The sequence below is a fragment of the Camelina sativa genome, chromosome 7 (genome assembly GCF_030686135.1).
Source record: "Camelina sativa cultivar CO46 ecotype springtype chromosome 7, ASM3068613v1".
In the NCBI taxonomy this organism is placed as follows: Eukaryota; Viridiplantae; Streptophyta; class Magnoliopsida; order Brassicales; family Brassicaceae; genus Camelina; species Camelina sativa.
The window spans coordinates 14,115,052-14,187,140 of record NC_141886.1 but is presented as its reverse complement, the minus strand read 5'-3'; the positions used below and the strand labels follow the sequence as shown (position 1 = coordinate 14,187,140).

General features: G+C 36.3%; 4 protein-coding genes and 4 pseudogenes across 10 annotated transcripts; 6 read left to right on the top strand and 2 right to left on the bottom strand.

Moving 5' to 3' along the window:
• Positions 1-14,076: 14,076 nt before the first annotated feature.
• On the top strand, positions 14,077-16,906 carry LOC104700947 (protein APEM9). 2 transcript variants are annotated; one of them, XM_010416556.3, is made up of 6 exons: positions 14,077-14,816; positions 15,073-15,249; positions 15,402-15,479; positions 15,781-16,054; positions 16,141-16,457; positions 16,558-16,906. In XM_010416556.3, the coding sequence occupies exons 1-6, from the start codon at positions 14,320-14,322 to the stop codon at positions 16,676-16,678; spliced, it is 1,464 nt and encodes a 487-aa protein (XP_010414858.1). In that variant the 5' UTR covers positions 14,077-14,319; the 3' UTR covers positions 16,679-16,906. The 2 variants fall into 2 exon arrangements, with proteins under 2 accessions (XP_010414858.1, XP_087314306.1); XM_087458180.1 differs by lacking the exon at positions 15,402-15,479 and having other exon boundaries at positions 14,195-14,816.
• Positions 16,907-17,978: 1,072 nt separating this feature from the next.
• Positions 17,979-22,419, bottom strand: LOC104704534 (phosphatidylinositol-3-phosphatase myotubularin-1-like; annotated as a pseudogene). Its single transcript, XR_015561976.1, has 15 exons — positions 22,318-22,419; positions 22,019-22,090; positions 21,835-21,904; positions 21,549-21,598; positions 21,186-21,475; positions 20,906-20,979; positions 20,757-20,820; positions 20,576-20,638; positions 20,183-20,272; positions 19,984-20,096; positions 19,699-19,868; positions 19,433-19,524; positions 18,876-19,094; positions 18,700-18,759; positions 17,979-18,548 (listed from the first exon to the last, which is right to left on the bottom strand). The product of XR_015561976.1 is annotated as a phosphatidylinositol-3-phosphatase myotubularin-1-like (transcript).
• Positions 22,420-22,444: 25 nt separating this feature from the next.
• LOC109125430 (cytochrome P450 77A4 pseudogene) lies at positions 22,445-23,209 on the top strand (annotated as a pseudogene).
• Positions 23,210-23,820: 611 nt separating this feature from the next.
• Positions 23,821-26,234, top strand: LOC104704533 (protein APEM9-like; annotated as a pseudogene). Its single transcript, XR_015561975.1, has 6 exons — positions 23,821-23,832; positions 23,899-24,095; positions 24,297-24,476; positions 25,095-25,471; positions 25,558-25,874; positions 25,977-26,234. The product of XR_015561975.1 is annotated as a protein APEM9-like (transcript).
• Positions 26,235-26,840: 606 nt separating this feature from the next.
• LOC104700945 (protein APEM9-like) lies at positions 26,841-29,567 on the top strand. 4 transcript variants are annotated; one of them, XR_015561862.1, is made up of 6 exons: positions 26,841-27,062; positions 27,326-27,605; positions 27,794-27,979; positions 28,098-28,374; positions 28,515-28,711; positions 29,216-29,567. XR_015561862.1 is itself a non-coding variant. In XM_087458179.1 (3 exons), exons 1-3 carry the CDS (start codon positions 27,019-27,021, stop codon positions 27,795-27,797), a joined length of 228 nt encoding a protein of 75 aa, XP_087314305.1. In that variant the 5' UTR covers positions 26,873-27,018; the 3' UTR covers positions 27,798-27,894. The 4 variants fall into 4 exon arrangements, 1 of the variants encoding a protein (XP_087314305.1); XM_087458179.1 differs by lacking the exons at positions 28,098-28,374; positions 28,515-28,711; positions 29,216-29,567 and having other exon boundaries at positions 26,873-27,062; positions 27,326-27,505; positions 27,794-27,894; XR_753675.3 differs by lacking the exons at positions 26,841-27,062; positions 27,326-27,605; positions 27,794-27,979; positions 29,216-29,567 and adding an exon at positions 28,812-29,148 and having other exon boundaries at positions 28,103-28,374.
• Positions 29,568-38,492: 8,925 nt separating this feature from the next.
• Positions 38,493-39,058, top strand: LOC147941184 (uncharacterized). The gene is made up of 2 exons (XM_087458413.1): positions 38,493-38,576; positions 38,774-39,058. The coding sequence occupies exons 1-2, from the start codon at positions 38,493-38,495 to the stop codon at positions 39,056-39,058; spliced, it is 369 nt and encodes a 122-aa protein (XP_087314539.1).
• Positions 39,059-59,037: 19,979 nt separating this feature from the next.
• On the top strand, positions 59,038-59,918 carry LOC104700942 (thionin-2.1). The gene is made up of 3 exons (XM_010416553.3): positions 59,038-59,402; positions 59,505-59,582; positions 59,677-59,918. Exons 1-3 carry the CDS (start codon positions 59,177-59,179, stop codon positions 59,751-59,753), a joined length of 381 nt encoding a protein of 126 aa, XP_010414855.1. The 5' UTR covers positions 59,038-59,176; the 3' UTR covers positions 59,754-59,918.
• A 913-nt stretch (positions 59,919-60,831) lies between these two features.
• Positions 60,832-61,699, bottom strand: LOC147941183 (kinesin-like protein KIN-14Q pseudogene; annotated as a pseudogene).
• Between the last annotated feature and the right edge of the window lie 10,390 nt (positions 61,700-72,089).

The following is a 72,089-nucleotide window of genomic DNA, read 5'->3' as shown; positions in this document are numbered from 1 at the left end:
TAGATTCTTATATTTTGTTTGTTTCATAACTTTCAAAGTATTAAGATTTCGAGTTTTATTCCTTCATCAATATTGTAGATCTCTGTTTCATCTTTCTAATGATGCAAGTTTCATTATTTTCTGGGTTTTTGACATATTTCACCATGTGCTCTTGTGAGTAGTTTGTTTAGGACCTTGAGGATGGGTTAGGCTGGGTTGATCTTGTGGTTTGTTTGATTTGGTCAAGCTTGATTGTTGTAGATCTCTTCTAGGCTAGATGATCTTAATGCTGATCCTATATCTGAGAAGGTAGGGTTTGATTTCAAGCATCTTAGCATCACACCAATGTCTAAGGAGCATAGATAAGGCTAGATCTAGAGCTTACCATTAGGCTTGCTAAGAGATTAGAAGTCTTGTTTGGTTTGAGATGTATTGCTTAATGCCTGCTTGTGTAGATTCTTTTCTTTGTGAGAACAAGTCTAGAAATGCATAGGTTTGATTGTTTCTTGCCATGAGAGTGGATTAAACATGTATTAGAATAGTATGTCTAGAGATCAGCTCAAAGTTTGCTTGAGATTTGTTGACCAAGTTAGATAACCACAATGATTAGCTCAGCTCATGAATCCCTCCTCAAGGCCTTCTTTGTTTATTGAAATCTTAGTCTAAATATCATTGCTTGCTTGTTGTTTGATTAGTTTTAGCATTGCTCTATTTTTCTTGTGTTGCTCTGTTTTCACGTTTAAGTCTAGCTCGACCACGTACTCGACCTACACTCGTTCGAGTGCTGCTCGAGTTCATCCCCAGAACTTATGTTTTTGATTTGTGATTGTCTTGTTTCATTCCTGTTTCATTTCCATTGCATTCATGTAGTTTCCTGTTCATTACTTGTCTTGCATTAGTTCATTAGCATAGTTTCTATCTCTGTTCTAGTTTCATTATAGCTTTAATTTGTCTGTTCTGTTTGCATTTAGTATCTTGTTCTAGTTGTTTTTACTTTCTGCATTTCATATCTCATTTTAGGATTGTTAGTGACAAACAATCTTTACAATTGGCTTGACTTAGACTCATATGCACATCTTAATTGTTCACAATCACTCAGATAGGATTGACACCTCTTATACTGCAACTGCATAAGGGGAATTGAAACACCCTGACTTCTATTCATTCCATACATCATCATTCCATACATCATTCATTAATACACCACAAAGAAAGTCAGTTTCACCGCCGCCGCCTTAGGGTTGGCCTTCTTTGCAGCCGCCGCCTCATCTTTGGCCTTCTTTTCCGCCAACTCTTTGATCTTCTTCGCACCGGCCGCCTCATCTTTGGCCTTCTGTGCATCTAATTCTTTGTCCTTCTTTTCATCTTTCGCATTTTTCCTCGTGTTATGCCGTTGAATTGGTTTCGTAGCAGCTGGAGACTTCTCAATGAAATTAAGAGGATCATCTTTATCAAACTCTTTATTCAGATTCCTACTGATCCCAGCCAAACCACTGCCAACTACCTGTATAACATAGCGAAGACAATTAAAGATAATGCTAACTCATCCTAAACATTCTGGAAACTCAGCCATAACATTAACATAATTCAGACATTACCGGAGGACTGTTGACAGAGTAGTTTTGGTGCATTTTTTCTGGAACTACTGGTACTGGTGGACTTTTTGGTGGACTTTTTGGTGACAACAGTTCATCCCAAACGCCTTTTGGTACCAGGTTCTTTATTTTGAATTTTTTATAAGTGTTTTGTGACAACAGTTCATCCCGAAGGTCTTCAACAGTGTTTTGGCCAGTTTGCCCAACACCCAAGGAAAGCACGTGCTCTTTCATCTGCTTAAGATCTCTCGCAACAGATACAAACCTGGTTTCAAACATTTCATTCATCCTCTCTTCTATTCTATCTCCAATGTTTTTTTCCAAGGTGTCAAACCTTGAGGTTAAATTAGACACCAACTCAATGAGAGTTCCAACCGGTCCACCACCCTGACTGTTGAAAATGGTTACCACCTTCTGTTCAGCTCCTTCACCAGATCCACCACCCTGACTGTTGGAAACTACCACCTTCTTGACTTTCTGCTTCTTTGCGGGAGGAAAGTCAGAATCAACTTTCTGCTTCTTTGCGGGAGGAGAGTCAGAATCAACTTTCTGCTTCTTTGCGGGAGGAGAGTCAGAATCAACAGCTGCTTTAACATCCCAAAAACATTTAACAGACTTATCCTCATGTATGTCTTGGATAAGGCGATCAACTGCTGGGTCGTCTTTTTGATCTGGCCACGTATGAAATAGCTCGCGTACATCATCCTTCATAACCATTTTAGTCACACGTGGCTGTAACATAAGAGAATATGAGACCCATCAGTGAATAATAACTCAGCCAACACTAAAGCATAAATCAGCCGTTACTAAAACATAACTCAGCCATAACTAAACCATAACTCAACCGTAAATAAATAATAACTCAGCCGTTACTAAACCATAACTCAACCAGATATAAATCTTACCTCACCAAACGCTTTGATATCTTCAGCAATTACCGATACCATCGTAGAACGTGTACGGTTTCCACCCCATTAAAGCATCGGTATGCCACCATCATTAGCTGATGCATTCCCAAACCGTTCTCCAAAGCATTTTATGGACTCATACGCCCAAGCCTGTAACACGGGTGTAAACCCACTAAGGGTGTACGACTTTCCCGTAGGGTGAAACATCTTTATAGAATCAACCAGAGATTCAAATGCTGACCGACCCCACGGATACGTCTCCATTGCTTCATCATCAAAAACTCTCTTGGCACTTTCATATGGAATTCTAGAGTTATGATGCAAACCATAAAGTCCAATGTGTTGAAGAAGCAACAGCCCTAACCATTTACGATGATCAAGGTTAACCCATCCCCGGCACACTTTTAATGCTTCCCTGAGTTCAACTAGCGTTGGACCTGTCCCACCATGCACTTTCAAAAATCTGAAGAACTCTTTGTGTTCCTTTTCAAGTTCAAACCATTCAGTAGGCATTGGGTCTATGTTTAACCCCGTCACATAATGAAATTCATTCAACCCAAACCTGATAGGTTGACCGCCGATCACAAACCAAAGCTCCTTCTTATGTACCCTTAACTGGTTACATAGTAGGGAATGAACAACCTTACCAGACCAGACGAATTGGCTATCAACTAGCTTAGAGATTATTCCAATAGGTACATCCTTCGTTTTTTCCCACGCATCATGTCCTATTGATTCCCCAATCTGAGGTAATTCTAACATCGTGAAATTGGTGTTAATTTGTTTAGTATGTAGAATAGACTTCATTTCTGGCCAAAGTCTTGGTGGGTAATCCCTTCCTTGTTCTTCAGAAATATCCTTAGCTATCTGATAGTAAAGCATAAAATAAATCAGCCATAAAATCTGACAAACGCAATGCATAAAATAACTCCGCCACAAATACATAACTCAGCCGTAAAGCATAAGATAGCTCAGTCCAAACTCAGCCATCAAAGACAGCGACAATCACCCGTAACTCAAAAATAAATAGGAAAGACACATACCGGAACTCGAAGACGAGACGGCTTAGACGGAAACGAACAAGACAGCGACGACGAAGAGAAGAAAGAGTGAATGAGGATATCGAGCAAGGACGGCGAGAGATGAAGGCGAGAGAGTAGAAAACGACAGATTATCGCCAGCGGAATTAGGGTTAGATTTCGCCGACGATAGGGACAGAGAGTTTTTTTTTCTTTTTCGCGGTTTAAAAACTGTTCACTTTCCCTCTCATTGTAACTGTCGATTCTGGAAAGATAACTCAGCAGTCATAAACGATATCTCAGCCAACCCTCAAATTAGAATAACTAAATAACCGACTGAACCAAACCGAACCGATAAAATAAATTTTCCAATTTGATATTTTTGAATTGGTTTGTTTGGTTAATTTCGGATATATTCGGCTTTATTTCGGTTATATTAGGCTAATTTACCTAATTACAATATATTTTGGGTTATTTATTGTTAGATATTAATATAACCGACCTATAACTGGAAATAACCAAAACAATTTTCAAAATTTTTTAAAATTTTTTTTAAGATTAAATTCAAAATGGTACTCATATTAGTATATCCATATTACCACCTTAATCCAAACACATTAGATCCAAAACCAAACTGTTATATTAAAAACAAATAATGTTACCTCATCTAAACACTAAACCCTAAACCCTAAATCCTAACCCTAACCCTAACCCCTAAAAATTACTCTTTTTGTCTATAATTATTATTTTTATTGGTTATAATAATAGTAATATTCATTTTGCCATTCTAAATTTTAATTTTGAGTTATAATAACCTTATTTTACAAATATCTCATAACTCAGCCGTTTAAGTCAATAACTCAGCCACTACTTAGTCAAATTACTGGCCCCTTTTTTTAATAATAAATAAAAATAAATTGAAAAATTTGAATTCAAATTTTTGAATTTATTTTTAATAAAAAATCGTTTAAAATATTTTTATTAAGCGTATGGATGATAACAAGAAACATAATTACTGTTTGCGTCTCCCCAACAACCCTTTTTGCATTCCCGAGCGGGTATATAATAAATTAATAGGGTGGTCGTCGGATAACTCAGCCGTAACACCACTCTTATGGCCGTTGCATAAGTCAGCCATAACATAGTTGTTAATTTAACTGAACATCCTAAGTCAGTCGTGTAAAGAACACAACTCAGCCTTCAAGTATATTACTGTCAAACGATGTCGTTCGATATATTGTTTTAGTATAAATTATGGGATTTGTTGTGATTTATTGCTTCAGTAATCGAGATCGAGTCAAGATGGTGGCAAATAGAGATATCTACGGTGGCAACTCCAGGGCTGATGAGAAAACTGCTTCTGAAGCACTAGCTGAGGTAGATCTCTGGACTATTTGAAATCTCAAAGCATTATCTTAATATTGTGTTTGTGGAATTGTAGGAGCTGAATCGTAATGAAAATGAGATACGGCGAAATCCGGAGGCGAGACAAGGACAATCCAATCGGGTGTAATTGCGGTGAGGCGCTTCTCGTTGCCACTTCTAATGATCCTACCACGAGAGGAGAACGTTATTTCAGTTGTTCGTATGACATCACAGATGTAAAGATTTTTGTACTCTTATTTTTGAGTTTTGTGTTCTGCTTCTGACTTCTTTTTTAGTCTAATATGAATTATGTACTATTTGTAAGGGTCCCGGTCAAGGCTGCGGTTTCAGGAAGTGGTGGACTGATGTAGTGCGCGAAGAGTTTAGGGTTATTCAGGAGGAGAAGAATGAGATGAAGCAGGACTTGGATGCATCCAAGAAGCGCAACGTGATTCAAGAAGAAATGATCTTGTATTTGGAAAAGAAATATGATGCGCTAGAGAAGAAGTTTGAGAGCTTGAACAAGTATCTGTGAGATTAGTCAAGCACCGTTGTTTTTTTTTTTTTTTTTTGGAATTGATATGAACTTTCTATGTTGTGGTGTTTTATCAATCTATTTTAATAACTCAGTCATGATCAGCAGTCATAAACGATATCTCAGCCAACCCTCAAATTAGAATGACTAAATAACCGACTAAACCGAACCGAACCGATAAAATAAATTTTCCAATTTGATATTTTTGAATTGGTATGTTTGGTTAATTTCGGATATATTCGGCTTAATTTTGGTTATATTAGGCTAATCTACCTAATTACAATATATTTTGGGTTATTTATTGTTAGATATTAATACAACCAGAAATAACCATTTTTTTTTTTTGATTTTTTAAAAAAATATTCAAATGGTAATAATATTAGTATATCCATATTACCACCTTAAACCATACACATTAAAACACATTAGAACCAAAACCAAAAATCAAATAATGTTTACTCATCTGAACCCTATATCTCAAACCCTAAACCCCAACCCTAACCCTAATCCTAACCCCTAAACGTCATGTGTTGTATGTTTTACATATTCTTGGTGAGAATGTGTAAAAATCAATCTTTCCCTATAATTATTACTTTTTATTGGTTATAATAATTGTAATATTCATAATTCAATTGTACATTTAAATGTTGAGTTATAATAATGTAAATTTACGAATATTTCATAAGTCAGCCGTCTAAGTCAATAACTCAGCCATCACTTAGTCACTTTGTCGGACTTTTTAGATTTTTTATTCGAATTTTGAGTTCAATTTTTTAATTATTTTGTATAATATATTGTGAAAAAACTAACTTTATAAATTGATTACGCGTGTGGATCTGAGCAGAATTATTGTTTGCTAAACCCCAACAACACTTTTAGTTATCGAGGCACAACACGAAAGACCAAACGAAGCCGTACCAATTACATAACTCAGCCATAACTCACTAATCCATACGAAGAAGATAACTCAGCCTTTCGAAATATATAACTCAGCCATAACATATATGTTTATTTAATATTTAATTATAACTCAGCCATGTGAAGTACATAACTCAGCCGTAACATTGAAAAGATACTAAACAAAGGACTTTTTTATCCAAGTACAATTCCTACCAAAAGAAATCCAAATGTTTACAATATCCAAGTACAATTCCTACCAGAAAAAATCCAAATGTTTTTTTACATATCCAAGTGCAAGTCCTACCTACCAAAAGAAATAGAAATTTTTTTTACTTGAACTGATTCATAAAATCAGGTGTCTCATCGTAGATTTCTGCTGCCATTTTAACACGTATACCCTGGATGTTTTGATCACAGATTCCATCGAAAGACACACCAAGCACTAGACATTCTATAAATTTTAAAGCGTACACGCCACAGTCACCAACCTGTACGTTTTGCGGGACCTTGGAGACTGTCCTCCTCCTGAAGGTAAACTGTTTGAAAGTAGGTGAACAAATTTCGTGAGGAACGTTCGCGTTCAGCATTGCTGGAATCATCCGCGTAAACGCCCTACAAGCATTCAGAATTCTAAGCTCATTGTCTTCGGTTACTTGTCCCACGATGCTATCATAGCAATCAATATGACTTCTGATGAGATCCACGTGCAGCGCCACCCAGTGATCGCCTCCAGTTTGTGGAGCAATATACAGGTGATCCACATCTTCTATCCACTTCAAATTAGTCGGTTCATCTGATGGAATCAAACCTTTAACTAAATTTTCATAACTATTGGCAGTCATTGTAAAAAACTTGGGTTTAATCTGGAACATCATATAATGAATCTGAACCATTTCATTGGTGAACCACGGGTCTATAAACGCAATGCGTTTGTTGTGGAATGGGAAGGGATCTCATTTGTACCTACACCTAAGGAGTCTCATAAACGCGCCCATGTGCTGTACAATAGAAAACTGAGTAGTAAACAACAACGCAGCCATAATGTAATATAAGTCAGACAACGACAACAATAACTAAGACATTCAGATAAACTTACTTCATCAGAAAGCCACCCATAGGTACCATAGTTTTCTGGCCTCAATGACCAGTCCTTTCGTTCGGTGTTTAGCTGCCTATAGAATTCAATTTCGATTCCGCCTTTGCCTAACGGAGCATTCCTAACAAACAAATAAACACAAGTTAATATAGTGTTAACAAGCTTTTATTAACTTGTTAAGCAAAAGGGTCTAAAAGGTCATACTCGGCGCTCTTTAGGAACTCCAAATGTTTCTGCAACTTGACCGGATCAACAGGCGCTAGAGGATCATATATTCCAGGTCCAGGTGAACAGTTCTTCCTCATGCACGTCAGTCCGTTGTCTCCAATATAAGGGAAAATCCTCGCTTGTTTAGCTTGTAGTTTATTCAATGAACTTTCATCCGGGGACAGCTTAACATTCTCCAGCCTTAAAGCTTTGATTCTACCAAGCCTAATCTTTTCCTCCTCATCATCCTGAGATTCAGGTTCAAGTGAGTTGGCTTCAACAACAAACTCGTCTGTAATATCATAAAGATCATCACCTGCTTCTGAACCAGCTTGTGAACCAGCTTCTGCACCAGCTTCTCCCTTCTTCAAACCTCCAGGTAGTACAAATTTCAACGGCTTAACAACAGCAGTAGTAGCATTTTTACGCGGCCTACCTCTACCTTTTTCTTTTCCTCAATGTCTCCAGCCGCAGCTACTTCTTTGGCTTTCTTTGCCACCTCTAACTCTTTGGCCTTCTCTGTCGCCTCTAACTTTTTGGCATTTCTCCTCGTGTAAGGCCGTGTTTTCGTATCAGCTGGTTTCTTAGCAGCTAGAGACTCCTGTATATCATAGCGAAGACAATTAAAATTATGATAACTCAGCCTAAACATTCTGAAAAATCAGCCATAAAACAAAGATAAATCAGACATTATGATAACTCAGCCTAAACATTCTGAAAAATCAGTCATAAAACAAAGATAAATCAGACATTACCTTCTCTGCCGCCTCTAACTCTTTGGCCTTCTCTGACGCCTCTAACTCTTTGGTATTTCTCCTCGTGGAAGGCCGTGTTTTCGTATCAGCTGGTTTCTTAGACGCTGGAGAATTCAAAGAGTTCTTTTCATGTATATCATAGCGAAGACAATTAAAATTATAATAACTCAGCCTAAACATTCTGAAAAATCAGCCATAAAACAAAGATAAATCAGACATTACCGGAACTTTTGGTGGAGTTTTTTTAGTTCCTGTCCCAAATTTAAACTCTAGTCAGTCGTGTTTTGACCAGTTTTCCCTGAATCCATTGAAAGCACGTGCTCTTTCATCAGTTTGAGATCCTTCTAAAAAGATCCAAGCCTGGTTTCAATCCTTTCATCCATCTTCTTCTCCAGATTCGCCGATACATTTTCAATGTTTGTATCAACGGTGTCAAACCTTGTGTTTAACTTAGAGATCAGTTCGTACATAATTCTAATCGACCCATCTTCCCCAGCATCTTCCTCCTCACTTACCTTTTTTCCTTTCTTCTTCCTCTCCTGTGCAACTCCTTCATCTTCCCCAGCATCTTCCTCCTCACTTACCTTTTTTCCTTTCTTCTTCCTCTCCTGTGCAACTCCTTCACTAGTTTCACCACCTTGACTGTTGGAAACTTTCATCTTCTGGACTTTCCGCTTCTTTGCGGGAGGAGATTCAGACTCAACAACTGCTTCAGCTTTCTTTTTCTTTTTCTTCTTATCACTCCTCTTAACATCCCAATAACCTACAACAAATTTGTCCATATGTATGTCTTCGATCAGGCGATCAATTGCTAGGTCGTCTTCTTGATCTGGTCACGAATGAAATAGCTCGCAGCCATTTTCCTTCATAACCATTTTTCTCACACGCAGCTGTAACATAAGAGATTATGAAACCCATCAGTAAGTTTTAACTCAGCCAACACTAAACCATAACTCATCCATGACTAAACCATAACTCATCCATGACTAAACCATAACTCATCCATGACTAAACCATAACTCTGCCATCTTGAACATAACTCAGTCATACTTGAAACATAACTCAGCCTTCACTAAACCATATCTCAGAATTTACTATACTAAATAATAACTCAGTCAGTAACTATTAGTCTATCATAACACAATCAAAACCTTACCTCACCAAACGCTTTGATATCTCCAGCAATTACAGATTCCAGTGATGAACGTGTACGTTTTCCACCCCATCGAAGCAACTGTATGGCATCATGTTCAGCTATTGCATCCCCAAACCGTTCTCCAAAGCATTTGATGGACTCATACGCCCAAGCCTATAACACGGGTGTAAACCCACTAAGGGTGTACGACTTTCCCGTAGGGTGCAACATCTTTATAGAATCAACCAGAGATTTAAATGTTGACCGACCCCACGGATACGTCTCCATTGCTTCATCATCAAAAACTCTCTTGGCACTTTCATATGGAATTCTAGAGTTATGATGCAAACCATAAAGTCCAATGTGTTGAAGAAGCAACAGCCCCAACCATTTACGATGATCAAGGTTAACCCATCCCCGACACACTTTTAATGCTTCCCTGAGTTCAACTAGCGTTGGACCTGCCCCACCAGGCACTTTCAAAAGTCTGAAGAACTCTTTGTGTTCCTCTTCAAGTTCAAACCGTTCAGTAGGCATTGGGTCTATGTTTAACCCCGTCACATAATGAAATTCATTCAACCCAAACCTGATAGGTTGACCGCCGACCACAAACCAAAGCTCCTTCTTATGTACCCTTAACTGGTTACATAGTAGGAAATGTACAACCTTATCAGACCAAACGAAATGGCTATCAACTAGCTTAGAGATTATTCCAATAGGTACATCCTTCGTTTTTTCCCACGCATCCTGTCCTATTGATTCCCTAATCTGAGTGAATTCTTTCATCCTGAAATTGGTATTAATATCTCTACACTCTATATTAGAGTTTCCTTCAGCGAATAGTCTAGGGGGTAATCCCTTGCTTGTTCTTCAGAAATATTCACCATCGACATCTGTTATAGTTCATAAGTAAATCATAAAATAAATCAGCCATAACATAAAACAAACTCAGTCATAATATAAAACAAACTCATACACAAAGCATAACATAACTCAGCCACAAACACATAACTCAGATCTAAAGCACAAAATATCTCAGTCACAACTCAGCCGTAACTCAGCCGCAAAATAAAACAAACAGTAAATCAATCATCAAATCGAATAAATCTAACAAATCAGCCGTAAACCCTAAAATAACTGAGCCGCAACATAAAACAAAAAAGTAAATCAGCCATCGAATCGAATAAATCTAACAAATCAGCCGTAAACCCTAAAATAACTGAGCCGCAACATAAAACAAAAAGTAAATCAGCCATCGAATCGAATAAATCTAACAAATCAGCCGTAAACCCTAAAATAACTGAGCCGCAACATAAAACAAAAAGTAAATCAGCCATCGAATCGAATAAATCTAACAAATCAGCCGTAAACCCTAAAATAACTGAGCCGCAACATAAAACAAAAAGTAAATCAGCCATCGAATCGAATAAATCTAACAAATCAGCCGTCATTAACAACGGCGACAATCAGCCGTAAATCATCGAAAAAACCCACATTCAGCCGGAAAACTTGAAATTAAACAGTCGACACATACCGGATAGACGAAGACGAAGAAGACGAAGAGAGAGAGAGCGACGACGAAGAAAGAAAGTGCGACGACGAAGATAGAGAGAACGAGTAAAGACGGCGAGAGATTACGGCGAGAGATGACGGCGGGAGATTGACGGCAAGAGAGTGGACAATGACAGTATATCGCCGGCGACGAGCGACAAGATTTCGATAAAAAAAATTTCGCGGTTTGTGAACAGTTAAAACTATTCACTTTTCCTCTCTTTGATATAAACAAGAGAAAACAAAGACGTGTTAAATCATATCTGATGTGTATTTTAATTTGCTGATATGTATTTTTTTTTTTAAAATTTTTTACTCAAATTGGAAAAACAAAACTCAAGGAGTAAATTGTAATTATATCCATGACATTAAACATTCTAATAATTTTTAAAAAATTTATAGATATGAGTAATAAACCAACTTTTGGATAACATTCTATTAATTGTTTCTTATTAATACTAATATAGTATATGAGTGAAACCGATGTAGCCGCACCTAAAACATGCTACAATTTATTTGATTTAGACATTTTAACGTAAAATACAGTAATTTTCAAGACATAAAACTATACATTATTACACTATAACAAACAGACTTGCGATGAAGAAGAGTGATCCAACGGTCAGGATTAAGCAGAAGATTTGTCACATGGCCCATGGGAGTATCGTCACACTCACACAGCGCCATTATTGCAAAAGTGATCGATTCACACTAAAGGCCATTGCGCTTATTACTTAATATATAGATTACTAGTATATCATCTCGTGCTATGCAAAGACACATTTTTGCTGACAACATATATAAATAACATAAGACTCACAAAGAAAATTTGTACAAAAAAAAAAGACTCACAAAGAAATTGATTAACAAATATATGAAAAGTTAAATTAGATTAAATAGAAAAGATTACATTGATCTAATTTAAAAATTAGTTCTTTGGGTACAAATAGTATTTTAATCTTTAAAGCTTCCAGGTTTACCTCGTTGTGTTTCTCTTCTTATATTTTTTTCCTAAATTTTGACATGGTCTTTGTGGCTTATTTGGCTTCTTACATCAAGTAATTCATTAATTCACCCATAATCTCCATCTGCATACAATTTTATAAATCAAACAAACAATCAAATTAAAAAGTCAGCCTGTAATACATAGACATTTGAAGACAAATCAAGAATTAAAAATTACTACGAAACAATAGAAAACTAATTAAATGACCCAAATTACTTTACTCATTAGTCTGCCAAGTGCTAATATATAATATTCTTTATTACGTAATAGTGTATTTAAATTTACATGACATAGATGATAGATGTTAAGATATGCATTATGCCTAAACCATCAAAGCTCTAATCGAAATTGCATATTGATGTGGAAGCATAGTTATCAAAAAATATATATATATATGCACAACTGCACACATTGAAGAACACGAAGAGCAAAACAAAAAGTGATTTCAGACTTTTCCAACCATTCTTAAGAATAATTTCTTTTGTTTTTGCCATAAGCCTTACTTTAGAAAATAATTTCCTTGGTGAATTTGATTGTGACTGTCTGAGAACGCATAATTTCATGGTTTATGCCAAACAACTAGAAAAAAAAAAAAGTGAATAACAGAGACTTTGAACTAATTAACCGAGAACATTGAAATAAGTAATAACTGATATATACATGCATGTAGCCAAAATACCTCTGTTATTTTTGTTATAGAATTTGGATTCTATCATCACAGGATATTCCTTTCGCCCTTATAAAGATACATACATTAGTTTTAAAAACCAAAACTCAGATACAACTGAAACTATAGAGCCAAAATGTCGAAGTACTCACGGTTAAACGTTGAAAGAGATAAAGATGAAAATTCATTTTTTTTATCTAGTGAAAGGTTTTCTGATGATTTTGTGTTGAAAAACTAATATATATAGGAGTACAAAAAGATACAGATCGTGGACTTAGAAAAAGATTATGGGACAGAAAAACGTGGAGGTTAATAACTTCTTTTACATTTACTTGTTATTTTAAAAAAAAATTATTAAGTTTTACATGTGGCAGAATTTTAATGGTCGTGTGACTTAGGATTTACTCCCTCTATATTATAAAGGATGATGTTCTAGAATTTTTTTTTGTATCACAAAGGATGATTTTTTAGTGTATTTAATGCATTTTCGTGGTTGAAATCAAATAACTAATTAACGTTTTTATTTTTATAATAAACAATTAAAAATAGATATGCAGTTGAATGACATGTGTAAGAAAAATATAAATAAATGAGTATTAAAAGGAATATAAAGCAACAGTAATTAATAATAATACAATATTTATTATTTTTCTTAATTTTTGTGAAAATCCTCAAAAATCTATCTATTCCGATACAGACAGAGTATAAGATAAAGAATCTGATACTCGTTAGACAATAACTACCAAATGCTGAGATATTTTTATTGACTATTGCCTCATGACAAGATCAAACAAGGAAGTCAACGCAAGTTCAAAAAAAAAGAAAAGAAAATCAATGATCCCTTCTTCACTATCCGAAGTCCGAACCATTCCTTTTGAATACTATTAAATTCGAACGATACATCATTGTACGAAATATTTCATCAGTCATTCTTTTTATATTACATATTCTCCTTTTCTTGAGAAATAGATAAAACTTTTCTTTTCTACTCTCGTAGTCTCGTTTTCTTAATGACCCAAAAGAAAAAAAATCGTTTTCTTTCATCCTATTTGTAAAAAACTAAAGTTGAGAGATTATTATTTATAACTCAAAAAAAAAAAAAATTGAATTAATAGGATGTCGCGAGGGGGACATGATCATTCATTGTTGGATTTATTGCTAACTAATTATAATTGTCATGTTAAATTAATTAAACTTAAAAAGGGAATTAATAAAAATGTCAATCAATATCATACCGAATATTATTACGTATAAATAACATATAGATGCGTGTAAAATCACGTGTATGCAGCTGCCTACACGGTTGATTGCAATTACAAAAATTATATTTATATGTGTCATATTGGTGGTTCGAACTCGGGTAAAGGGTGATCAATTTTTAAGAATATACCAACCGAGCTATTGAAATTTTACTGAATTACATGTAAAAACCTTAGTTAGCCTGATCAAGTGACCCTTTCTTACTTAGTAGGTCCGCCGCTGCCAATATCTCTATCTTCCTCTCCTTAATTTCGTCATTCGTCTCGTCTCCCCTTCTCCCCTTTTATTATTACTCATAGTCTCATATACACATCTATAGATAACGAGAGAGAGAGAGAGAGATGGAGATAACGCCGAAGAGGTACTTGCGGAGGTGGAGAGGATACGAGAAGCTTGATGGGTCGTCTTCATCAGAGAAGAAACCGGGTCGAAGGACAGGGAAACGGGTCAAAATGGATCCGACAAGAAAGAAACGGTTTTGGAGGATCAAGATCGTGCCGAAACTGAGGATCCTGAAAAAGGCATCGCCCAAGAAGTTTTTTGTGTGGCTACGTGATTCTTATGTCAAGATGATGATGCCTTTGGCTAACTCACGGGTTGTCGGATCTTCTGGATACGGTGGATCCGGACTCGGGTCGGGTCCAGCGAAGGAGTATGATGAGAAAATGCTCGTGGAGATTTACAAGACGATATTGATGGCGCAGGCTCAGGGGAATCTCGTGCACCGCGACACACCTAATAATAATATCAACAACAAGGTTGCTTTCCGTAAGCTTCTTTCATTACTTCTAACAATGGAGGTAACTGATCTTTGGAGAGAAATTGAACATTCTGAGAGGTAATTCTGATACATTTCTAAAATTTTAGTTTTTTCTGTTTGCTATTTTTTTGGAGTATAAGGAGAAAGACAATTTTACCCAGAATTATTCTTCACATGAATTATCTTTTCTAGATTTGATTCAATTATGTATAGAATTTATCAGAACGACGATTTATCTCGTAATTGATGAGAAGTAAGTTCAAATGAATATGATTATGATTTACTAAGTACTAATTTTGATTGTCCTTTGATTGTTTATGTTTGATGGGTATAGTTACCTAGTGTGCTCTATGTTTGAAGAGGCAAAATCATCATCTTCATCCATTCTGAAAACAATATTTAGCAACATTGATGTTTTATCTGAGGAGGAAGCTTTTGGTGATCACCAATTGCATGATCTGTTGGAATCTGCTGGTATGGTTTTAGTCCAATCTTTGCATGGAATCAGCAGGTATATTTCCTGACTGTATTTTCAGATTATCTATTTTGAGACTAGCTCTTTTTTTTCCTCTTACTTCTGTTTGGAATTGGATGTTGTAAGGAGCTTTATAGTTTTGGGGTATGTGATAGGTATTTTCCAACATTATTCATTTTTTCATGTAGGACAATTGAGATTGTAAACGAGTTGAGAAATGTGTTTGACGAAATTGCAGCTATTCCTGTTCAAGTTCTTCTCACTGGGTATCTTTCTTGTTCTGAATCTTTCACAGTATTAAAGTTTACTACGCTTGAAAAAGAGTATATTTGTTTTCTTTCGGCAGCAGGTTTTAGAACTAGGAGTAAATGACATTTATAAAAGAAGAGGAGATTGAGAAAATATAATTTTAACAAAATACTTTAGTGGTCGTATTATTTGCTCACTTTTACTTATTAGGGGGAGTACAATACTGTTCTCTGAATCCATTAACATAGTAAAAAAGTCACAAAACAATGTTGTATATATCAAGTTTGTTGATCTTCTCTCTCTTTTTTTCCTCTTTAGAATATGCCTTCAAATATCAAATGGTTCCTACTCCGGAGTAAGTGAGATTCTGCAAGATTTTTTTAGCATATGGGTTTACAAAGACAACCACTATACCCTGAATGATGCTGGAGTAAGTGCAAAAGGGCTCCATGGGAAAATATCTATAGATATTGATGAGTTCTTAGAAGTTGTAGAGCTGTATATCTTTGGAGTTCTTGCAAAAGTTTCTGATGATGTGGGTTTAGCCATTTCATGGATAGAGAAAGCTGCATTGCCTGAGGATAGACGACAGGTACTATTGAATCCTTTCATGAGTTGTGTATAAGCTTGTAAATGTGTTCCTCCTACTAAGATGCTACACTCAAATCTCTGTTTTAGGGGCTTTTGAGAAGATTACAATCTTTATTGTCCCTCAAAACAACAAACGTTCCGGTGGCTACTTCTTTAGAGGAAGATTCCAAGGATTCTTCTTCTTATGCCGTAGTGAATAAGCCTAAGGATTCCAAGAATTATGAGATTGATTCTGGCCTGAAACTCTCTAAACAACATGAACCTTCGCCACTTTGGTCATCCCATCCTCTAAGCTTCAAGCTTGGTAATACCCAATTTAGCATGTCCAAGGGAAAGATTGCTATAAGCCTTGTTGGATTAATCATATGTTATGCTTTGAAGAGAAAACAAGCTACTTTGATACGGTAAGAATTCCTCTAAGCTTGTTTCTGAAAATCGGTATGTGATGAAAAAATACATTGTGAACCACAAAATAAGCTGTGTGTGATTGTTTACTTGTTTTAGGATCATTCGCAGACAAATGGAGTCCACAAGAAAAACATTTGTAGATTTCTGGAAGCTTGCGTTTTCATACCAAGTGAATCCTCTTGCAGCAATTCAATCCATACCAAACAGCACAACATGAGACAATTGATGCACAATAAGATGGATCAAAAACCCGATTTTGCGTAGAATTAAAGCTGCATCCTTTTTATGTTTCGCCTTAGGCTTTAGCACAGCCTATATTTAGTTACTCAAAGTGTGTTGTATAATTAGATCATGTGTCTAGAAAATGTCTTTCTATGTTAAACCAACACTATCATATGTAATGTTAAAGGTAATATACCAAAGCTATCCCAAATACATTTTCATACATTGGTCCAAAAACTTACATTTTGATACATTAGTGAGTTTGGCGTGTCTTTGAAAGGAAATACTTATTGGGTTGCTTCAACTGTAGAACAGAAACAGCTTGGCGTATTTATACAACTGAAACATTCAGACGTCTCTGTCTTCCGTATCAGTGTCCTAGTTTTAAAGAAGTGTCACGCCCGATTTTCATTTGTGGACCGGCGTAAGTTTCTTGGTCGATGAGGAGAAAAAAGTCGTCGTGTGTTGTGATAGATACATGGTAACTGACTTACACGGAAAAACATTGGTCCACATTACTGGATGGGGCAATTTAATACGAATTGATTTTGGATGTGTTGAGTGTTGGCCATTTTTGTTTCATTATGTTCCAAGTTTAGCTCAAGTGCAAGAGCCAAACTTTTTTTGCTTTCTCTTTTCCGGTTTTCCCCTTGTTTTCTTTCTTTTTTTCAGTGTTACATCATCGTCGTCAATAAACTGATCAGAAAGATCTCTATTGTCGCTTCTAGATCTTTCTTTGACATATAATTCACACTTTATCCAGTAACTTCGTATATTTACAACAATATTGACGATCGACAAACCACTGAACTAGCTATCTTCAACCCTCTTTATATATATGACTTCCACATGTTCAACTATACCAAAATGCTATGGCCTATCAATGCAAAACTAATATGCATATACAGAAAAACTTTAGGTTTGTTGTCATGTTCATAAGTATTACTTTCACAAAGTCATATATATCCTATTTGATTGTCATATTGTGTAGGGCTTTGTTATATAAGAAAACTTAGGTCTGTATACACACTTTCTCTTTTAAATAATGTTCTTCATGAGTTCATGAATATGAATTGTCTATCATCAAGAATGCAACCAACTAAACAAATATATATATATCAGGACTAAGTCAAATCCCAAAGGGGCTAAAACCCTTTGGTTAACAGTGTCGTCAAGAGTATGTGTCATTTTGTTTTCATCTTTACAGCAAACTTCTAGTCGTCCAAGTTGATCTCAACAACACCGAAAAAATTCACTGTCAAATTTCCTTAAACTTGTTTGGTCCACAGACACTATTTTGTTTCCAGTTTAAGTACGAAAATTCATTTTCTAAATCAAATTTGTTTTTAACAGAGTATTGTTGTTAGAAACCAAAAACTACATAAAATACCATTCAAGTTTGTTTCACAACTAAAGTCTAGACTAGAAACCGCAAATATAAAACCTTAAACTAGAATCTCTCGTTAAAAAGCTTAATTATGATATATAGTTCTTCAAAACTTGTAAAAATTTAATTCATCATAACTTGGTAAACACCCACCATGAGCATCATCATCAAAAAGCCCGAAGTTGTCCTGCGAGTAGTATTGGTAATATTGATCAGGAGGAATTTGGTTACCGAAATGTGGCTGCTGGCCCATAGTCTTTAAGTTGGATCCAGGAACGGTTACACTGTCCCCATGTCCCAGAGTCATGTCATGGATACTCGAGCGTTTGTTTCCCCTTCTTACTGTCAGAACTTTGCCTTAAGAAATACTTCTGAGCATGGCTTGCCACTTGCATCAGGGCTCCTTGTCTTCACACATTCCCTCGATATGCTCTTCCAATCTCATTTCCCATACTTCTATAGTCCATCCAGAAACAATCTGAAATTATCATTAAATCAACCAAAGTCCATAACTAGCTAAGATCATCACATCAAAAATAATCATCTATCTAATTAGCAAATTAATCCGTGATATATTCGTTCTCCTCCTGAACATGAATTTTCACAAATGTGTTTGGCTTCATACATACCGGAGAAAACTCAAAAGCACAAGGATACATCCGCATAAGCTGTGAAACGCAATCAATCCACTGGAAACACATATATGTGAACATAGTATAAGCTGTTGGTCTATCCACCCATTGAAATAGATCTAAAACAAACCAAAAAGTTACTATAACTGCAAGAGGAATAGCTGCTCGCTCACCTGAATAAATATAGGCAAATAATTGTCATGCCCATGGGAAGAGTTTGAAGATTGTGAGGCTGCTGATCCTGAAGACTGACGCACAGGAGATGAAGGGAAACTTCCAGCCGAAGAAGACTGCCTTGGAAAGTCAAAATTACCGGATCCTGATATGTTAGGCATTCCTACACGATCCGAAAATGGGTGACCAAAGGCAAGCCAATCCTTTTCGACAAGAGCCTGATGTGAGTTTAAGACAAAAAGTACATAAGAAAACGGGGTAGCAAACAAGAAGCTCAGATAATATGTTGATGTACAGTTAGTGAGAAAGAAGATATGACTGATAATAAGTACGTTTCATTCGGGGAAATTCGAAAACATGAATGGATATGAAGAATATAATTCAATATGCTACTCCCAGTCTAAATTGTAAATCATCAAATCAGTCTACCTACCAATTTTACAGTTGTGAAACATAGTCTATGGGAAACCATATCAAACCTAAATTAAAGACTTCCGTAAACTCAGTCACATACAAAAACAAGAACCCAGAAACACCAAATCAGGACAAGGAATACCTGAAACCCAGCAAAAGTCCTGTAGAAAGTAGTATGGATCAAGTAATATGCATGCAAGAGAAACCAGCTGAGTTGTTCTGTCCCATCCATCACTGCGCAATGACATATGATGGAATCATGACATAACAAACCTTTTTTTTTTTCTTTTTCATTCTGATAATAATAGAAGCTTTTGATTAAAACAAACGCATCTTCATCTTATTACAGGTATATAAATTGGTATCCAAATGAAACAGTTAGCCGGTGAGGCGAATCAGGTATCTAACCTGCAGTGCACAAGAACTGATGCCGACTCCATAGCAACACGTGCAGCAATCCATGCTGCGCCAGCTAAAACGTTCCGGAAGTGTATCAACCAACCACTGTCTCCAAGTAAAGATACTGAAGCAGACATACTACTAAGATTGCCTCCTCCCCAGGTCCAACCACCATGTCTCTGTAGATTCCACGCATACATATATCTTAATGATTAGCACCATAAAAGTGTACTACAGCATCTTGTATTCCCCAACTGAATCAGTCAAAAAAGTTCCTGGATATTCAATACTCACCAAGAACGATGATCTCCCATCAGATGATGTTGTACCGTGCATGTCTAATAATCTCTAAGGCGGGAAAAGCTCTCCCTCATTCCATGTATATTGTCTATGCCAAAGAAAACAATCTGCAGAAAGAAACACCGTCACTAAAATCATGGAATTCCAGAAGATCAAGACTAAAAGCATCAAAACACCAAGATCATTCACTTACTTCAGATTGAAAATAGTTTGACGATGATTCTGAGCCGCCTCCCATGGCTCCATTTGCTAATGCATTTTTCCATCGGCAATATATAGCTTCCTATGAAGTAGAAAAATAAAAAATGATGAGAAAAGTACATCTTTGTGAATAACTGAATATATCCCATATGAGCTCAGTTCAACACAAGCTTGTGAATGAGAAACCAAACAGCAAGTATATTAACAGAAACCAAACAGACATTTTGATGCATTGAGAAGATAATCTCGTGTCCACCAAGACCAACAAGAGTGTGAATTTCCTTTTATGAGATGCATTCATAATCCACAACTTTAACTCTTTATAACGAAGCATAAAATACGATACATAAGAATTAACCAAACTAAGGGAACATCAGAAGCTCACCTTCGTTCTCCCTTTGCATCAGCTAGAGAGCAGAATGCAGCAACAAGTTTTTCATCAACACTACTGTTGGAGTTGAAACAAATTAAACTTCAGAATCTATCACTTTGTGAACTTTGAAATCCAAAACTAAAACAAAACAATTATCCAAATGTCTCATAGTGAAATTGAAAGTCTGATATACCTCCTCATATTCATCATAAGACCCACAAGAGGTTGTGATGAGCGTGCTATCACAGCTCCACTTCCTGCAGTTGAGGCCAAAAAGCATGTCATTTAGAGACAATACGACCATCATTAAAACGGAAGCAGCCAAAATATATGCATTTCTACCTGGCTGACACCACGTGATCACAGGTAAACGACATCTTGCCCGGAAAGAACATGCCTGGAGCAGCTCTTCATCACTACAGAAACAGAGACTTGTTATTTTTTTCAATTTATATTTCTCAATAGGAACATGGTCTTGTTCCAATGCGGAAAAAGAGACATGCCAGATAGGTGAAGATGATTTTTCTGGAAAGCTCGTCAAATATGAAGACAGTAGTACTCAAAGTCTGGAAGGGATAGATAGAGAATTTTTTTAAATCCCGAAAAGATATCAGTGTCATACCTTATGGATTTTGGAACCATAAAGGCAAATGGGTACGTCTGACACAAGTTGTAATTGGAGGTTAAGTCACTTATCCGCCACAGCTCATTGGACAATGTGAACGAACCATCTTCAATCATATCGGCTGATGCTCGTATTGAACTTTTTCCGAGAAGACGGAAATATTCATTAAGCAATCTTTCCTTTGGGCTTGCGTTGCCAAATTTGGAAGGCCCACAAGCAAAAGTATAAAGATCCCATACTCTCTCTGGCTTGCTACATTTCAGTAATGCATCAAACACTGAACGTCTCTGCAAAAGTATGAAAGGTTTATACAGACTTCAGGGAGAAATGAGTAAGGCAGCATAATAGTGAAAGTTTCACCTGCTTGGTTCGAGGACGAAAGCCATAAACAAGTATCCTCATGTCTTTGCCTGCACCATGCAAGTGATCATAGCATCAAATAAAGTTGTAAGAAAAAAAGAAAACACTTCAACCAACATCACTATGGGAAGATGTCTATTGTCCAAGATAATATTCAGACGTTAAGACTCAAGAGTCAAGAACGCAATTCAAAACCGGAGCGGATTTTGAGCTATGACACAAAATCTAGACAAAACAAAACCTACTCTAAATCAGATATAGCAAATGATCAAGTCCGGAAACATACCAGTGACCTGTAAAAGACGTCGTGGTGGATTCCTGTCAGACTGACGAGGGTTTGATTGAACTTTCAGCACCTATGTTCACCACCCATGAATCAGAAATACATAGAATAAACAATGTAAAAGCTTCAGAGCCTAACTAAATCAATATTAATCACATAGCTCTGTCCCCAGGGTATAGCAACTGACCAATCTGTTAAACTTCTCAATAGTTGCCAATGGAATTGATCCAAGTGGAATGACCTTTCTGGTTCCTTCACTCTTCACAAAAGAGAAACAAAGAATATATTTGATCAACAGTACTTAAAATTTGAATATAAGTAAAGTTCAAGACCTGTATTCTACATTTTAAAACTATCACATTGGCCAGGGGAAAAATAGATCAAATGCATCAACTCAGTAGAATCTTTACGAACGATGCGCACAAAAAGAAAGAAACAGATGAAAGACAATATCATACCAAAAAAAAGAATACGGAAGTTTGTCACCAACAAGGTTCCTGCCTCATCAGTGTTAATAAGCACAACTCCATAACCCTGTACACAAGGTCCAAATATCAGATAAAAAGATTCAAAAGACAACTTCTCCATACAATTATCATGGACATAACTAATACAAGAAGAGCAAAGCAAATTCCATAAGTCGGATACGGTAACAAAGTTCCTAAAAAAGGAAAATTCGAATAAAAGAGATCACTTTGACCAACTCTACAAAAAAACATACCTCGACGACGGAGAGCGAGTTGATTTCATCGTTACGTTCATCGAGAGACGACGGAGAGCGATTCAGAATCCGGGGACTGATAAAACGGCGTCGTCTTTCTCTTATCTTGATACACTCTTTGACCTTAAAATCGAAGGTCGTAAAACGACGCCGTCTAACGAAGAGCTCGTGTCTCTCTGCTCGGAGTTTCTTAACGGAGGTGCTGATACGACGGGGACGAGACGCCGGTTACGATGTTCCCGTTGGGATTAACGTCGAGTTTTATCTCCCTGCTATTAATGAGGATCCGAAGCTTTGGTCTGATCCGAAGAAGTTTAACCCGGATCGGTTTATTTCGGGTAAGGAGGATGCGGACATAACCGGAGTTAAAATGATGCCGTTTGGTGTTGGCCGTCGGATCTGTCCGGGTTTACCGCTGGCGACCGTACACGTGCACTTGATGCTAGCGAAGATGGTTCAAGAGTTTGAGTGGAGCGCTTATCCGCCGGGAAGTGAAATTAATTTCGCCGGGAAATTGGAATTCACGGTGGTGATGAAGGAACCGTTGACAGCCATGGTTAAGTCTAGGGCTTAATTTTTTTTTTTTTTTTTTGGTTTGATTATGAAAACGTTGTGTGTTGCTTATATCAAAGGGAACCTATAGTTTTGAAATTTGTCGAGGGCTTTTGTAAAATTCTCAAACATACGAATAAATTTTTTTTTTTTCCGTCAAATTGTTTTTTCTTTTTATATAAAGCTGAGCTTCGATGATATTGTGACACTCGTAATTTCGTTACCTTCAACGAAAATATCAACCAAGAAGTAATAATAAAGCTAAGCTATCTAATTAATATCTCTCTTAAAAAATGTTAGATGATCTCTCTATAAGTCTTAATGTTTTCGCGATACAAAGCAAACTTTAAACATATTTCTCACAATACATAACCTTATGAATTACTTAAAAGATTTGGAAGAGAGGATATAATATAAAATATTTCACATGAAAAATGACAACATCACGATTGATATACTTTTTTTTATACCTACGTAAATAATAATCGATATTTAAAGATAACCAACAAAAAAAAATTAAGTAAGAGAAAACCTGAAAAAGAACAAATGCACGTGATGAATTGGGTGATATGGGATTTCCATTGAGTTGAGAGTTAACATTTAAGATCCCACATCATGCACGTGAATTGTGTTGTGCAATTTCTGTCAAATCAACGTTTTTAAGAGCCGACACTATTAGCTCAGATTTTTTAATTAATTTAATTACGTGAACTGACATGACAAATATGGTATAAGTGATAATTGATCATTTTTTGGGTTTACTTAATTTTAGATGTAAAAGTCCATTATCTTAGCCCAATAGCAAATACCACAATTATAGACACCTCTCTGTCTTTCCTTCGCTCCTTCTTCGTCTTCTTCTTCAATCGAGCATAATAATCAATCAATCAATCAATCATCGTCCTTGCTTTGTTGCTTTCAGTAAGCTTCTTCCATTACTTCTAACAATTGAGGCAACTGATCTTTGGGGAGAAATTGAACGTTCTGAGAGGTACTTCTAAAATATTTCTAAAATTTTTTTTTTTTTGCAATTTTTTTAATCTGTTTTAGATCTGATTCAATTATGTATAGAATTTATCAGAAAGACGATTTATCTCGTAATTGATGAGAAGCAAGTTCAAATGAAGATGCTTATGATTTACTCAATACTAATTTTAATTGTTCTTTGATTGTTTCTGTTTGATGAGTATAGTTACCTCGTGTGCTCTATGTTTGAAGAGGCAAAATCATCATCTTCATCTATTATGGAAACAAAATTTAGCAACATTGATGTTTTATCTGAGGAGGAGGAAGCTCTTGGTGATCACCAATTGCATGATTTGTTGGAATATGCTGGTATGGTTTTAGCCCAATCCTTGCATGGAATCAACATGTATATTTCCTGGCTGTAGTTTCAGATTATCTAGTTTGGGTAAGCTTCTTCCAACAATGGATGCAATTGATCTTTGGAGAGATATTGAACCTTCTGAGAGGTACGTCTGATAATTTCCTTTAAATTTCTTAGTTTTTTTGTTGTTTGCTATATTTTGCGAATTTTGGTTTCCGTACTTGGTGATGCATATAATGAGAAAAGCAAATTTATCCAGAAATTGGCTTTGATTCAATTATGTATAGTACTTTTCAGAAAGACCGATTCATGTCATACTTGATGAGAAGCAAGTTAAAATGAAGATGCTTATGATGATTTGCTTAGTACTAATTTCGACTGCCCTTTGTTTGATGGGTGTATAATTACCTCATGTGCTCTATGTAAGAAGAGGCAAATTCATCATCTTCATCCATACTGAAAAAAATATTTGCCAAAATTGATGTTTTATCTGAGGAGGAAGTTCTTGGTGATCACTAATTGCATGATCTGTTGGAATCTCCTGGCATGGTTTTAGTCCAATCCTTGCATGGAATCGGAAGGTATGTTTTCTGACTTATTTCAGATTATCTAATTTGGGACTAGTTCCTCTTGATTTTGTTTGGAATTGGATGCTTTAAGGAGCTTTATAGTGTTTTCTGAATCCATTAGCATAGTAAAAAAGTCACAGAACAATGTTGTATACATCAAGGTTATTGATCATCTCTCTCTTTTTTCCACCTTTAAATTATGCCTTCAAATATCAAATGGTTCCTACTCGGGTGTAAAGATAGATTCTGCAAGAGTTTTTTAGCATATAGGTTTACAAAGACAACCACTATATCCTAAATGATGTTGGAGTAACTGCAAAAGGACTCCATGTGAAAACATCTTTCGATATTGATGAGTACCTAGAAGTTGTAGAGCTCTATACCTTTGGAGTTCTTGCAAAAGTTTATGATGACGTGGGCCTAGCCATTTCATGGGTTGAGAAAGCTGCATTGCCTGAGGAAAGACGACATGTACTAAAGAATCTTTTCATGAGCTGTGTATAAACTTGTAAATGTGTTCCTCCTATTAAGATGCTACACTCCAATTTCTGTTTCAGGGGATTTTGAGAAGATTACATTCTTTACTGTCCCTCAAAACAACAAACGTTCCAGAGGCTACTTCTTTAGAGGAAGATTCCAAGGATTCTTCTTCTTATGCCGTAGTGAATAAGCCCAAGGATTCCAAGAATTATGATATTGATTCTGGCCTGAAACTCTCTTATCAACATGAACCTTCGCCACTTTGGTCATCACATCGATCTAAGCCTCAAGCTTGGTAATACCCAATTTAGCATGTCCAAGGGAAGGTTGCCATACGCCTTGTTGGATTAATCATATGTTATGCTTTGAAGAGAAAACAAGCTGCTTTAATACGGTAAGAATTCCTCTAAGCATGTTTCTGAACATCGGTATGTGAATGAAAAAAATACATTGTGAACCATAAAATAAGATGTGTGTACTTGTTTACTTGTTTTAGGATCATTCGCAGACAAATGGAGTCTACAAGAAAAGCATTTGTAGATTTCTGGAAGCTTTTGTTTTCATACCAAGTGAATCCTCTTGCAGCAATTCAATCCATACTAAACAGCACAACATGAGACAATTGATGCACAGTAAGATGGATCAAAAACCTGATTTTTCATTGAAATAAAGCTGCATCCTTTTTAGGTTCGGCTCAGGCTTTACACAGCCCATATTTTATTTAATCAAAGTGTGTTGTATAATTAGTACGTTAGTTTTAGCCCATATGCATATATGCTACATGTTTAAAAATAAAAATTTGACCGGTTGTTTCTAAAATATTGCTTTAAACAAAATGAAAAAAATACTAAGCTTGTGACTTATAAAAAATCGATAATGAAATGAACCATACGATAAAAGATTTCTTTTTAAACCATGCAAGCAAACATTAAACATATTTCTAACAGTACATAACCTAATGAATTACATAAAGATTTGGAACAGGGGATATGTTATAAAGGATTTCACATGAAAAAAAACAACATCAGGATTGATAGACTTTTTTTATACCTACATAAATAATAATAGAGATTTAAAGATAGCCAACAAAGAAGATGTAAATAGGAGAAAACCTGAAAAAGAACACATGCCTGTGATGAATTGGTGATATGGGACTTCCATTGAGTTGAGTGTCAACATTTAAGATCCCACATCATGCACGTGAATTGTGTTGTGTGACTTCTGTCAAGTCGACGTTTTTAAGAGCCGAAAATATTAGCTTAGATTTTTTAATTAATTTAATTACCGGAACAGACGTGACAAGTGTGGTATAAGTGCTGATTGATCATTTTTGTTTGGGTAGTGGGCTTGCTTTACTTAATTTTTAGATGTAAAAGCTCATTATCTTAGCCTAATAGCAAATACAACAATTATAGTCACCTCTCTGTCTCTCCCTCGCTCCTTCTTCGTCTTCTTCTTCAATCGAGCATAATAATCAATCAATCAATCATCCTCCTCTCTTTGTTGCTTTCGGTAAGCTTATTCCATTACTTCTAACAATGGAGGCAATTGATTTTTGGGGAGAAATTGAACGTTCTGAGAGGTACTTCTAAAATATTTTTAAAATCTTAGTTTTTTCTGTTTGCGATTTTTTTTTGGCGATGAGTATAAGGAGAAAGAAAAATTTACCCAGAATAAGTGTTCACATAAATTATCTGTTCTAGATTTGATTCAATTATGTATAGAATTTATCAGAAAGACAATTTATCTCGTAATTGATGAGAAGCAAGTTCAAATGAAGATGTTTATGATTTGCTTAGGACTAATTTTGATTGTTCTTTCATTGTTATTGTTTGGTGGGTATAGTTACCTAGTGTGCTCTATGTTTGAAGAGGCAAAATCATCATCTTCATCCATTCTAGAAACAATATTTGGCAACATTGATGTTTTATCTGAGGAGGAGGAAGCTCTTGGTGATCACCAATTGCATGATCTGTTGGAACCTGCTGGTATGGTTTTAGTCCAATCCTTGCATGGAATCAGCAGGTATAGTTCCTGACTGTAGTTTCAGATTATCTAGTTTGGGTAAGCTTCTTCATCCAATGGATGCAACTGATCTTTGGGGAGAAATTGAAACTTCTAAGAGGTACTTCTGATCATTTCCACTCAATTTCTCAATTTTTGTTGTTTGCTATTTTGTGAGAATTTTGGTTTCCGTACTTTTCAGAAAGATTGATCCATGTCATTCTTGATGAGAAGCAAGTTAAAATGAAGATGCTTATGATGATTTGCTCAGTACTAATTTCGATTGCTCTTTGTTTGATGGGTGTATAGTTAACTCGTGTACTCTATGTATGAAGAGGCAAAGTCATCATCTTCATCCATACTGAAAACAATATTTGGCAACATGAGACACATTGATGTTTTATTTGAGGAGGAAGCTCTTCGTGATCACCAATTGCATGATCTGTTGGAATCTGCTGGTATGGTTTTAGTCCAATCCTTACATGGAATCGGAAGGTATGTTTCCTGAATCTATTCAGATTATCTAATTTGAGACAAGTTCCTCTTGATTCTGTTTTGAATTGGATGCTTTAAGAGGCTTTATAGTTTCCAACATATCCCTTTTTTCATGCAGGACAGTTGAGATTTTTTTAACTAGTTAATTTAATAACGGGAACAAGTGGTAGTGTGGATCATATTTGTTTGGGTGGTGGGCTTGCTTTACTTAATTGATAGAAAATCCCAATAGCAATTACCATAATTATATCATCTCTCTCTCGCTCATTCTTCTTCGTCTTCTTCATTTGGGCTCATCATAATCAAATCCTCTTCCTCGCTTTGTTGCTTTTGGGTAAGCTTCTTCCAACAATGGATGCAACTGATCTTTGCGGAGAAATTGAAACTTCTGGGAGGTATTTCTGATAATTTCCTTTAAATTCTTAGTTTTTTGTTGTTTGCTATTTTTTGCGAATTTTGGGTTCCGTACTTGGTGATGCGTATAATGAGAAAGGAAAATTTATCCAAAAATTGGCTTTGATTTAATTATGTATAGTGAGAATCTTTATGTATATCCTAAATGATGCTGGAGTAAGTGCAAAAGGGCTCCATGGGAAAACATCTTTGGATATTGATGAGTAATTAGAAGTTGTAGAGCTGTATATCTTTGGAGTTCTTGCAAAAGTTTCTGATGACGTGGGCCTAGCCATTTCATGGGTTGAGAAAGCTGCATTGCCTGAGAAAAGACGACAGGTACTATAGAAACTTTTCATGAGTTGTGTATAAACTTGTAAATGTGTTCCTCCTACTAAGATGCTACACTTCAATCTCTGTTTCATGGGCTTTTGAGAAGATTACATTCTTTACTGTCTCCCAAAACAACAAACGTTCCATATTCTAGTTCTTTAGAGGAAGATTCCAAGGATTCTTCTTCTTATGCCGTAGTGAATAAGCCCAAGAATTCCAAGAATTATGATATTTATTATGGCCTGAATCTCTCTGAACAACATGAACCTTCGCCACTTTGGTCATCCCATCCTCTAAGCCTCAAGCTTGGTAATACCCAATTTAGCATGTCCAAGGGAAAGGTTACCATAAGCCTTGTTGGATTAATCATATGTTATGATTTGAAGAGAAAACGAGCTGCTTTAATACGATAAGAATTCTTCTAAGCATGTTTCTGAACATCGGTATGTGAATGAAAAAATACATTGTGAACCACAAAATAAGCTGTGTGTGCTTGTTTACTTGTTTTAGGATCATTCGCAGACAAATGGAGTCCACAAGAAAAGCATTTGTAGATTTATGGAAGCTTGCGTCTTCATACCAAGTGAATCCTCTTGCAGCAATTCAATCCATACCAAACAGCACAGCATGAGACAATTGATGCACAGTAAGAGTGATCAAAAACCTGATTTTGCATTGAAATAAAGCTGCATCCTTTTTAGGTTTCGGCTCAGGCTTTAGCACAGCCTATATTGTAGTTACTCAAAGTGTGTTGTATAATTAGATCTTGTGTCTGGAAAATGTATTTCTATGTTAGACCAACACTATCATATGTAATGTTAAAGGTAATATACCAAAGCTATCCCAAATACATTTTCATTCATTGGTCCAAAAACTTACTTTTCCTCAGCTCATCCTCTTAAACCAGACTGAAATCATTGAATGTAGTTTTAGTTTGCACGCATATTAAGTTTCATCTATATTGCCCCATACCTTTTTCAGGTTTAGTATGTTAGTTTTCGCACGAATGCAGATATGCTATAGTTTTAAAAGTCCCTTTTTAATAAAACGGAAGTACACGACTTCGAATTGGTAGACCATATAATATTAATATAAGTTATAACTAAGATTAATTATTTGATAGGTTATATGGATTAACTATTTAATAGGTTATATAGATTTAAGATGATGATCTTCTTAAAAAGGATATTCCAATGAATAAAATAAAAATCTCAAAGAATATTTAACTAACCATATATAGACTAAAAATCTCAGAAATTAATCGAAATTAATCATTCTTCCGTAGATAACAACTTATTTCTGATTATACTAAAATCTAAAATCTTACCTAACTTTATCAGAAAATTTTGACGGAGTAACGGTCAAAATTTGAATATTTGTTATGAATCATATATATAAAAGTAAGGTTTCACTCTCTCCTTATTGGTTGATTTTCATTTACTGTTTTCTATTTTTTTATTTGTACTTTAAACAATATTTAAGACTCAATTAACACAATACAATAACTCACACATTAAAATAAAATTATAACTGAAATAAAATAAATTATGTATTAATCATATTCCACCACTCAATTTTATTCAAACACAATAAATTATAATTGTAACTCCCATAATTCTAAATATAACTTTCATCAATTCTTATCATATAAATAAGCATTCTCTCATTCTCTCACATTAGCATTCTTTTACTTTCTCATTTTCATATTCTCTCATTCTCTTCCACAATACCTCAAATCTTCTTTTTTTTTTTTTTTTTTTTTTTTTTGATTTCTTATTTTTGTTGTATGGGTTACAAAAAAACAAATGAAATATCATTGTAAAATTTTAATGATTTTAGAGACTGCATGATATATATTTTACATTGTTCTTATTTTTAAAGATTCATCACCATTATCTAATATGGATTATCATTTTATAAATAATCACTCTCTCCTCTCCCACCAATATCAAATGTTGTTATATATCATATGTGTTGTAAGAGTTTGATTCTATATTTTAATTTAGAAAGTATTATATATATTTTTTACATTATTTTTATTTTTGAAGATTCATCTCCATTATCTAATTTGGATTATCATCTATAAGTAATCATTCTCTCCTCCTCTCCCAACAATACCAAATGTTGTTATATCTCATATGTGTTGTAAGAGTTTGATTATATATTTTAATTTAGAAAGTATTATATATATTTAACATTGTTTTCAAATTTTGTTTTATTTATATATAAATAAAATATTTCTTGCCTTTCTAATCAATTCATATTTATTTTTAAAATTTCCATAGTTAAATTAACTTCACATATGTTGGTTTTAACAAAAAAATCAAATTTATTTGAGAATAAGATGTTCATATTCCTTTTAACGATCAATGTGTAACATATTGTACTTTTGAATCAAATTATGGATTCACCAACACTCACTTTTAAATTAAATGGATTTTAATTTTAGGAGTTGGAAAAGTATAAAAGTTTACTTGTAACTCCCATAATAATATTATAGTAGTGTTCTCAATGAATTTAATTTAATATAATAGAACATAATTATTTTTAAAATTTCCATAGTTAAATTTAACTTCACATATGTTGGTTTTAACAAAAAAAATCAAATTTATTTGAGAATTAGATGTTCCTATTCCTTTTAACGATCAATGTGTAATATATTGTACTTTTGAATCAAATTATGGATTCACCAACACTCACTTTTAAATTAAATGGATTTTAATTTTAGGAGTTGGAAAAGTATAAAAGTTTATTTGTAACTCTCATAATAATATCATAGTAGTGTTCTCAATGAATTTAATTTACTATAATAGAACATGTTCAAATTATATTAGTATGCACTTAATTGCAGTTTTGTAACTCTCAAATATTTGCTTTTGATACATTGATTTATGTATTATCTATTAAAAGTCACATATCTCACTATAACTCTCATTGCCTCATATTTCAAATATTATATAATTTTATAAATTCTACAATATCATTATTTTTCCTTCATTTAACCAATGATATTTTAATTTAATAAAAGTTTAGTTTATTTGAATAGGATATATATGTAATAAATGATATCTAGTTTAATTTTTTTTTTCCTATATGAAACATTATCATTTCATATAAATCAAAGTCCAGACATAATTAAAGACTTTAAGATAATAACCTAATAAATTAGTTGCTGTTTTTCTTATTTTATTTTTATGGAAAATTTATTAGTCTAATAATCTATGGTTAGACTCACTTAGTTATATATGTATGAGACATTGCATAGCTGATGTCGTGTATGTATTGTGATGCGGCTCGCCTCCTAAGTCTCCATATCCGTTTATGATATCCGATCCTTTGAAGCATATGTCTACTTCTAAAAGATAAGTAACTCATGATTTTATTACCATTCAGCTCATGTTATAGTTTGTCGGACTTGTTCAATTTTGTTATTTTTAAATCGTTTGATGAGAGTATCAATTTTTAGTTTCATCGGCGGTTTAATTATATGCTCTATCGCATATTGTTTGATGATATAATTATACTCATGGCTGTATAAAATATTATACGGTGTTCGATATATCATTGGCTCGTATTTTTACCATTAGAATTTCTTTTTGCTTGTCATATAATATATTGAAACCTGACTATTGCTTTGTTTTCTTCCATCGGTGTGAAATATTAGGTGTTAGTTAATTTACTGAGATTACTTTTGGAAATCTCTAACCGATACCTCGATGGTTCCGCCGTTCTCCAAACTTCAAAACTACCGACATCGAGCTAACCAACATTGTCGTTGGAAGAACGTCTCAGATCTCAGCTTCCCATCGAGATCTCAGCTTCAAAACTACCGACACTCTTTCCTTTATTTATCATCAGCTTTTAAAAATATTTACATCTATTTACCATTCTATTTTTCCAAAAATACAATTAACACCCAAAATTAAAATTATATATTATCTTTTTAACTTAATTATATCTTTTAATTATATTTTTATAAAATCTTTAAAATGAATTTTAAGAACCCTTTGTTCATATGATATAATAATATAAAACTGATATTATAATAACTCTCACGGGTTAAATTTTAATTCTTATACAATTTTTTTATAGATATATTACCACACAATCAAATTTTAAATATTTCAATTACCCATAAATAGAATAGATTTTGTAAATAAAAATTACAGTAAAAAATTAAATAATTATTTTATACTGCACTATGTGCGGGTTGTTATCTAGTCTGTTATATTATATAAGTTTGATAGATAAAAACTAAAATTTAATCTGACACCAAAACATACTTTATCATGTATTCAATAATAACATACTTTAGTTTAATATATAATACATTGACGCATATTTTATTAAGGTTAGTATCATTCACGAAAAAGTTTAGTTTTTTTGGTGTTATTGGGTTTGGTAAATAAATCCATAAGCTAATTGATTATCTGATATTTACTATCGTTCCACTTTATTATGCGTATATGCATATTATACACGAGGAAGGTGTATGTGTGTTGCGCATATCAAACTAAAAAATATGTATTAACTAACTAATGTATAACAGTCAACAAGTTATTAATTAGTAGTTGTAATAATAGAAAATACGTGACATCTAAAAATCATGATTTTATTGTTTACGATTTCAGTGACATGATTTTATAGAAATTTCAAAGTTTTTATCATGAAATTATTTTCTTAATTGTTTTACAAAAGAAATATATATATATATATGATGCTTATTATTTATTTAGCATTCATTTATATGATTATTTAAAATGTATGTGATTTACTTTATTTGTTTAATCACCAATTTAAATCTAATTAAATTAGATATAATATCATGATGAAATATTTTAAATCATATCTTCAACTTTCTTTGGTGAATAAATTGAAAATTTAGTAACAAATTACTAAATAATAATTATTGATCATGTTTTCTTAGCATAACTTCTATGAAGTGGTTTAAAACCAAGAATATGACCATAAAAATTCAATAGTTCTTTAGAATAATCTAAAGAAAGTAAATAGTTAAAATTCTTTAAAAGAATACAAATCAACTTGATCCCAATTATTACCAAGATTATATAATTGAAAATGATATCTTTGATGGAAAGATATTAGAAAATACATAATTTACTTGTCACAAAATATTGTTGTCGTGTAGACACAATATAGTGAAAATATATTTTTAAAATTTTATAATCTTGTTATTTATGAATGAGTAAAATTATGAGATGTTGATGTGAATCACATCCTATTGGGTTGGTCTATTCTTTGAAGTGAATATGACTTTATGCTATAAGTGGTTTTCACTATTCTACTACAATATTAAGAAGTAGTAGAAAAAGTATTGAAAGCTGTTGAAGAGTATATATACAATTGTCTATGGGAACACAATTTGATATTAATGTGTTATAGTCTCCCAAGTCTCAAAGTCAAAAGGGTGTAACATATAATACATTACCCAATTTGAGAATGTTATTGATTACAAAGTGGAATTCAAATCGAGATTGATAGAAGTGTCATCATCTCGAGGGAGAGAATTAATGAATCTCACATACAGAGGTGATGAAACAAATATAAGATTATGTTCACACTCAAATGAGTTTAATCACTCATAGTGATAGAACAAATCTTGAGGATTTGAAAAGTAATCATATTGAGACAATAAGCAAAGAAAATACTTTGAAATCATAAGTATTATTACCTAAGAAAATAAAAGTATTTTAGAGATTACATGCATTATCTAGAAGATAAAATGCTTTGTGAAAATCTCACTGTTTAGCATGACCGGTTAAGTCATTCCGGTTCAGTAGTGATGCGAAAGAATAATCAGAAATTTCTGAAAAGATTCATTAGAGAACCTAAAGAGTTTTCCTAGTGATTTCTTATGTGTGCTGCTTTACAAAGCAAGCCGATTATATGGCTTTCACCAACCCCATGAATTTGGATAGTGTCAATTTTCTGGTACGTATACAAAGAGATATTGTGGACTGATCATCCACTATATATGTTTGTTATCAATATGCAATCTTGAGTTTGCGAGAGTATTTGGTTAATTGACAATATGGTGGTGAAACCATGCTAAGTAATTGACATAAATAACTCTAAATGTCAAGAAGTTCGCATCGGGCCAACAAATAATCATGAGTACTCCCTATTACAATTGGTTTGGGTCAGAAACCAGATATATTCCATCTAAATGTTATATACATATTGAGTTGCTCCACCACAGCGATATAAGATGGTATTTGAAAGAATGTTGAAAATATGTTGGATATAAATCTCTCTTGATGATTGAATCTCGAGATGCAGAGACTGTTGTTTCAGTGAGTCAGTCTTTCCAACATGAGGGGGAGAAAATAAACAGCTGGTAAAGAATTATATTGAGAGAAATTATCTTGATCCTCGTACTTTGAAATGTGCTAGAAATTGAAAAAGATAATTTATTTGCAAAGTTTAGCAAATATGCTAGAAGGCATTTTCTGACCTTGAGTGACAAAGTCACATACACCAGTTGTTCTCCAATTAATATTAATGTCCTAGAAGGATAAGATCAACTGCTAGTAAGTCTAAAGATCGCATGAAGTGTGATAGACTTATGGTTCCAAATATAAACATCCTCGGAAAATAAAAGGAGCATAAATTGATATGGCACCGAGGAAGCAAAGAGTTATGAAAAATCTCTAGAAAAGATGTACACATGAGTAAGAAAGAGATTCAGGTACCTGAGAATCATAATGAAAGGAAATCTCAACAAGTTGACTCATGTCTAGAATGAAAAGGAACCAATAAGCAAATCGACGTCGTAATATATTTGCATGCAGTGTTGCAGTTGATTATGTTATGGATAAAATCGAGGATCATAACTGCGTGGTTAATAGAAAAAGTTCTATTGAAAAGTGTACAAAAAAATATTTAGTTAATCATTTAAGGGTAAATTACTCAAATGTTACTCATTTTAGGTAATATTACCAGAATCTACAAAAATCTTTTTATAGCGTGCCCCTGTTTCGGGTATTTTCAAAATACCCAGCGTGCCCCTGTTTTATGTTATCGGAAAAAACGTTATTACAAAAATGTCATTGCCACGTCAGAAGCCACGTCAGAAATCGCTGACGTGTAACCATAATTCAGCCTAACGTGTTACAGAGTATGTTGCGGCTGAGTTATATGTATGTTGCGGCTGAGTTATCGGAAAAACATTTGAGTAAGAGCGGACGGCTGACTTATGAAAATCTGGCTGAGTTATGCTCATAAGTCAGCCAAGCGTTACGACTGACTTATTAAATCTGGCTGAGTTATGCGCATAACTCAGCTGTAGTTACGGCTGAGTTTTCACCTGATGGTTGAGTTGTCAAAATTTTGGCTGATTTATCACTACGACACGATTGAGTTGTCAAAATTTTGGCTGAGTTGTCACTACGACACGGCTGAGTTATGAAAAACGGCTGATTTATGAGCATAACTCAGCCGTCATAGGTTGACTTATCGTACAACTCAGCCGTTTGACGGCTGACTTATCAGCAAAAGATTAATTACTAGAATGTTATTCAGTTACGGCTGACTTATCAAACGATACGGCTGAGTTATATATTTTCAGTTGATGAAGCTGCTGAATTTGGCAGCAATTTTTTTGCTATTTAATTACTGTAATGTTTTTCATGATGTGGCTGAGTTTTATTTAGGCTGAGTTATGGTATTGTTTGATGGCTGACTTGCCACGTCGGACGCAGCATCCATGTCAGCATTCCATGTCATCATCTTTTCTCTCCGGAAATACGAAACGTTGTTCGACTCTTGTTTTTCAACTGGTTAATAAGTGAACTATTTAGCTTCTTATTCTACTTCTTCTTCACTTTCTTCTTCACCTTGTTCTTCTACTTCTTCTCCACCTTGGTCTTCATTATCTTTCATGGATCCAGTTTCGGTACTAGTTGTGTCCGGTAATTGGATAAAGATACAGAGATATGTATTTAACTCCGACGATAGAGGGTGTATAGTTGTGTAGATAGACGGAAGCACAACACATGACAAGCTTGTGAAGCTTGGTCTTGAAGACTATGGATTGGACGCGTTTAGCCATGAGCTAAAGTTGAGCTACATGTTCTCGAACAGGGCAATGAAACATTTGGCGCATGATACTCCACCAGTTTTTGTCTCCAATGATCAACAGTTGCAATGTTTTTTGGGGCTATGGAAAACTGATCAGCTACGTCTCTGTGTAGAGTTTTCGGCGAAAGAGTCTACAGAAATTACTGGAGCTAGGCGAAGTAGAGACTCGAAAGCAGAATCTACATACGAAGTGTACGGTGGGGGATTTGAAGGCACTTGTTTTGATTATGGTAAGATCGTTGACAAAGAAAACAAAGAAGAAGCTGTCGAAGTAGCATCTGACGAAGAAGAAGACGATGAATTTTCAACCCGATTTGATGTTTTCGACGACTCTGATGGTGAGTCATCTGATGATGAGAAGTTTTCTGCATTGGGCGAGCCTCAGAGTAAAGAGGAAGACCCACCTTCTCCGCCTCCTCAGAAGAAAGCTCATAAAGATGATAACTTTGCCGGATCGAAGATGAATCTGGAGGCTATTAGGTTGGAGGTGTCAACGCTAAAAATTGCTGTAGGACAACGATTCAGTAGCAAAAAGCAGTTCAGGAATCACGTGAAACTTATTTCGGTTAGGGATGGATTTGATTTTAATGTACCAACCTCAAATCCGAGACAAGTGGTTTTTAGGTGTTGGGTGAAAGGATGTCTTTGGAGAGTTCGTGCATCTGTACAAGGGGATGACCCAAATTTTCATGTTCGTGTATACGATTCGGAACACACATGTTCTATGACGGAACGTTCTACTAGATGCCGCCAATCAACAGCTGATGTATTGGCAGGTCTTTACAGGGACTATCTTGGTGATCTTGGTCCGGATGTTAAACCTAAAAGTGTCGGAGTCATTTTCAATAAGCAATTTAGTCTAAAGGTAATTACAATGTTTCGACTGACTTGTTAATAATAATGGCTGAGTTAAAGGTATCGAACGCTGCTGAATGCAAGGCAGATCGATCAGGGAACTCCTGAGGAAAGTTTTAGCGAGTTGCCTTCTTACGTATACAAGTTAAAAAGGGAAAATCCGGGTACAGTCACGCGTCTTCAAATAGGTGATGAAGATAGATTCAAATATGTTTTTATTGCTTTTGGTGCGAGTATTGATGGGTTTGCTTTCATGCGCAAAGTTGTTGTTGTCGACGGAACGTTTCTCCATGGTAGTTACAAAGGGACGCTTCTAACAGTCCTAGCTCAGGATGGTAACTTTCAAATTTTCCCATTAGCTTTCGCTGTTGTTGACACTGAAAATGATGAGTCTTGGCGTTGGTTCTTTACACAACTCAAAGTTGCCATTCCAGACGAAAAGGATTTTGCGATAATCTCCGACAGACATAAGTCAATAGGGAAAGCGATTGGTCAAGTGTATCTGTTGGCTTCGCGTGGAATTTGCACTTACCATTTATATAAGAGCATCTTGGTGAAGTTCAAAGGAAAACATTTGTTCCCTCTGGTGAAAAAAGCGGCAAAGTGTTTTAGGCTAACTGATTTTAATGAGGCTTTCAATGAGATTGAAGCACGTCATCCCGAACTACATGGATACCTCCAACGAGCTGGTGTCCGAATGTGGGCGCGTGTTCATTTCCCGGGTGAAAGGTACAATTTAATGACAACGAATATTGCAGAATCAATGAACAATGCACTGTCAAATGCTAGAAGTCTTCCCATAGTTCGACTTATAGAATCGATACAGGATATGATGACCAGATGGTTTTCTGAACGGAGAGAGGATGCAAAATCACAGCTAACAACGCTCACTCGAGGTGTTGAGAAACTGTTACAGGTAAGTTAACATAAGTCAGTCATCAATGTTGATAACTCAGTCATAACAGTTACAATATCTCAGCCGTTATTGTCTCCTTATCTCAGCCATTACCATTATAGTTTTCATAACTCAGCCATTGTTGTTTCAATAACTCAGCCGTAATAGTTTTCATAACTCAGCCTAAAACGTTTTGTTTTTGTTCTACTCCCTACTAGGACCGTGTCACTGCAGCAAGACTTATGGAGGTACAAACGATTGATGCTGTACGTGTGCAAGTGAAATATGGATCATCTATTCATGTTGTAAATTTAGAAATAAAAATTTGCACATGCCGTCGTTTCGAACACGAGAAAATACCATGCATCCATGCAATCGCAGCTGCAGAGCATATGGATGTGTCTCGTATATCCATGTGTGATACGAAATTTAGGAGTGTCAATTTGGTTAACGGATGGGCTGGTTCCATCATGCCTCCAGATGAATCATTCCCTGCTCCTTAAGTTGTGGAAAATCAGAAGTGCTTGCCTCCGATTGTTGTGAACCAGCCAGGAAGGCCAAAGAAGCGTAGGATTAAATCATCTTTGGAAGTTGCCATTGAAAATAAACGCCCTAGGAAGCAACACACATGTTCGCGATGTAAGCAAGTTGGGCACAATGCGAAAACTTGTGCTCTCTAGTTAGGGAGATTTATTTTATTTTGTGTAATAACTCAGCTGTCAAGCATAACATGAATCGACGACACATTTCGTCCCGTTTCACGGTAACTCAGCCGTCATAAAATATAACTCAGCTATATAATCAGTAGTTTACTTTCATATTGTTTCTTTTGATAACTCAGCCATAACTCACCATAACTCAGTCATAACATGAATCCCGTTAAACTATAACTCAGCCGTTAAGCAATATTTTGGCGGGAAACCATAAGTTAACCTAACAATAGACGCGACCTTTATTTTGATAACTATAACTCAGCCATCACATGAATCCGTAAATATTATAAACCAGTCGTTTGTTTTCATATTGTTTTTTTTGATAACTCAGTCATAACTCACTATAACCCGAAGATGGCGCTCGCGGAAGGCTTGACCCAAAGACTCCAGGAAATTGACGTATCGGATTAACCTAGTCAAGCAAGCTCGATAGGCCCAGACATCCGTCACGAACGGGAAGGCGGTTTCCCCCAGGGGTTCACGATTGCCTCCCGGAAGATCGGGTACATCCATCCGATCGACTAGTTCTTTGCACGCCTTCTCCTCATCAAGTAGACGGACTATTCGCCAGTGTGCCAAAAAGTAACCTTCGACGATAAGGTCTTCCAGGACTTGAATGGTTCCCTCTAAACGGTAAAAACGATGGAGTTGGTCAAGTTTCAGCCGAAGCGCCCGAATATACGCGCCCATCCTCTTTCGCCGAGCTTGGTACTCTCGGAGTTCTAGCTGAAGGGGAGACACCGCGGGGTCGACAGTATTTGAGTTTGGAGCAACCTCAAGAGATCGGGACGTCTCTCCTACCTCTTGTGGGATGGGATTTTCCGGCTCCCAATTGCCGGATGCGGCTGTCATCCTTCTATTTCTTAAATTTGTGGAAGTTAGAATGTTTTATTCCCCCAACCTTCAACCCTATTTATATAGAGTCATGGGAGGTAACCGCCGCTGAGTCCACCAATCAGACTGCAGCGAAATTTCCGCTTTGTCCCGAGAATAACTATAAAAGACCGTGCAACACATTTAATGAAACGCCGTTCTTTTTGATACCATATAGATTGTTCATTTTGATAACTCATCCGTTATTCACTATAACTCAGCCGTCACATGAATCGACGTGACCTTTCGTGTTTCCGTAAAACTATAAAAGACCGTGCAACACATTTAATGAAACGCCGTTCTTTTTGATAACTCAGCCATATAGATTGTTCATTTTGATAACTCATCCGTTATTCACTATAACTTAGCCGTCACATGAATCGACGTGACCTTTCGTGTTTCCGTAAAACTATAACTCAGCCTCAAAGTGAGAGTAGATACTAAAATGTGGAAGCATGAAAGGTGAATATATAGAATTTTCATATTGTTTGTTTTCATATCAGTCGTATAAATCAGTCGTTTGTTTTCATATTGTTTCTTTTGATAACTCAGTCATAACTCACTATAACTCAGCCATGACATAAATCGACTATATCTTTCGTTTTCCCGTAAAGCTATAACTCAGCCGTTAAGCAATATTTTGGCAAGTTAACCTAATAATAGACGCAACCTTTCTTTTGATAACTCAGCCATATAGATTGTTCATTTTAATAACTCATCTGTTATTCACTATAACTCAGCCGTCACATGAATCGACGTGACCTTTCGTTTTCCCGTAAATATTATAACTCAGCCTCAAAGTGAGAGTAGATATTAAAATGTGGAAGCATGAAAGGTGGATACATAGAATTAGCCGAAGAAAAAAGGGACGTTTAATACATGAAAAAGATGGGAAACTAGACGAAGAAATGGAAAATAATTATTTTAAAATAAACAGAAATTAGAGTCACGAATTGATAAGGTAAAACTGGAAATCACTGCTGAAAACCCTAAAGGATCTCAGAGACTTTGAGGGACAACCATAGAAGGTAACAGTTTTTGCACATGATTTCATAGTCTCCATAGCAGAGAGAATGGAAACCATAATCCAAACAACACATCACAGCACAAGCGGGTTTAGGGAGTGGCGGGCTGTCAGGATAGCGATGGGTGGCTGAGTATGAGTTTTTTTGGGCCGTCTTATAACGAGATAAATCAAACAGAAAATCATTACCGGTTAACATGGCATCCGAAGACATCAGAGGATAATGATTTGCATCAAACAGCTGGAGGTAATGGACGGCCGTAACCTCATTCCCTTGACAAATACTTAGTACCCCACATGCTAAGGTGGCATAAGCATCGGCCGGTACAATACGACTGAGAATATCAATCCCACGCTGGATATCTCTATCCTCAGCCACAACCCTTAGCCCTTCAAAGTAAATGGCAAAGGGGTTGCCGGCCTCAAAGCATCTGACGAAGAAAGGGCTGTGCCGCCCTTCAATTTGGAGGCCACCATCAGGGGCTTCGGATGTGTTGATTTCTGATGAGGGATCAGTACAAAGGCAATAGATAACAGTTGTCTTTAGAACTTCTTTACTGTATACTGCATTTTCCCCCCTACGACCAGCCCTTAAAATAGAACCAAGTGAGGACCATCCACCATAATCTGCAGCATATTCTGCAACAAGGGAAATGATTTTTATGAAAACGTCGTCGGGGAGATCCGGCATCTTGGGTGCTAGAGCGGACATAGTGTTGTAAAAAATAATTTTATTCTAGTTTGTAGTTGAGAGGTAATAGACTAATAACGGGAATATTATAACTCAGACACTTGGTTCTATTTGTAGTTGAGAGGTAATAAATAGACTAATAATTTTATTGTTAAGTCATATATACTCCCTCTGTATTAGAATACATGATGTTTTAGGATTTTCACCAGGATTAAGAAAACAATTAATGTTGTATTATTGTTAATTCAAAACAATAAATGATGTACTACAAGGTATTTAATCGTGTGTTTCCTTTTCTTTTCTACCATTTGACCTGGTCATTTAATTGTATTGCATGTATACATTTAATAGTTAAGTATCGTAAAAGCAAAATAATTAAATAGTTATTTGATTTTGAAAATAAAAATGCATCAAATACACTAAGAAAATCATCCTTTTCGATACAAAATTAAATTCTAAAACATCATGTATTCTCATACAGAGGAAGTATATTTTAAGTCATAATAAATAGACTAATAATTTTATTGTTAACTCAGCCGTCAAGTCATATATATATTTCAGCCATCACTTACTATAACTCATCCATCACATGAATATACGAGACATTTCGTTTTCCCGTAAAATATAACTCAGCCGTTAAGCAATATTTTGGCGGGAAACCATAAGTTAACATAATAATCGATGTGACCTTTCGTTTTCCTATTGTTTTTCCTTTATATTCTCTTAATTCATTGTATCGTTTCGGTTTCTTACTCATTGTATTGTTTCCTTCTTCTCCGCTCACAATATATTGCACCTACAAATCTCCTCTACAACCAATATCAATATATCCTTCGATCATTGCATATGTAAGTCTCCTCTCCATCCCCTCTCAATTTATTGCATATTTTCCGATCATTGCACCTATCAGTTGGTGACGGTTGTTTTTATTTTGATAGCCGAGCTATGGACGGAGAGGGTTCCAGTAGAGGCCAAAAATGCAAGGCAGACGAAGCAATATCGCCAGCAAGAGTCCCAGATTACGAGTGGGAAGAGGAATCACTATTGGCCGTGTCTTAAGCCTTTTCTCAGACAAGAGCCGCGGCCGAGGCGGAGTCAAAGCGTCGCTACACAGAAATTCTGCGTATGATGGATGAGCATATGAAGAAGAAGGAAGAGAAGACCGTACTCGTGCATCAAGTGGAACTAATCGACGCTCAACTATCCCAACTGAATCAAATCTTGGGTGGAGAACTTGTCGACTTAGCGACAAAGCACAAGAGGTTAGAGGAGATGAGAGAGATTGCGGAGGCCGATGCCAACCAGTGTGTGGTTCCTCCTCCTCTTGATTGGGATTAACTAAAAGCTCATGGTTCCTCCTCCTCTTAATCGGTTTTTAGAAGTGAATTACATTGTAATATCGTGTCTTCTTCTTTATGAACTCTGAACTTGTTTTCTTTTTATTTCTTTTTGTAATGTTTCATATTAATATAACTCAGCCGGTATTACGATAAATCAGCCACTAAAGATTATAACTCACTATAACTCAGCCATGACATAAATCGACGTGACCTTTCGTTTTCCCGTAAATTTTATAACTCAGTCGTAAAGTCATATATATCAATCATTTACTTTCATATTTTTTCTTGTGATAACTCAGCCATACTCACTATAACTCAGCCGTAACATGAATAAGACATTTTGATTTCCCGTAAATATGATAACTCAGCCGTCAAATCATATATATCATTCATTTACTTTCAAATTGTTTCTTGTGATAACTCAGCCATAAGTCACTATAACTCAGCCGTTACATGACCTTTCGTTTTCCAGTAATGGTTATAACTCAGCCGTAAATCGATATTTTGGCGGGAAACCATAAGTTAACCTAATAATTTTAATATTCAATTGTTGGCTGGAAACCATAAGTTAACCTAATAATATTAATATTCAATTGTTGATCCGAGTGATGTTCTTCTTCTTAAAAACGAAAATACTTAGTACCCCACATGCTAAGGTGGCATAAACATCGGCCGGCACAATACGACTGAGAGTATCAATCCCACGCTGGATATCTCTATCCTCAGCCACAACCCTTAGCCCTTCGTAGTAAATGACAATGGGGTTGCCGGCGTCAAAGCATTTGACGAAGAAAGGCCTGTACCACCCTTCAATTTGGAGCCCACCATCAGGGGCATTGGATGTGTTGATTTCTGATGAATCAGTACAAAGCCAATAGATAGAAGCTGTCTTTAGAACTTCTTTACTGTATACTGCATTTTTTCCCCTATGACCAGCCCTTAAAATAGAACCAAGTGAGGACCGTCCACCATAATCTGCAGCATCTTCTGCAACAAGGGAAACAATTTTTATGAAAACGTCGTCGGGGAGATCCGGCATCTTGGGTGCTCGAGCGGACATAGTGTTGTGAACAATAATTTTATTCTAGTTTGTAGTTGAGAGGTAATATACTAAAGTAACGGGAATACTTGTATATATACAGAGATGGAATAATAGTATATTATTTGGTTGGACCAGAGTACAAGAAAGTTATTTGGGAGATGACCTTTTGTTTTCCCGTAAATATTATAACTCAGCCTTCAAATCATATATATCATTCATTTACTTTCAAATTGTTTCTTGTGATAACTCAGCCATTACTCTCTATAAATCAGCCATTACATGACCTTTCGTTTTCCCGTAAATATTATAACTCATCCGTATAGCGATATTTTGGCGGGAAACCATAAGTTAACCTAATAATAGACGCGACTTTTCGTTTTTCCTATTGTTTTTTCTTTTATATTCTTCTCATTCATATGTCTGACTCTCTTACATTTCATTCTTCGTTTCTATTGTTTCTCTTTATCTTCTCATAAATCACAGATCTGTCTATCTGTTACATCTTCCTATCGACATGGAAGTTGTTCCTCACATATATGGACAGTTTTTTTGGAGATGTCGAAGCGATCATTTGCGCCACTGGTCGGGAGAATATTCCGGTTTTAAACCCTGGTGTGGGTTCCTGGGTTGACAAAACCACTGTTACGTGGTTCAAGTTCCTTCACGTTCTCTCGATCGCGATTGGAGGAATACTTCAACACAACTGGCACCATGTGTGGCCGACGTACCGCTTGATTCCCTTCCACTTTAAGAGACGATGGTTTCTCCTCCTCGCGGTAAGATAAATAAAACAAAACACCATATTGATATTATTCTATACTCTTATCGTTTCTTTCCTTTAATTGTAGCGTAAATACACGTGGGATCCAAAGCATACTTTGACGATCTGGTCGCAGTTTAATTTGATGGCTAGAACGTTATTCAGATCCCAGATGCGTGCACTCAAGAGTATATGGGCGGGTGGTGGTAATAAACCCGAGATGCTGAGTAGCATAGTCTGGAATGATTTGGTCGATATGTTTGAAGAATTTGTCCCAGATGACGTCGGTTTCAAAAAATGATTTTCATTGTACTTTTGATTTTGTAGCGAACTATGATTTTGTGTTTTTTTTTTTTTTTTCGTTTATGTTGTACTTTCATATTAATATAAATCAGTCGTTATTGATTTCATTTATGTTAACCACAAAATTGGTTAACTCAGCCATCACTCAAAATTTGAATAATATATCTCAGCCGACACTCAAAATTAGAATATCCCTCTATTCTAAAAATCACTCTAAAAATGTCCCTTTTTATTGGTTTTAATGATAGTAATATTCATATTTCCATTCCAAATTTAAATTTGAGTTATAGTAATTTGAATATTCGATTGTCGGACAAATACTTTTACAAAAAATTAAAAAGCGTGAAATACATAATAAATCTCATTTTATGAATTTATTATGAATTGATAATAAATTATGAATTCATAATATAAAAAAGCTCATTTTATGAATTTATTATGCATGTTGATTTGAGCAGGCACAGAATTAGTGATTTTTCGCGTTTTCCTAACACTTATTGTGATATCGAGTTATTTTTTAGTTAGATAATTTATCAGGAATCTGAAAGAACGAAAGACACAGGAATGAAAGAAAAATACGTTTTCATATTATTGTGAAGACCCTAAACGATAACTCGGCCGTCATAAAGTATAACTAAGCCATTACTACAATTATAAGACTAAATAACCGACCAAACCAAACCGAACCGAAAACTAATTTTACCCCATTTGGTATTGTTGTATTGGTATTTTCTTATAATTACGGTTATATTCGGCTTGCTATCGGTTATATTAAGTTAATCGAACTAATTTGGATAACATTTGGGTTATTTATGGTTATATATTCGTCTAACCGACACATAACCGGAAATAACCGAAAAGTAATGTCAAAAAATTTTAAAATTTAAAAAATGGTTATCATATTGGTATATCCAAATTAAACCAAACACAATATAACCAAAACCAAACTGTTATATTAAACCCATAATGTTGGAAATATGAAACATACACCTCTAACAACCCTAACCCTAACCCTAACATTAACCCTAACCCTAACCCCTAAATGTCATGTTTTGAATGTTTTACATATTTTGATCAGATTGTGTAAAAATCAATATTTGTCTATAATTATTACTTTTTATTGCTTATTATGATTGTAATATTCATTTCTTCATTCTATATTTTAATTTTGAGTTATAATAATTTTAATTTACAAATATTTCATAACTCAGCCGTGTGAAGTAGGTAAGTCAAAGTATTACAAATCCAAGTACAATTCCTACCAAAAGAAATCCAAATGTTTTACATATCATAGTACATAATGCATATACTAACAAAAGAAACGAAACGAAGGACATAATGCATTATTTAATCTTCACTCATAATATCAGGTGCCTCATCAAAGATTTCTGCTGCCATTTTAACCCGTATAGCCTGGATATTTTTATCACAGATTCTATCGAAAGACACATCAAGCGCTAGACATTCTAAAAACTTTAAAGCGTACACGCCACAGTCACCAACCTATACGTTTTGAGCGACCTTAGAGGCACTCTTCCTCCTGAAACCGAACTTACTGGTAGTAGGTGTACAAATTTCATGAGGAACGTTCTCGTTCATCATTGCTTGAATCATCCGCGTAAACGCCCTACAAGCATTCAGCATTTTTCTATCACTGTCTTCGGTTACTTGTCCCACGATGCTATCATAGCAATCAATATGCCTTCTGATGAGATCCACGTGCAGCGCCACCCAGTGATTGCCTCCAGTTTGTGGAATAATATACAGGTGATCCACATCTTCTATCCACTTCAAATTAGTCGGTTCATCTAGTGGAATCAAACCTTTAACGAAATCTTCATAACTATTGCCAGTCAATTTGAAAAACTTGGGTTTCATATTGAACATCTTATAATCACGAATCATCGTTCTGGTGAACCACGGGTCTATAAACGCAATGCGTTTTTTTTGGAATGGGAAGGGATCTCGTTTGTACCTAATACTGAGGAGTCTCATAAACGCGCCCATGTGCTGTAAAACAGAAAACTGAGTAGTAAATAACAACTCAGCCATAATGTAATATAAGTCAGTCGTAAACAATAACAAATCATACCACTGCCACCTACTGTCATTATGTATTATATAACACAGCCGTAAACGTAATAACTCAGCCACTATGTATTATATCTCAGCCGTAAACATAATAACACAGCCATTATGTATTATATCTCAGCCGTAAACATAATAACTCAGACATCAAGTTAAACTTACTTTATCAGACAGCCACCCAAATGTAGCCGACAGCCAGTTCTTTCTTTCGATGAGGAGAGTCCTATAGAATTCAATATTTGGTGTTGACTTGCCTAATGGTGTATCCCTAAGAAACAAATAAGAACAGGTTAATATAATTTTAACAAGATGTGATTAACAAGGGCGTAAAGGGTCATACTCGGCGCTCTTTAGGAACTCCAAAAGTTTCTGCAACTTGACCGGATCAACAGGTGCTAGAGGATCATATATTCCAGGTCCAGGTGAACAGTTCTTCCTCATGCACGTCAGTCCGTTGTCTCCAATATAAGGGAAAATCCTCGCTTGTTTAGCTTCTAGTTTATTCAATGAACTTCCATCCAAGGACAACTTAACATTCTCCAGCCTTAAAGCTTTGATTCTACCAAGCCTAATATTTTCCTCCTCATCATCCTCAGATTCAGGTTCAAGGATATTGTTTTCAGCCATAATCTCGGCTGTCATATCACATATACTGCTGTCAGCAGCGTCAGCACCAGCGTTTGCACCAGCTTCGGATACTCCCTCATTCAAATCAGGTTCTACATATTGCAATTGAATGACGTGATTAGGCGTAGTAGTTTTTCTACCTCTTCTCTTTGGCGGATTATTTCCAACATTCTTTTCCGCCAACTCTTTGACCTTCTTTGCAGCCGCCGCCTTAGGGTTGGCCTTATTTGCAGCCGCCGCCGCCTTAGGGTTGGCCTTCTTTGCAGCCGCCGCCGCCTTAGGGTTGGCCTTCTTTGCAGCCGCCGCCTCATCTTTGGCCTTCTTTTCCGCCAACTCTTTGATCTTCTTCGCAGCGGCCGCCTCATCTTTGGCCTTCTTTGCATCTAATTCTTTGTCCTTCTTTTCATCTTTGGCATTTTTCCTCGTGTTATGCCGTTGAATTGGTTTCGTAGCAGCTGGAGACTTCTCAATGAAATTAAGAGGATCATCTTTATCAAACTCTTTATTCAGATTCCTACTGACCCCAGCCAAACCACTGCCAACTACCTGTATAACATAGCGAAGACAATTAAAGATAATGATAACTCATCCTAAACATTCTGGAAACTCAGCCATAACATTAACATAATTAAGACATTACGGGAGGACTGTTGACAGAGTAGTTTTGGTGCATTTTTCCTGGAATTATTGGTACTGGTGGACTTTTTGGTGACAACAGTTCATCCCAAACGCCTTTTGGTACCAGGTTCTTTATTTTGAATTTTTTATAAGTGTTTTGTGACAACAGTTCATCCCGAAGGTCTTCAACAGTGTTTTGGCCAGTTTGCCCAACACCCAAGGAAAGCACGTGTTCTTTCATCTGCTTGAGATCTCTCTCAACAGATACAAACCTTGTTTCAAACCTTTCATTCATCCTCTCTTCTATTCTATCTCCAATGTTTTTTTCCAAGGTGTCAAACCTTGAGGTTAAATTAGACACCAACTCAATGAGAGTTCCAACCGGTCCACCACCCTGACTGTTGAAAATGGTTACCACCTTCTGTTCAGCTCCTTCACCATATCCACCACCCTGACTGTTGGAAACTACCACCTTCTTGACTTTCTGCTTCTTTGCGGAAGGAAAGTCAGAATCAACTTTCTGCTTCTTTGTGGGAGGAGAGTCAGAATCAACTTTCTGCTTCTTTGCGGGAGGAGAGTCAGAATCAACAGCTGCTTTAACATCCCAAAAACATTTAACAGACTTATCCTCATGTATGTCTTGGATAAGGCGATCAACTGCTGGGTCGTCTTTTTGATCTGGCCACGTATGAAATAGCTCGCGTACATCATCCTTCATAACCATTTTAGTCACACGCAGCTGTAACATAAGAGAATATGAGACCCATCAGTGAATAATAACTCAGCCAACACTAAAGCATAAATCAGCCGTTACTAAAACATAACTCAGCCATAACTAAACCATAACTCAGCCGTAAATAAATAATAACTCAGCCGTTACTAAACCATAACTCAACCAGATATCTTCAGCAATTACCGACACCATCGTAGAACGTGTACGGTTTCCACCCTATTGAAGCATCGGTATGCCACCATCATTACTTGATGCATTCCCAAACTGTTCTCCAAAGCATTTGATGGACTCATACGCCCAAGCCTGTAACACGGGTGTAAACCCACTAAGGGTGTACGACTTTCCCGTAGGGTGCAACATCTTTATAGAATCAACCAGAGATTCAAATGCTGACCGACCCCACGGGTACATCTCCATTGCTTCATCATCAAAAACTCTCTTGGCACTTTCATATGGAATTCTAGAGTTATGATGCAAACCATAAAGTCCAATGTGTTGAAGAAGCAACAGCCCCAACCATTTACGATGATCAAGGTGAACCCATCCCCGGCACACTTTTAATGCTTCCCTGAGTTCAACTAGCGTTGGACCTGCCCCACCAGGCACTTTCAAAAGTCTGAAGAACTCTTTGTGTTCCTCTTCAAGTTCAAACCGTTCAGTAGGCATTGGGTCTATGTTTAACCCCGTCACATAATGAAATTCATTCAACCCAAACCTGATAGGTTGACCGCCGATCACAAACCAAAGCTCCTTCTTATGTACCCTTAACTGGTTACATAGTAGGAAATGAACAACCTTACCAGACCAGACGAATTGGTTATCAACTAGCTTAGAGATTATTCCAATAGGTACATCCTTCGTTTTTTCTCACGCATCGTGTCCTATTGATTCCCTAATCTGAGGTAATTCTAACATCGTGAAATTGGTGTTAATTTGTTTAGTATGTAGAATAGACTTCATTTCTGGCCAAAGTCTTGGTGGGTAATCCCTTGCTTGTTCTTCAGAAATATCCTTAGCCATCTGATAGTAAAGCATAAAATAAATCAGCCATAACATCTGACAAACGCAATGCATATAATAACTCCGCCACAAATACATAACTCAGCCGTAAAGCATAAGATAGCTCAGTCCAAACTCAGCCATCAAAGACGGCGACAATCACCCGTAACTCAAAAATAAATAGGAAAGACACATACCGGAACTCTAAGATGAGACGGCTTAGACGGAAACGAACAAGACAGCGACGACGAAGAGAAGAAAGAGCGAATGAGGATATCGAGCGAGGACGGCGAGAGATGACGGCGAGAGAGTAGAAAAAGACAGATTATCGCCGGCGGAATTAGGGTTTAGATTTCGCCGACGATACGGACAGAGAGTTTTTTTTTTCTTTTTCGCGGTTTAAAAACTGTTCACTTTCCCTCTCATTGTAACTGTCGATTCTGGAAAGATAACTCAGCAGTCATAAACGATATCTCAGCCAACCCTCAAATTAGAATGACTAAATAACCGACTGAACCAAACCGAACCGATAAAATAAATTTTCCAATTTGATATTTTTGAATTGGTTTGTTTGGTTAATTTCGGATATATTCGGCTTAATTTCGGTTATATTAGGCTAATCTACCTAATTACAATATATTTTGGGTTATTTATTGTTAGATATATTAATATAACCGACCCATAACCGGAAATAACCAAAACAATTTTCAAAAATTTTTAAAATTTTTTTAAAGATTAATTTCAAAATGGTACTCATATTAGTATATCCATATTACCACCTTAATCCAAAACCAAACTGTTATATTAAAAACAAATAATGTTACGTCATCTAAACACTAAACCCTAAACTCTAAACCCTAACCCTAACCCTAACCCCTAAACGACTCGTTTTGGTATGTTTGACACATTTTGATCAGAATGTGTAAAAATCACTCTTTTGTCTATAATTATTATTTTTATTGGTTATAATAATAGTAATATTCATTTTGCCATTCTAAATTTTAATTTTGAGTTATAATAACCTTATTTTACAAATATCTCATAACTCAGCCGTTTAAGTCAATAACTCAGCCACTACTTAGTCAAATTACTGGCCCCTTGTTTTAATAATAAATAAAAATAAATTGAAAAAGTTGAATTCAAATTTTTGAATTTATTTTTAATAATAAATCGTTTAAAATAATTTTATTAAGCTTATGGATGATAACAAGAAACATAATTACTGTTTGCGTCTCCCCAACAACCCTTTTTGCATTCCCAAACGGGTATATAATAAATTAATAGGGTGGCCGTCGGATAACTCAGCCGTAACACCACTATTATGGCCGTTGCATAAGTCAGCCATAACATAGTTGTTAATTTAACTGACCATCCTAAGTCAGTCGTGTAAAGAACACAACTCAGCCTTCAAGTATATTACTGTCAAACGACGTCGTTCGATATATTGTTTTATAAATTATGGGATTTGTTGTGATTTATTGCTTCAGTAATCGAGATCGAGTCAAGATGGTGGCAAATAGAGATATCTACGGCGACAACTCCAGGGCTGATGAGAAAACTGCTTCTGAAGCACTAGCTGAGGTAGATCTCAGGACTATCTGAAATCTCAAAGTATTATCTTAATATTGTGTTTGTGGAACTGTAGGAGCTGAATCGTAATGAAATAAATATGAAAATGAGATACGGCGAAATCCGGAGGCGAGACCAATCGGGTGTAATTGCAGTGCGGAGCTTCTCGTTGCCACTTCTAATGATCCTACCACGAGAGGAGAACGTTATTTCAGTTGTCCGTATGACATCACAGATGTAAAGATTTTTGTACTCTTATTTTTAAGTTTTGTGTTCTGCTTCTGACTTCTTTTTTAGTCTAATATGAATTATGTAATATTTGTAAGGGTCCCGGTCAAGGCTGCGGTTTCAGGAAGTGGTGGACTGATGCAGTGCGCGAAGAGTTTAGGGTTATTCAGGAGGAGAAGAATGAGATGAAGCAGGACTTGGATGCATCCAAGAAGCGCATCGAGATTCAAGAAGAAATGATCTTGTATTTGGAAAAGAAATATGACGCGCTGGAGAAGAAGTTTGAGAGCTTGAACAAGTATCTGTGAACTTTCTATGTTGTGGTGTTTTATCAATCTATTTTAATAACTCAGTCATGATCAGCCGTCATAAACGATATCTCAGCCAACCCTCAAATTAGAATGACTAAATAACCGACTAAACCGAACCGAACCGATAAAATAAATTTTCCAATTTGATATTTTTGAATTGGTAAGTTTGGTTAATTTCGGATATATTTGGCTTAATTTCGGTTATATTAGGCTAATCTACCTAATTACAATATATTTTGGATTATTTATTGTTAGATATTAATATAACCGGAAATAACCAAAAAAAATTTTGATTTGTTTAAAAAATATTCAAATGGTAATAATATTAGTATATCCATATTACCACCTTAAACCATACACATTAAAACACATTAGAACCAAAACCAAAAATCAAATAATGTTTACTCATCTGAACCGTACATCTCAAACCCTAAACCCCAACCCTAACCCTAACCCTAACCCCTAAACGTCATGTGTTGTATGTTTTACACATTCTTGGTGAGAATGTGTAAAAATCAATCTTTCCCTATAATTATTACTTTTTATTAGTTATAATAATTGTAATATTCATAATTCAATTGTACATTTAAATGTTGAGTTATAATAATGTAAATTTACGAATATTTTATAAGTCAGCCGTCTAAGTCAATAACTCAGCCATCACTTAGTCACTTTGTCGGAATTTTTAGATTTTTTATTCGAATTTGGAGTTCAATTTTTTAATTATTTTGTATAATATATTGTGAAAAAGCTAACTTTATAAATTGATTACGCGTGTGGATCTGAGCAGAATTATTGTTTGCTAAACCCCAACAACACTTTTAGTAATATCGAGGCACGGCACGAAAGACCAAACAAAGTCGTACCAATTACATAACTCAGCCATAACTCACTAATCCGTACGAAGAAGATAACTCAGCCTTTCGAAATATATAACTCAGCCATAACATATATGTTTATTTAATATTTAATTATAACTCAGCCATGTGAAGTACATAACTCAGCCGTAACATTGAAAAGATACTAAACAAAGGACTTTCTTATCCAAGTACAATTCCTACCAAAAGAAATCCAAATTTTTACAATATCCAAGTACAATTCCTACCATAAAAATCCAAATGTTTTTTTACATATCCAAGTGCAAGTCCTACCTACCAAAAGAAATAGAAATGTTTTTTACTTGAACTGATTCATAAAATCAGGTGCCTCATCGTAGATTTCTTCTACCATTTTAACACGTATACCCTAGATGTTTTGATCACAGATTCCATCGAAAGACACACCAAGCACTAGACATTCTATAAACTTTAAAGCGTACACGCCACAGTCACCAACCTGTATGTTTTGCGGGACCTTGGAGACTGTCCTCCTCCTGAAGGTAAACTGTTTGAAAGTAGGTGTACGAATTTCGTGAGGAACGTTCGCGTTCAGAATTGCTGGAATCATCCGCGTAAACGCCCTACAAGCATTCAGAATTCTAAGCTCGCTGTCTTCGGATACTTGTCCCACGATGCTATCATAGCAATCAATATGACTTCTGATGAGATCCACGTGCAGCGCCACCCAGTGATCGCCTCCAGTTTGTGGAGCAATATACAGGTGATCCACATCTTCTATCCACTTCAAATTAGTCGGTTCATCTGATGGAATCAAACCTTTAACTAAATTTTCATAACTATTGGCAGTCATTGTAAAAAACTTGGGTTTAATCTGGAACATCTTATAATGAATCTGAACCATTTCACTGGTGAACCACGGGTCTATAAACGCAATGTGTTTGTTGTGGAATGGGAAGGGATCTCGTTTGTACCTACACCTAAGGAGTCTCATAAACGCGCCCATGTGTTCTACAATAGAAAACTGAGTAGTAAACAACAACGCAGCCATAATGTAATATAAGTCAGACAACGACAACAATAACTAAGACATTCAGATAAACTTACTTCATCAGAAAGCCACCCATAGGTACCATATTTTTCTGGCCTCAATGGCCAGTCCTTTCGTTCGGTGATTAGCTGCCTATAGAATTCAATTTCGATTCCGCCTTCGCCTAACGGAGCATTCCTAACAAACAAATAAACACAGGTTAATATAATGTTAACAAGCTGTTATTAACTTGTTAAGCAAAAGGGTCTAAAGGGTCATACTCGGCGCTCTTTAGGAACTCCAAAAGTTTCTGCAACTTGACCGGATCAACAGGCGCCAGAGGATCATATATTCTAGGTCCAGGTGAACAGTTCTTCCTCATGCACGTCAGTCTGTTGTCTCCAATGTAAGGGAAAATCCTCGCTTGTTTAGCTTGTAGTTTATTCAATGAACTTCCATCCGGGGACAGCTTAACATTCTCCAGCCTTAAAGCTTTGATTCTACCAAGCCTAATCTTTTCCTCCACATCATCCTCAAATTCAGGTTCAAGTGAGTTGGCTTCAGCAACAAACTCTTCTGTAATATCATAAAGATCATCACCTGCTTCTGAACCAGCTTTTGAACCAGCTTCTGCACCAGCTTCTCCCTTATTCAAACCTCCAGGTAGTACAAATTTCAACGGCTTAACAACAGCAGCAGTAGCATTTTTACGCGGCCTACCTCTACCTTTTTTTTTCCTCAATGTCTCCAGCCGCAGCTACTTCTTTGGCCTTCTTTGCTGCCTCTAACTCTTTGGCCTTCTCTGCCGCCTCTAACTTTTTGGCATTTCTCCTCGTGTAAGGCCGTGTTTTCGTATCAGCTGGTTTCTTAGCAGCTAGAGAATCCTGTATATCATAGCGAAGACAATTAAAATTATGATAACTCAGCCTAAACATTCTGAAAAATCAGCCATAAAACAAAGATAAATCAGACATTATGATAACTCAGCCTAAACATTCTGAAAAATCAGCCATAAAACAAAGATAAATCAAACATTACCTTCTCTACCGCCTCTAACTCTTTGGCCTTCTCTGACGCCTCTAACTCTTTGGTATTTCTCCTCGTGGAAGGCCGTGTTTTCGTATCAGCTGGTTTCTTAGAAGCTGGAGAATTCAAAGAGTTCTTTTCATGTATATCATAGCGAAGACAATTAAAATTATAATAACTCAGCCTAAACATTCTGAAAAATCAGCCATAAAACAAAGATAAATCAGACATTACCGGAACTTTTGGTGGATTTTTTAGTTCTTGTCCCAAATTTAAACTCTGGTCAGTCGTGTTTTGACCAGTTTTCCCTGAATCCATTGAAAGCACGTGCTCTTTCATCAGTTTGAGGTCCTTCTCAAAAGATCCAAGCCTGGTTTCAATCCTTTCATCCATCTTCTTCTCCAGATTCGCCTATACATTTTCAATGTTTGTATCAACGGTATCAAACCTTGTATTTAACTTAGAGATCTGTTCGTACATAATTCTAATCGACCCATCTTCCCCAGCATCTTCCTCCTCACTTACCTTTTTTCCTTTCTTCTTCCTCTCTTCTGCAACTCCTTCATCTTCCCCAGCCTCTTCCTCCTCACTTACCTTTTTTCCTTTCTTCTTCCTCTCCTGTGAAACTCCTTCACTAGTTTCACCACCATGACTGTTGGAAACTTTCATCTTCTGGACTTTCCGCTTCTTTGCGGGAGGAGATTCAGACTCAACAACTGCTTCAGCTTTCTTTTTCTTTTTCTTCTTATCACTCCCCTTAACATCCCAAAAACCTACAACAAATTTATCCATATGTATGTCTTCGATCAGGCGATCAATTGCTGGGTCGTCTTCTTGATCTGGCCACGAATGAAATAGCTCGCAGCCATTTTCCTTCGTAACCATTTTTCTCACACGCAGCTGTAACATAAGAGATTATGAAACCCATCAGTAAGTTTTAACTCAGCCAACACTAAACCATAACTCATCCATGACTAAACCATAACTCATCCACGACTAAACCATAACTCTGCCATCTTGAACATAACTCAGTCATACTTGAAACATAACTCAGCCTTCACTAAACCATATCTCAGCAATTACTATACTAAATAATAACTCAGCCATTACTAAACAATCACTCAACTACTAATAATACATATTTCAGCCATCATTTAAACAATAACTCAGTCAGTAACTATCAGTCTATCATAACACAATCAAAACCTTACCTCACCAAACGCTTTGATATCTCCTGCAATTATGGATTCCAGCGATGAACGTGTACGTTTTCCACCCCATCGAAGCAACTGTATGGCATCATGTTCAGCTATTGCATCCCCAAACCGTTTTCCAAAGCATTTGATGGACTCATACGCTCAAGCTTGTAACACGGGTGTAAACCCACTAAGGGTGTACGACTTTCCCGTAGGGTGCAACATCTTTATAGAACCAACCAGAGATTCAAATGTTGACCGACCCCACGGATACGTCTCCATTGCTTCATCATCAAAAACTCTCTTGAACGCGAACGAAATGCTGAACGCGGATGATTCCAGCAATGCTGAACGCGAACGTTCCTCACGAAATTTGTACACCTACTTTCAAACAGTTTACCTTCAGGAGGAGGACAGTCTCCAAGGTCCTGCAAAACGTGCAGGTTGGTGATTGTGGTGTGTACGCTTTAAAGTTTATAGAATGTCTAGAGTTTGGTGTGTCTTTCGATGGAATCTGTGATCAAAACATCCAGGGTATACGTGTTAAAATGGCAGCAGATATCTACGATGAGGCACCTGATTTTATGAATCAGTTCAAGTAAAAAACATTTCTATTTCTTTTGGTAGGTAGGACTTTCATATAGAATTCTAGAGTTATGATGCAAACCATAAAGTCCAATGTGTTGAAGAAGCAACAGCCCCAACCATTTCGATGATCAAGGTTAACCCATCCCCGGCACACTTTTAATGCTTCCCTGAGTTCAACTAGCGTTGGACCTGCCCCACCAGGCACTTTCAAAAGTCTGAAGAACTCTTTGTGTTCCTCTTCAAGTTCAAACCGTTAAGTAGGCATTGGGTCTATGTTTAACCCCGTCACATAATGAAATTCATTCAACCCAAACCTGATAGGTTGACCGTCGACCACAAACCAAAGCTCCTTCTTATGTACCCTTAACTGGTTACATAGTAGGAAATGTACAACCTTACCAGACCAGACGAAATGGCTATCAACTAGATTAGAGATTATTCCAATATGTACAACCTTCGTTTTTTCCCACGCATCCTGTCCTATTGATTCCCTGATCTGAGTGAATTCTTTCATCCTGAAATTGGTATTAATATCTCTACACTCTATATTAGAGTTTCCTTCAGCGAATAGTCTAGGGGGGTAATCCTTTGCTTGTTCTTCAGAAATATTCACCATCGACATCTGTTATAGTTCATAAGTAAATCATAAAATAAATCAGCCATAACATAAAACAAAATCAGCCATAATATAAAACAAACTCATACACAAAGCATAACATAACTCAGCCACAAACACATAACTCAGATCTAAAGCACAAAATATCTCAGTCACAACTCAGCCGTAACTCAGCCGTAACTCAGCCGCAAAATAAAACAAACAGTAAATCAGTCATCGAATCGAATAAATCTAACAAATCAGCCGTAAACCCTAAAATAACTGAGCCGCAACATAAAACAAAAAAGTAAATCAGCCATCGAATCGAATAAATCTAACAAATCAGTCGTAAACCCTAAAATAACTGAGCCGCAACATAAAACAAAAAGTAAATCAGCCATCAAATCGAATAAATCTAACAAATCAGCCGTAAACCCTAAAATAACTGAGCCGCAACATAAAACAAAAAGTAAATCAGCCATCGAATCGAATAAATCTAACAAATCAGTCGTAAACCCTAAAATAACTGAGCCGCAACATAAAACAAAAAGTAAATCAGCCATCGAATCGAATAAATCTAACAAATCAGTCGTCATTAACAACGGCGACAATCAGCCGTAAATCATCGAAAAAACCCACATTCAGCCGGAAAACTTGAAATTAAACAGTCGACACATACCGGATAGACGAAGACGAAGAAGACGAAGAGAGAGAGAGAGAGCGACGACGAAGAAAGAGAGTGCGATGACGAAGATAGAGAGAACGAGTAAAGACGGCGAGATATGACGGCGAGAGATGATGGCGGGAGATTGATGGCAAGAGAGTGGACAATGACAGTATATCGCTGGCGACGAGAGACGAGATTTCGATAAAAAAAATTTTCTCGGTTTGTGAACAGTTAAAACTATTCACTTTCCCTCTCTTTGATATAAACAAGAGAAAACAAAACTGTGGATCTAAAAAAAACTGCTTAATGATGTGTTAAATCATATCTTATGTGTATTTTAATTTGCTGATGTATATTTTTTTTTAATTTTTTACTCAAATTCAAAAAACAAAACCAAAGGGTAAATTGTAATTACACTCAGGACACTAAACATTCTAGTTATTTTTAAAAGATTTATAGATATGAGTAATAAACCAACTTTTGGATAACATTCTAGTTTCTTCAATCAAACGTCAGAAGGTTAGAGATAAGTTGGTTCAAACGAAGAAACACAAAAATCACGTTTGTAACTACTTGACTTTTTTTTTCTCACATGAGACTCTCATGTCTAAGTCTAACTAACTAAATTCTCGTCACAATGTTTCCTAGTATTTAAGCAAGTCTGGTATCAAGACCACTTCATCAATACAAGTAAACAAGCTTATAAGTGTTTTCTTTATACGTATAAACATCTTGTGATCAAAACAAGTAACCATTCAAAAAAGATGAAAGGAAAAACTATGATTTTCAGTTTGCTCATAATGAGTCTGCTCATGGCACAAATTCAAGTAGAAGCAAGGACCTGCTGCCCGTCCACCAAAGCTAGAAATGGTTTTAGTATATGTCTTATGGCGGGGTCTTACTCCAAGAAAAATTGTATTTCAATGAATGGATGTCAAGCATCTGATACATGCCCTCCCGGCTGGGAAAACGGCATTCTGGAAAACTCAGGTAAATGGGAAAATGTCTTTGACATTATTTGTTAAACGATCGATCAAGGTTTTATTTTTGATGCAAATATATATATATATATATATATATTTCTTGACTCAGGTGATGTTGTTAATGAGTACTGCAAGTTAGGGTGTGAAACTTCTGTTTGTGGTGCCATGAACACTCTCAAAAACTCTGGTAAAGCAAACTCCCCAAGTCATTTTTATTATTATCTCGTAAGAATAATGGACAAGAAACAATAATCCATTCTAATATTTGTTTTGGTGACTAGATGCAAGTGAGATTGTGAAAGGATCGCTTGAACAATGCGCTAAGGCATGTTCTACTTTCTGTACCAAGAGCTCTTAAGTCAAACTTGTAACAGCCTAGAGTACTGTTCTAATTGTGGTCTATGTGACAAAAAATGCTAGACTCTTGTAATGTGCATGTGTCGTCAAAGGCTGTCGATCTCTAGATTGCACATGCCCTCTACTTCCCTATCATCTTAATAAAGAATAACCTGTCTTTTATTAATCTTCTTCTCTCGAAACATTTTCATTTGCTTTCCACTAATTAATTTTTATTATTCTACACAAAGAAGATAGTATGAGATCTCGTAAGACAAAGATTGTGATTTTTGCTGATTAAGTGAATCCACAAACCAGTCTAACCGGAGGATGATAAGATATCAATAGGCATGTCAATTAGGGCTAAAGCCCGCGGGCTGGCCCGGCCCGGCCCTGAAAAACACCGGGCTCAGGCTTAAATATATATGTCCAGAAAAAAATCGGGCCTTTCAGGCTCAGCCCGTTTGGGCAATAGGGTTTTTCGGGCTTAGCCCGACCAGGCTCGGGCCAGCCCAAAAAGCCCTTTAACAAATATGTTTGTACGGTTTTGTTAACATTTTTGTTTGATTGCAATATTTGATTAATAATTTATTGTAAAAAAAGTTGTAAACTCTAATCCTAGTTTTCATATTTACTTAATTGCCATACTTAATACTTCTAAATATTTTATCTATGATGCTTTATTTGAATTATATATTGGTTTATTTAGTTAAAATATCGAAATTTTATTTAGTTTTAAACTTTTTCTATTAAATTAAGTTGGTTATAGTGAATATACATGAGTTATTAAATTTTTGATTGATTTGTTTTATAATACATTTTCAAACACTACTTTTTAAGGCTTATAAGTTTAAATTTTTGATCGGTAAGATAAGCCCGAAAAAGCCCGAAAAGCCCTGTAGCCCTGTTAGGGCCGGGCTCGGGCTTTGAAATATAGGCCCGGAAATATTTCGGGTCGGACCGGGCCGGGCTCAAACATATGCGGGCTTTACGGGTTTCAGGCCGGGCCAGCCCGATTGACACCCCTAGATATCAATCATCCTCCCAAGAAATCAAATTGAATGAGAAGTTAATTCATATCATCAGGTCAGTTAATAGATTCAGATCCATCGCTCTTGTTTCTGCGGTGTCTCCTTCAGACCTGCCTTACGAGCTCTGTGAGCTAACCTTCCTCTGCTTCCTATGGACAGCCTAACTCTCTCCATCCCGACATTAATGCCACCACCTCTTCTCAACGATTGCTGCCTTGGCGAAGATTTCATTTGCATTCTCTTTTGTATGCTTCGTCTCAGTACGCTGGTCAACATCTTCCCATTACTTCTATGTAGCTTGGGGCTGGTGCAGAGCACTTGGTTAGCACCGCAACTCTTTTCATCAGGCGAATTTGTAATAGCTTGACATGGTGGCAATAATGACAAAGCTGATGTTGATGTGGTTGGAATGAAAGGCATTGGGGCAAGAGTCTTCCTTCTTGGAGCTGGTGGAAGATAGAGGATTTTCCTGTTCTCTTTCTGGCTTGTTCACCTTCTCAATGAGGTCACTGTACTTAGGCCACCATTAGGTAAAGGAGCTAGATCATAGCTGGTGGTGCTGTCCAAGAGTGATGGGTTTGTTACATTCACCATTTCTTTTGAAGCTGACCGGTGTTAGAAATATGTACTTCACTTATCTATTTGTGCTACATGTTGTAACAAAAGTGAGTAACTTCTCTCTTTTGGGAATTTCTATATCTCTTTGAATAATTATTCTATTAGTCTTATGGATTGACTTCTTACAAATGTTTGATTCTGGCAACATCATACTTGGAGCAAGCAGAGTATGACACAGGAAACCATGCTTAAGATCTGAAAACAGAGTCCCAATATTGAAACAGCAGATACAGAAACAATTCAGAAATATAGGGTTTTTCCCAATATTTTTCTTGAAAATGAATTGGCAAACGTAGAGAGTGTGGTAACAGTAATACATCTAACTAGGATTTAACCCGCGGTACACAGCAGGACAATATTTTTAATTTTAAAAATTTAAATATTATATTGTATTTATTTGTTATTTTATTATTATTTTATTAATTTTAAAAATATAAAATTTTACAGATATTGATATAAGTATTCAAAGCATAGATTTTTATAGTGGTTTCAAGGTTACCCGTGTGGTATATTTATAGTCTAGTAATACATTTATCTCCTGGTACACATCTAAAAGTGTCACCAATCCCACCAATCTCACTCTTATTTAACCCGCAATACATCGCAAGACAATATTTGGTTATTTAACCCGCAATACACCGGAGGTTAAATTTGTTACTCACATAATGTTGTGTCATTGAAACGGAATAGGTCCTACAGTCACCAAACATCTATTAAAATGGATTTTGAGATTTTTATGGGATTAATCATTTAATGCATAGAGTTGTTTTAGGAACAAACGAAATGCATATATATTTTCAATCTTTGTATGGCAATAAACGTTTAAAATTAGGTTAGTTTAAATAGATCCATTAATTGACTTTCTACGAAATGTTATTTTAGGAAAATCTGTAGGGGTTAATATATGTTGTGAAGATATTTATGGCAATGAACATATCAAATTATGTCGTTTTAAATAGTTCCATTAATTGAGTTTCTATGAAATGTTATTTTAGGAAAATCAGTAGGGGTTAATGTTGCAAATAAACAAATTAAATAAACAAAATTTCAAGGGCATAAACCAAAATGTACCTCCAAAATGTTAATATAGTTTAGTAATGTATGTGTATGTAGTGCAGTGATGGATTGTGTAGGTTTTGGGGGAAACTTCAGGTTCAGGGACTTGGTACAACATTGAAAATTCTCTTCTCAGATGGAAACCAAGGAACCGGAGACCATCAGACTGCGAGTTACTCAAACATCTTTACGCATCGTTTTGTAATCTAGGCGTCAACTGAATCTGAAGTAATTCCTTTTTTTTTAAACAGCTTTAACTGCAACGGAACGAGGTGATTGTGTTGGTGAATTTGCTCAACTGTATCTCTGAGTCAGTTAAAATGGTCCACGATATGGGACCAGACGTGGAGAGGCTAATGGAGGATCAGATAGCTAAAGTATCAATATCATCAACTAAACCTGGAACTGGAAGATTAAGAAGAATATGGGATTTAGCTCTCCTTGTGGTGAATTACTAGCTCTGGACATAATATCCGGTACCGAAGAACCGTACCGGAACCAAACCGATAAAAGCGGTATCGGGTAGGGTCCGGGTTAAGCAGAATTACCGAATGGGCTGAGAGGCCTTGGTAAAATAGATTTTGGTCCAGGTTCGAGTTGTAACTTAAGTATATTGGACCACCGTTTTAGATCCGTTTAACCTAAAGGCCTAATAAGGCCTTGACCCACTAAGGCTAGCCCTGGGCATAATATCCAGTACCGAAGAACCGTACCGGAACCAAACCAATAAAAATTGTATCGGGTAGGGTTCGGGTTAAGCAGAATTACCGAATGGGATATGGATTAATCGGTTATTTTGGTTATTTACATGGGTATTTATAATTTTAATCGGTTATCTCAAGTTTTAGTCGGTTATTTGAGTACTTTGGTTACTGAAAATAACCGAACCGAATATAATCCGGAAAATTTTTGGATTTTGTATTGGAGTAGAACACCGCTCTGAACCCAGCCAGTTACTAACCGTACCGAACCAAATTTTTTGTAAATTACCGAATAGTATCTGTAGGTATTATACTGATTTACCCAAAACCCGATTGAATACCCCGATTGCCCAAAACTCTAGGCTGTTTCAAGTGTGGCTTGTGGCCCGATTGGGTACCCGATTGCTATCCATTCTCCTTGTGGTAAATTTACATAACAAAACGAACTGTCCAGCTTTTTTAGGCATTCATGCTCTGAATCATCATTACAAGCCTTGAAGGTATTGAATTGACTCTTCTTTTCAATTATCCTAGTATCAAGATATAGATGATAAACTGACAACTGCAAAAATCAGTTTCAAAAATGAATAGAAGATGAAACAGAGTAATAACAGAGATATATCAGGCTTGATCTTAATACAGAATCATGAGGTAAACTAATTTACTGATACAGAATCATGTTTAAATTAATAATAAAACACATTTTTTATTATTTCTTAATTGAGAAAAAAAAATCCATGAAAGTAATGTTGAAGCAACCGAACGAGTCACTCCCGAGCTACATCTTTGGGTAAAGCTGCGGCCTTTCCCAATCTCACTAGCCGGAAAAAAACAATGACCGCCGGAAAACGAAAATCCGACAAAACCCAATCCAACAAACATGGTCTTAAAGACCCACTACTGCGCCGTCTCTCTTCCGCCGCCGCAGTAACCAATTCCTTTCTCCAAGCCAACGATCTCTTCCTCTCGCCATCACAGTCTCTCCGACTCGAATCCCTAATCTCATCTCTCCCAATCTCACCTTCCCCTGCTCCGTCCTCCACCTCCGCCGCCACGTGGTTCGACCGCTTCTTAACCTCCGCCACAGAAGACGATGACGATGATGATCCTCGCTGGAGCCTTTGTTTCCGAATGTCGAAACCAACCTTCTTCAGTCTCTTCTCCATCTTAACCCCTTCTTCTTCGCTTCCTTCCTTCGCCGCCACAATCTTCCGTCTCGCTCACGGCGCTTCTTACGAGTCTCTTGTTCACAGGTTCGGGTTTGATTCCACTTCCCAAGCTTCACGCTCTTTCTTCACTGTCTGTAAACTCATCAATGAGAAGTTAAGTCAGCAACTTGATGATCCAAAACCCGAATTTTCACCTAATCTGCTCCCGAATTGTTGCGGTGTTGTCGGATTCGGGAGATTTGAGGTTAAAGGGAAGCTTCTTGGTGCGAAAGGTTCAGTTTTGGTTCAAGCATTGGTTGATTCTAGTGGCAGATTCGTCGATATCTCAGCTGGTTGGCCAAGTACGATGAAACCAGAAGCTATCTTCAGACAGACGAAGCTTTTCTCAATAGCAGAGGAAGTTCTCTGTGGAGCTCCGACTAAACTTGGGAATAATGGTGTATTGGTTCCTCGTTACGTTTTGGGAGATTCTTGTCTTCCTTTATTGCCATGGCTTGTGACACCTTATGACTCGAGTTCAAACGAGGAGGAAGAGGAGAGTGTTGTTAGAGAAGAATTTAACAATGTGGTACACAGTCTTGGATTGCATGCTGTTGAGGTTGCGTTTGCTAAGGTTCGAGCTCGTTGGCGGATTCTTGATAAGAAATGGAAACCAGAGACGGTTGAGTTTCTGCCGTTTGTCATAACTACGGGTTGCTTGTTGCATAATTTTCTTGTGAATTCTGGAGATGATTCACTGGAGGAATGTGTGAATAATGGTTGTGCTGCTGGTGAGAATGGTGGGATGAGGAAAGATGCAAAAGATGATGAGAAGGAGGAGGAGACTCGGAGGTTGCAAGGAGAAGCATATATAGGATCGAGGAGGATCAGAGATGCTATCGCAGAGAACCTGAGGCGAGTGAGTTCACTAAGATGAAATTGAACTAGTTTTTTAGCCTCATCTTGTTAAAAATGTGGTGGATTGGGTTCTGCTGTTTCTTTTGTGTTCTTCGATTTGCAGTTTACGGCTTAGAATATGAACTAGGTGATGGATTGTTAAATGGATTCTATGAAAAAAGAAAGAAAGGGAAGGAAACATACGGAATAACAAGTCAAGATACAAGACCAAGTTGACAAAGGTTAAAACGGCGAACCTAGTTTATAATATAATTCAGATAGAAATAAGTTAACATAGTAGGCAATGATCGTCGTCCTCCGATCCGATAGATTCCACATTACCAATAGGGTGGGCCTGTTGGTTCAAAAAGACCAAAACAAATGTGTTAGGTTTGTGGAAATTTTAACCAGACAAAAAAAGAAAAAAAAGCATAAAACTTGTGTGTGGTAGTGATTTACCCTAGAAAGAAATTCGAACTCCCCGCTCTTGGTGTCGTAGGTTCCTATCGCCACGCAATCATCAAAGGTGAGCAACAATCGAGGTCTAGCTCCAACTCCCTGCCCAAAAGGTTTGGAAAACATATAAGAAAATGTTCCACAACGATACAAAAAATAACTTTAATTATGCGCACACATATATATATGACAAGAATCCCGACCTGAGTCCCGGCTCTTCCACCAATGATGTACTGGAATTTACTGCGCCAAGTTGGAATATATAAGAACAAGGGTTAGTCGTAGTTTTAGTACGTTTTGAGAAAGAAATATAGGTTTTAGTACGTATACTATTCAAAATAGTAAAAATGGGTAGTGTGAGAGGTGAGAGAGCGTGAGAGATGATTGTTTGGAGTTGTGAGAGACGTGAGAGGGTGTGAGAGATGGAGAGTAGAACCCATTTGTGTGTGATAGAAAAAAAATAAGAATTTGGCAGCAATAACCAAAAAAAATTCTATAATTCACTCCATAACTACACTAACCATTAAAAGTTTATATTAGCTGTATTTTATATAATAATTACCAAAGTATCGTCTATAGTTGCACAATCAAATGACATCCCTCTCTCCTCTTCTTGCACACGTACACACGTCTATACACATGTGTGTTCTTTCCATTTTTTCTTCTTTTTTTTTTTAAACTAGAACTCTATTTTTATCATATTTGCTTTGAATATTTTTTTAAAAATAAATATTCAATGTTATCATTTATACTTGTTCGTTGTTAAGTTTGACAGTTTCGGTTGTCAATGTTATGTCTTCTAGTTCTAGGGTTTAGTGTTCCTTCTTCATCAAACGATTAATATGAACCATTCTCTTGTTCACATTCAATTTGGGTTTTTTTCTTTTGTATCTTTAGGGTCTAGTATCTTATGGTTTTAATTTGTCTTATCTTGCATAAATTATAAGTTGCACAAATTAATGAGTAATTAAAAAATAGTAATTAGAAGTTAAACAAATTACTGAGTATACATATATATTTCTATTCTATTTTCAAAATTTTAAAATAATTGGACATGTTGTTACTATAAAACCTACCAAGATAGACTTCCCACGTCATCACATCACAACTCCTGGCTAGCAGCGCGTACATGTCACGCTGGGCTCCTTTGGTAATTTTGCAATGGGCTTTGGTTACTGACTTAATTTTCATCATTAATATGCTATATTCTTCGTTTCATTTGTAGAATTGGTCATACGGCAAATTGCCTAGCATTTTTTTTTTAAAACATCCATATCTAATTATTCAGATATTTGATACTATCAAAAAATTTAAATTTTTTTTGCAGATACAAAAATACCATGTTTTTTTCTTTATAATTTGATATAAGATATATATAATATATTTTTTTTTTATAAAAAAGCACCCCATGTTTAGTTATTCATATATTTGATAATATATATATATTTTTTTAGATACAAAAGTACTATATTTTTTCTTTATAATTTGATATAAGATATTTTTTTTCAGATACAAAAGTACTATATTTTTTCTTTATAATTTGATATGAGATATATTTTTTTTTTAAAACACTCATGTCTAGTTATTTAGATATTTGGTAATATAATTTTTTTTTAGATACAAAAATACTATATTTTTTCTTTATAATTTGATATGCATTATGATTTTAGTTATTTCAAATGTATTTTATACCAAAAGTGGTATATGTAATCTTATAAAAAAAAACCATAGTTTTTTATAATTTGATATGCATTTTGTTTTATTATTTTTATGGGAATTTTCCATCTACACCCACTTTCTCATAAACAAATAACACCCACACCCACACCCACTTTCTATTCTCTCTATAATTTCTACCTGTAAAATCACAACTTACCCCTCAAAACTCTCTTTAGTACATTTATTTTTAACTTACCGATCTCACTTTTTTATTTTAGCGATCTCATTTTTTTTATCTTACCGATCTCAATTTTTCATCTGTTCAATACATTTATTTTTAACAACCGTAAAAAAGACAAAATCCCAAATCCCCCAAAACCCTAGATCCCCAATTCTCATCAACCCTAATTTTTCATTTCACCAATTTCGAATTCCTTGATTCCTACCACTCCTCCCGTTTGTCCCATTACCTCCATTTGTTCCGTTTTCCCTTTAACTTGCCGCCGTGAACCGCCTTCGGACATGGCAGAGACCCGTCGTCAAATCTCCAAATGTTCGGCCGATGAATCGACATCTACAACTGTTGGTGATACTTCTGGAGAAAAATCTGCAGAGTGGGATGATCGGCTCCCTCGCCGTTTGTTTGCAACTGACCGTTTCCCCGACGCTAGATTGAATATTTACTCACGACCTGATATCCTGACGACAGTCCACAATGTCCTCAAAGGCACTCCCCAATTCGATACGATTCTTAGCTCAAGTCTGGGTTCTTTATTTCGGCTTCGTATTGGTGAGTCTCCTATTTCCTGCAGATTAATCCACGCTCTGCTATGTAGGCAGGTTCTGTCCAAAAAAAAGTACAAACTGTGGACTGTATTCGGTGGATACCCTTTGAGGTTTTCTTTAGTTGAATTTGGTGTTGTAACTGGCCTTCAATGTGACGAATTTCTGGAAGATTACGACCCCGAAGACGACCCTGCTCCCGACTCTCATGATGAATGTTACTGGGATAAGTTGATTGGGGAAGATCGCAAGGCGACCCTAGGTGATGTGTCCACTATTTTTGAAGACCCTAGTATCAAGGATTTCGATCGGAAGCTTCGGCTAGCGTTGCTCCTCATAGTCGATGGTGTACTCATTGCCTCCAGCCAAACGAGCCGACCAACTTGGAAGTATGTTGAGATGCTTGAAGACATCGAATCGTTCCTAGCATTTCCTTGGGGCAGAGAATCCTTCTTGAAGACTATTTCCACTATGAGACCTGATCTCAAACCGCAATCCATACCAGTGGCTAAAAGACTTAAACGGCAGGGCAAGGTTCAACCAACGGACCCCTTGAAGAGTTTCACCGAGAAGTTACAACAGAAGTCCTTCCGTTTGCATGGCTACCCTCTTGCGCTTCAACTGCTCGCATATCGTAACATTTCTGGATTACGAGACAAGGTACAAGGTGTTGGTGACAGCCGCACTTTCCTGGAATGTTCTTCAGTTGGCCTACCAAAGAATAATTTACCTCTGACAGACGTCATAAGTGTTGAGCATTATCCAGATGTAAGTTGTCTTATGTACACATTATTAATCTTTGGATTACATTATCTATGTGGATACACACATTATGACATTTTGTCTATTACAACCGCAGCTATTAGTTTCTGTGTTTTTGGAAGCTGTCCAACAAGAAGGGATTGTTGAATCTGGTTGGGGAGAGTGGGACGATGAGATTAAAGACAAAAGAATTGCTTATATGGAAAGTCTCATTCAGGCAGGACATATCTTCACCAAAAAGGAATGGCCAGGGGGTGATTGTTCTTTGCCTTTAATAACTTTACCAGATAAGAAGGGCAAAGGGCTTCACAGGAAGCACATTATTCCTAGGCGGAAAGAGATTTCTGCCAAACTTCGTGTCAATCAACCTTCTCCCAAGTCCAAATGCTCGAGTTCTAAGAGGCCCCGTGTTATCTTCTCCAATACTGAGGATAACGGTTTTGCTGATTTCAAAGCTGCTGTAGAGAAAGAACTTAATTCTATTAGGGATGCGGCAGATAGTAAGTTTAAAAAGCTAGAATCTGAGAACAGGAAACTACAGGCTCAGATTAACACCCTTCGATTCCGTAGGCGGTTAAGATTACCAATAAGGCGCACCATTATGAGGCCAGCATCCGTTTCTCCCTCTATTGTCAAGGAATCACCACCTTCCCCTGTCGCAGTCGATGAGTTTACTTGTCCAGAGAATGCAGCAGAGAATGTGACGGTCGAGACGCCACCCCCAACTCCTCAACAATCTCCGACCAAAGCAGTAACGTCTCCTGATGATATCCTTCTTAACCAACACGACTGGGAACAATATGTCCACCCGTTTTGGGACAATGGTATGTAGTTGTTTCCATCATCCTGGAGCTAGTTTGTTTGCATCTGTATTCATCTTAGTCAAATTATACAGGAACATTATGTTGAAAACTGCTTGTCCCCTATGAAATATGTGATTCAGGATGTCCGGACTCTTTCCTCAATCCCATTTATGACACCGAGACTTAGGTTAGACACACTTGTACCTTTTATATGAAACTTCGATTAGCTTCCTTTTTGTTACCTAAACTAATTTTTGGAAAACAACAATCCCCGGTATATGACACTGTCACCAAACCTGTTCCCTTCGATGACCAATCGGTACATATCCCATATCTTTCCTTCTTCGTCATTTACCCCAGTTTGCAAAACTTACAATGTCCATGTGGATACATTTTCAATATACAGGCTGCGACACATATTGATCAAAACCAAGTTAACTCTGCTGTTAATGCATCTCCACAACCCCTACAACCTTACACCAGCTTGTTACAGGGATTTATAGGGAACTCTAATGTCAATCCTCAATTGCCTGCTCCTAGTCATGTCCTTGACGGTACACCTTCCAACAATATTGAGGTATTTATTCACCAAATTAATATACTTCCCGAGTAAGTCTCTATCCTCAACTATATCTCACTACTCAAACACTTGCTAACCTTGACGCAGAAAATTGACGCTGATAATTTGTTGGAAGCCACTCCCCTAACATTAATTGAGGTAAGCAATTCCGTTTATTTCCTATCATTTTTATCCTATCCACATGGACACGTGAGTTTGGCTAGTTGTTTAGAAACAACTTTAACATATCCACATGGATATGCATCGTCAATTCGTTACCTTTTTCTTGCAGGACACCAAAGTTGACATTGACAGAGCTTGTGCTGATGAGGTACCGTAGACAAATATTACTTCAAAAAAAATTTGTTAACTTTCTCTATTTTACCTCATAGTTAATTAATTTCCCCAACTTGCTTCATTAGGATGATGGCCGTGAGTCCCCTATACAACCTAACGAATCTGACATCGAAGCCACAGAGGTATTGCATCCTTCTCTACTTTCCATCGAATCCCTGCCTAGTTTTTTGCTTCCTAATAGTTTGCTGAAAATTAAATTTATTTCACCTCACAGAGCAATGCTACACCCACAGACCTTGTTGATGTCAGTGATTCTTCGCCAGCCAGACCTACACAAAAGGGTGTTCTCTCGGTACCAGAAGAGACCTTTCTCTCGGCTGTTTTGCGGATTCCTACACCTTCACCGTCCCCTCTGCCTGACCTTCTACTCATTGTCGACAAAGATTTAGCATCCCTCATGAAAAAATCTCTGAAATCATGCCCAAACACGTAACTTTCTACGCCTCCTATGTCGTATTTTATTCTAACAATATCGGATCAATGAGCTAACTGTGGTTACCATTTTCAAAACCTCCAGGATACACATAAGCAAATGTGGATACCCAATTGACAACTTGTTTTTTAAACAGCTAGTGAAGCCTAAGAATTGGGTTAGTACATTGGTAAGTATTTCCTATCTACCAAACTCTGAACTCGATTTTAGTTAATATATACATACACATTATTTTCACCCTCTTTTCTCAGCATATGGAGGTTTTAGTGGATTTTCTACAAAAAAAAGCTGGAAAAAGTCCTAGCCATTGAATGCTCTATCTTCCTCTCACCCTGGCTTGGGAACTACTTACAAGGGAAGTATCCTTCCTTCTGTCAAGCAAAAATGAAGTCCAGAGTCAAGTGGGACAATAAGCTAAAACGTAAAACCTATGGTTCTCGTTCAGAGTGGTTTGTGGATTGGAACATGATATATATTCCGATGATTTGGGACAATTCTCACTGGATTGGCTTAGTCATCAACCTCTCCAATTGGAGCATAGAAATCCTCGATCCTAATGTCACTCTATACGACGATGCTAAGGTTGCCAAAAACATAGCCCCGTTCACAGAGCAGCTGCCATACCTTATTTCAAAACTTTGCACACCGCCTTCAACTCAAGATCATGGCGAGACTCCATTCACTTGGTCGAGGGTCCAAGACATTTACGTTAATGAGAGATGTGGTGATTGTGGTCCCCTTGCCATGAAGTTGCTAGAGATCTTCGCAACTGGATTTGGTCCAGAACTCATGTCTCAGATCACCGACCAAATCGTCAATGATATCAGGGCACAATACGCGTTAGACATCTACAAGGAATATGTCGCACCCATCTACTCCAACTAGTTTAAAACTTTTATTCGCTCCCTCTGTTACGCGTTGGACATTGACCCATTTTCTATCTGTATGTTTGTATCATGCCGTACTATTAACCTTCACCTATTTTAGCGACTTGTATGTTTAAACTTTTCTATATGTATGCTTAGCTACATTTGGATATCGTTACTATTTAACGTCCTCAAATTTTATCTACAAAGCAACAAAGCAAAGTATACC

Coding starts and splice junctions, on each gene's coding strand:
- LOC104700947 (XM_010416556.3), top strand. CDS start 14,320: ATGGAGATAACGCCGAAGAGGTACTTGCGGAGGTGGAGAGGATACGAG. Junction 16,055..16,140: donor TGCCTGAGGATAGACGACAG/GTACTATTGAAT, acceptor TCTCTGTTTTAG/GGGCTTTTGAGAAGATTACA. Junction 16,458..16,557: donor AAACAAGCTACTTTGATACG/GTAAGAATTCCT, acceptor TACTTGTTTTAG/GATCATTCGCAGACAAATGG.
- LOC104700945 (XM_087458179.1), top strand. CDS start 27,019: ATGGAGGCAATTGATTTTTGGGGAGAAATTGAACGTTCTGAGAG. Junction 27,063..27,325: donor GAAATTGAACGTTCTGAGAG/GTACTTCTAAAA, acceptor TGGTGGGTATAG/TTACCTAGTGTGCTCTATGT.
- LOC147941184 (XM_087458413.1), top strand. CDS start 38,493: ATGACCAGATGGTTTTCTGAACGGAGAGAGGATGCAAAATCACAGCTA. Junction 38,577..38,773: donor GTGTTGAGAAACTGTTACAG/GTAAGTTAACAT, acceptor ACTCCCTACTAG/GACCGTGTCACTGCAGCAAG.
- LOC104700942 (XM_010416553.3), top strand. CDS start 59,177: ATGAAAGGAAAAACTATGATTTTCAGTTTGCTCATAATGAGTCTGCTC. Junction 59,403..59,504: donor CGGCATTCTGGAAAACTCAG/GTAAATGGGAAA, acceptor TTCTTGACTCAG/GTGATGTTGTTAATGAGTAC. Junction 59,583..59,676: donor GAACACTCTCAAAAACTCTG/GTAAAGCAAACT, acceptor TTTGGTGACTAG/ATGCAAGTGAGATTGTGAAA.